This window comes from Glandiceps talaboti, chromosome 14 (assembly GCF_964340395.1).
Source record: "Glandiceps talaboti chromosome 14, keGlaTala1.1, whole genome shotgun sequence".
Taxonomy (NCBI): domain Eukaryota; kingdom Metazoa; phylum Hemichordata; class Enteropneusta; family Spengelidae; genus Glandiceps; species Glandiceps talaboti.
In genome coordinates this window covers 6,873,124-6,945,212 of record NC_135562.1, presented here as the reverse complement: position 1 = coordinate 6,945,212, position 72,089 = coordinate 6,873,124, and the positions used below count along the sequence as shown (strand labels likewise).

Genomic DNA, 72,089 nt, shown 5'->3' with positions numbered 1-72,089 from the left:
CACACACACACACACATGCACATGCGCACGCACACACACATGCACACACATCACATGCATTCACGCTAACACACACATGCTTGCTCCCACCATTATACATGTATTTGTTTAGTTTAGGGAATGGTTTGTTCCAGAAAGATGGTATTGCTTGCTCCAACTGCCAGTGGCATTCAGTGCTCCTGTTACATATGACCAAAACATTGTTGTCATGCAGCAAGATTGGAGATGGTGAACTTATTAATTAATGCCTGATATTGAACAAAACACAGCGACACAAGAAGTTGTAAAATGACTGACTGACCTGTCTGTTCTGATTCACACTGTCCAAACAACTGTTCGTTTTCACAATGTAGAGCATACAGAGAGTTCTGTTTGAACTGATTTTTGATGTATTATGATATACTACAGGTACAAGATTTACAGAAACAGACAGAAGAACAGCAAAAACAGTTGGCTGAAGCACAGCAACAACAACAGCAGCAACAGCAACAACCACCACAACAAGCTGTACCGGCAACAGAAAGACCAAGGTATGTGTGTCATCTAGCAACCATGAGAATAAGCTGTAGCAGCCATTGAGAAACCAAAGTAAAGATTTATTCCATTACATGCTCTGACACCCTAGCAATGTTATTCCCACAATTCAATTTCCTTTACAACTAGCAATTATGTTCATTTAAACATTACCGTATTTCGTAGCTAGTATACAGGGACTAGATGTATGTATTTGGTCCCATACAAATTCCTCCCCCAAAACAGTGTTATTAATATTTAGTTTCATCTTATACAAAGCTTTTCTCTGAAATGTCCATGTCGTCAGGCTTGTGTTTCACCCTTGCAAGTCATGTGATTAATTTGCATAGCATCACCTGATAGTTCATGATGTAGATTTCAGGTAGGTTGATAACCATTGTTATGACTAGGGGTTGCTGTATATTGACATTTTGATTGCTATAGCAACCAGTTGCCCATGGTAACAAACTGTACCTTTGTTTTGTTTCTTGCAGCACAACAAGAGAAGAACCTCCCCCCACTGCTAATATAAAACCCATGGCTACACCCAGTGGGTCTGCTGTTACCAAACCTACAGCTTCAGCTGGGGCATTGAAGGTGACAGCCAGTATCCGACCAATGGCCATCAGTCCAGCTACTGTGTCACAGACTCCCACAGCCACTGTCATACCAACCACCATTGATAGTCCATCATCCATGAATCAGGCTGAAAGTACACAAGGTCTGTTGCCATGCCAACCACCATTGATAGCATATCATCTATGAATTAAGCTGGAAATATACAATTAATGTTATCATGCTGATCACATAGTACTTTTTAGCACAGAACTTAGATGGGAGGGAGTATACAATATAATGCATGCATATGTTGAACTTTAACCCTGTGTGTCTGAACTTTGACCTTTTGTAGAATCTTCAGAACAGCCAATGGAAACCCCTGTTGTTATTATCATGCCATCACCAGTACAGGCAGTACAGCCAACTCAGCAAACCCCACCAATCAGTGAGCCTCAACCGCAACCGCAGGCACAACCAGAACCAACACCAACGCCTGAACAAGAACCCACACAAGAACCTGTAACACAGCACCAAGCAGAACCTGTAACACAACACCAACCAGAACCTGTAACGCAACACCAAGCAGAATCTGTAACACAGCACCAGGCACAACCTGTAACACAACACCAAGCGGAACCCGAGACACAGCAACCTGAGCTGGATATAGTCCAGGAACAGCAAGGTTTGTTTTTTTAGTTTTCAAAGATCAGGGATTCAATCTCAGGTTTTCACTTTAGTTTTATCTTATCACTGGGGGGGGGGGGAGGGGGGGGGGGGATACAGATTATATGCATACAATCATCAACAAGTTCTTTTGGCCAGGACCACATTTTGTATATCTCTGCGCAACTGTTTTTGGCATTTACAGTTTAGTCTTCCTTTGCATGTCACAAAACAGTTTGTTATATTATGCGCTTGCAAAGGAGACTCTCTTCTAGGAAAAAACAAAACAAAAACAAACAGATCAATGAACAGACTGAATAACATACCATATTTCAGTTATAAACTTTCACACCATTCCACATATTATGACCACTAGATGGCACCCTACATTTGGCAGAGGGAAGGCTAAAATTTTGTCATGGCCACTAATTGTGTAACAGTGCAAGGAGCCATGACAAAATATGTGTAAAAGAATTCTGAGACTGTATTTTCTGAAAAGAGCATTACTGTTGTGGTCAGGCATGTTTTGATTCTTGGTTTTGTCACTAAGAAAACAGTACAGAGGGAACAACATCCAAAAATGAGTGGCAACTTTGTGTTTCAAATCTTTATGCTGTAATACTCAACTATTCTCACCCTCACTTCTGACCCCAAAATGGCTTAAGAACAGCACTCCTAGTGGTCAAAACATAGAATCTTTATCTCTCTGCTAATGGCTTATTGGTACTCACTTTTGTCCAAGCTGAGAGTAAGCATTAGGGATAAGAATACATTTAGACCCTGAAACAGCATTGGTTTGTTTTTCTCGCACTCATAATCACTCTTCAACACTTCCCTTCTTTTGACAATTTGTCACCACTGAAATTTTTGGAAATTGAAGACATTTTACTGAAGATTGTCCATGCTTATGCTGCGGTTTATCTGTGTTGTTTTTTTCAGTTGAACCTGAGGTGCCAACCCCTCCTGTACAGATTATCATAACTCAGCCCACACCAACTGAATCTGAACCTACTCCTACAGCGACTACATCCACTGCTGTCACTGCACCTGTATCTATCAAAAGACCAAGGGAAGAAGCAGAGAGGTAGGTACAATGGTATGAGTGACTCCTATTGGGCCCTTTAGGTCATGTGATATGAATGTACCAATGGGGGTATGGTCATGTGATGTGAATACACCATTGGGAGATGATCATGTGATATGAATGCACATGGGAGAATCTGATCATGTGATGTGAATACACCAATAAGAGAATCTGATCATGTGATATGAATGCACCAATAGTAGAATCTGATCATGTGATGTGAATGCACAAATGATAGAATCTGATCATGTGATGTGAATGCACCAATAGGAGTCCAGCCAACACTCACTTCTTCATATTCATAATGATTTCGTTATTTTTATACTACATCAGTGAACAAGAAGCTGATGAAAGAAGTGCCGCAAGATCCGGTGAAAAGAAACAGAGACTAGATACAGAAGACGTAGTGGTAAGTGAGCTGTCACATCTGTGATATGAATGCACCAATAGTAGAATCTGATCATGTGATGTGAATGCACCAATAGTAGAATCTGATCATGTGATGTGAATGCACCAATAGTAGAATCTGATCATGTGATGTGAATGCACCAATAGTAGAATCTGATCATGTGATGTGAATGCACCAATAGTAGAATCTGATTATTTCCAACTTGTATCATGGATTCTAGATATCCTTCAACAACCCTATGTTTGAAATATTGGTAGATTTATTGTCTGCTATTTGTAAACCTGGAATCTTTTGCTGAAGACTTAGTTACAGCCTAGTGCTGTACTTCTTACATACAGACCTGGTTAAATTTTAAATCAAACCCAGCCGACACCAGGCAGGTTCGAACCCAGACTGCAGAGGTAAGAGGTGTACGAGCTAACAACTCGGCCACCGACAACCCGTTTACCATCAAATTTACAAATATTTTTGTTCTTCAGGAACAAGAAACAGAACCTGTGGCAGAAGTTGAACCTGTTGTTGAGGAGACATCAGAAAGTCAAGAACAAAACCAGGTAGAACAAAGTTCTGAAGTTCAACAACAAGAACCAGTCACACAGGCAGTAAGTGGGGAAGAAGCTGTCACTGAAACAGCACCACCAGTGGTACAAGAGGGAGAGGATGATGGTGATGATGATGTCATAGTTTTAGATAGTGACCCTGAAGAGCAGGATGTGGTAAGATCAATGTTATAGCTCTTTAATTATCCTTTAGGAATCACAAAAGTAATGTACAGATTACAAGCCAACCACTCTAACCATTCAACTATTACGACTCCCATAACCAGCAATGTACAGATTACAAGCCAACCACTCTAACCATTCAACTATTACGACTCCCATAACCAGCAATGTACAGATTACAAGCCAACCACTCTCACCATTCAACTATTATGACTCCCATAACCAGCAATGTACAGATTACAAGCCAACCTCTTTAACCCTCTTGGTGGTGGTGGTGTGTGTGTGTGTGGGGGGGGGGGGGGGAAGTATTTGTTTGTATGCACAAAAAACTGGGAAAAACAGGGTTTATCATAACTCAACAACCACCAATGTACAGATTACAACTTACATTCAACCATCATGACTCAACAACCAGCAATGTACAGATTACAAGCCAACCACTCTAACCATTCAACCATCACGACTCCCACAACCAGTAATGTACAGATTACAAGCCAACCACTCTAACCATTCAACCATCATAACTTCACTGTACATTGTCCATTAACCTTTGCTCTCAAACCATGTATCCTCCAATGCAGTCAAAACTTTTCAAAATAAACATACGGTCAGGTAACAAACATAGTGTTTTTTGTATAACGCAGAGAGAGGAAGAGGGCCAATGGCAAGTTGTCAGAGAGGAGGAAGAGGGAGAAGAGGAGGGGGGATACGAAGGGGAGGAGGAAGATGAAGCCTATGAGGAGGAGGAATATGATGAGGGGATCACTGATGCTGTTCATGGAGCAGAAATTTATGAGGTAATGACTTTTAAAAAATGTAATAATAATGATAAAATCAAATTCAGCAGTTCAAATACAACCACCACTGTAACCTTGTAGTAAGGCATAAAAAAAATTGTGTCTAGTTCATGTAGTTAGGGAGGGAGGGAGGGAGGGAGGGAGGGAGGGAGGGAGGGAGGGAGAGAGAGAGAGAGAGAGAGAGAGAGAGAGAGAGAGAGAGAGAGAGAGAGAGAGAGAGAGAGAGAGAGAGAGAGAGAGAGAGAAATTATGGTGATGAGGCATGTAAACATGGTATATTATATGTATATATATATATATAACTCGGTGAGTATCAATCTGCTATAAGACAGTGCTCTATACCGCAGTGGCAGAGCGTAATAGTTTTGGTAGTACTGGAACTCTTTCTTGGGTGTAACTCGGAGTTTCACGCATATTGCGATCATCAGACACTCTGAGGCCTACTCTCTGGGTGTGCTGTATATATAGAGTGTAGACAATAGAAATACCATCACTATTGTCTGTGTCGGTGGGTAGGTGTTGTATGTGTGGAGGTGTTGGTTGTTATTGTGTGGGTTATTGGGTGCGGACAAGTAAGTGTTGGCGGGTTGTTCCATGTTGGGCTTTGATGTTCCGTTAGTTAACGGGTTTAATAGTTTAGGTGATAGATGCTCTATTGAAGTTGGACAAATAAAACTTATTCTCGTGTCGGCATTTGGATATCAACTCAGTTCTTTTGTTTAGTGTGGAGCTTTTGTCTGCTTTAATAATAGTTAGTTTTTCGGTTAAACACAGGTTGCATCGTTTTGTTTTATTGGTGTATGCTTGGGCTTTCTTGTTGATGGACCAGGATACGGAAAAAGGCTCATTGTTTCTTTTCAGTTTCCAAATGTGTTTTGATAGTTCTGTGCTGTTTTCGTGTTTTTCATGTTTGAATGACTGTTTGTGGTTGGCGTATCTCTGTTTGAAGTTGTTCTCTGTTAGACCGATATATACTTTTGTTTGTTTTCCGTGGACGGTGGCTTGGTATACGATGTTTTCCGTTTGGCATTCGCCGTTCAGAGGGCAGGTGTCTTTCTGTCTGCAATTACAGGGTTTTTGAGTGGGTTTAGTTTCGCTGTTGGAGATGGTGGCGTTATGCGCTTTGATTATGGTAGCCATGTTTGGCATGCAGCTATAACTGACTTTGACATTGTTTCTGTTGAATATTTTGCGTAACTTAGAGTCTGCTGGGAAATGTTTTGTGATTAGGTTGAGGAATCGTTTGCCTACATTGGTGGCTACATTTTTGCTGTATGGTGGGTTAAACCAGATGGTGTTTCTATTTCTGTTTTTCTTGTTTTTCTGCGTCGGGGTGCTGGTGTACGCGATGTTCTCTTTGTGGCCGCTGGTTTTTAGTGCATTTTGGTACAGTGGGGCTGCCTGATCTCTCCTCTTTGATAAAACCAAACCATGGGTAAAAAAGAATAGCAATGGATCATTTGACGTCACAATGGGAAGCAACGACGGGGCCGAAATATGCGAACTGGTCGGAATATTCATGCTACACAAATTAGCCAAAAAATACGGTAAAGAAAACATAGGTCTATATAGGGACGACGGACTAGCCCCCTTCAAGAACATCACCGGAAGTAAATCAGAAAGTATCAGAAAAGACATAACTAAAACCTTCAAAGCCATGGGGTTAAAAATAACCATACTCACCAATCTGAAAACCGTCAACTTTCTAGACATAACGCTCAACCTCAACAACGGTAAATATTACCCTTACAGGAAACCCAACGACAACCCCATGTACATACACACACAGTCTAACCACCCACCCAGCATCATCAAGAACATATCGTCAGCCATCGGCCGTAGAATTTCCGACATATCATCCGACGAACACATCTTCAATCAGGCAGCCCCACTGTACCAAAATGCACTAAAAACCAGCGGCCACAAAGAGAACATCGCGTACACCAGCACCCCGACGCAGAAAAACAAGAAAAACAGAAATAGAAACACCATCTGGTTTAACCCACCATACAGCAAAAATGTAGCCACCAATGTAGGCAAACGATTCCTCAACCTAATCACAAAACATTTCCCAGCAGACTCTAAGTTACGCAAAATATTCAACAGAAACAATGTCAAAGTCAGTTATAGCTGCATGCCAAACATGGCTACCATAATCAAAGCGCATAACGCCACCATCTCCAACAGCGAAACTAAACCCACTCAAAAACCCTGTAATTGCAGACAGAAAGACACCTGCCCTCTGAACGGCGAATGCCAAACGGAAAACATCGTATACCAAGCCACCGTCCACGGAAAACAAACAAAAGTATATATCGGTCTAACAGAGAACAACTTCAAACAGAGATACGCCAACCACAAACAGTCATTCAAACATGAAAAACACGAAAACAGCACAGAACTATCAAAACACATTTGGAAACTGAAAAGAAACAATGAGCCTTTTTCCGTATCCTGGTCCATCAACAAGAAAGCCCAAGCATACACCAATAAAACAAAACGATGCAACCTGTGTTTAACCGAAAAACTAACTATTATTAAAGCAGACAAAAGCTCCACACTAAACAAAAGAACTGAGTTGATATCCAAATGCCGACACGAGAATAAGTTTTATTTGTCCAACTTCAATAGAGCATCTATCACCTAAACTATTAAACCCGTTAACTAACGGAACATCAAAGCCCAACATGGAACAACCCGCCAACACTTACTTGTCCGCACCCAATAACCCACACAATAACAACCAACACCTCCACACATACAACACCTACCCACCGACACAGACAATAGTGATGGTATTTCTATTGTCTACACTCTATATATACAGCACACCCAGAGAGTAGGCCTCAGAGTGTCTGATGATCGCAATATGCGTGAAACTCCGAGTTACACCCAAGAAAGAGTTCCAGTACTACCAAAACTATATATATATATATATATATATATACAGGTAGAGGATTATGATGATGAAGCACAGATGGAAGAAGGTGGTGAAGAAGAAGAAGAGATGGAAGAACAGATGGATGACGGAGAACAAGAACAACAGATGGAGGAGGAAGAGGAGGTAGTGGAAATCATTGGTAAGTTTATCTGCAATGATTTCATATTTTTTGCAGATATTAAGGTCTCCTTGCACACAAGTACTACTCTCTGCAGTGACTGTCATAGAGTTATAATTATACTTCATTGTATTCCATTTGCTGGGCTTTTCTTGTAAGTGGAGGCCATCAGAATTAGGTATGGTTATTATTCTGTGCAGGAACAGCTTTTTTTTGTAGTTCTGTGAGACAATCTGGCATTGGACTGTAACTACATTTTCATGTGATTGTATTTATTAAAAGTGTTAGAGTTTGCCATGCTTAGTTAGCTCCTTTGTGACAAGAGTTGCAAAGGGAGGTAATGTATTTGTGATGTGTGTCTGTCTGTCTGTCTCTCAGTCCCTCTGTTCCTGTCTGTCTGTCTGTCTGTCTGTCTGTCTGTCTGTCAGTCTGTCTGTCCCTCTGTTCCTGTCTGGCTGGCTGGCTAACTGTCTGTCTCTACCTGTCTATCTGTCTGACTGTCTGTGTCTGTGTCTGTGTCTGTCTGGCCGGCTGTATCTTGTCTATCTGTCTGTGTCTGTCTGTCTGTCTGTCTGTCTGTCTGTCTGTACATGTACATCTGCAAACGTTGACTCAGTATATCAGTTCTTGTATGCAAGATGTTTGTATTTGAGATCTTGTTTATGTTTGTTTATCATTAATATGATAAGAACTTTTGAACAATTTCCTATAAAATTCCGAGTACAGTTAAAGTTCAGATTTCTGTAAATTTTCGTTGTATATCAGATCCAGATGATGAGAATGGGGATGAACAAGACCAGGTAGCAATGGAAGCACAGAGTGGTGACCAAAATGAAGAACAACCAGCACCAGACAATGGACAACAAGGAAGACAACCACCACAAATACAGATACATGTTGTACCACCAGAACCTGAACAACAGCAGCAACAACTACAACAGCAACAACAGCAGCAGACCCCACCACAGCAACCATCCCCACAGCAATCTACTCCAGAGGCAGCAGCTCAAGTACCTACACAGGTGAGGTGATTTTGTTCATGCACTACAAAAGCATAGGTGGTGTAAAGGTCAATTCAGCAATGTAGTGCGGAAAAGTAGAAATGCATTAACTTTTGTACAATATTCTCACAAAATCAAATTGTGATACAATGTTTACTATCCGGCCCATTGCAGTAGAATACATAACGTTTAACATGTAATGCATTTTTCCAAACTTCGATGACTACAACCCATAACACCCAAGTGAAGTGATTCCACTGTGTCACAGTAATTTACAACCCATAACACCCAAGTGAAGTGATTCCACTGTGTCACAGTAATTTACAACCCATAACACCCAAGTGAATTGATTCCACAGTCACAGTAATTTACAACCCATAACACCCAAGTGAAGTGATTCCACTGTGTCACAGTAATTTACAACCCATAACACCCAAGTGAAGTGATTCCACTGTGTCACAGCAATTTACAGCCCATAACACCCAAGTGAAGTGATTCCACACTGTCACAGTAATTTACAACCCATAAAACCCAAGTGAAGTGATTCCACTGTGTGCCACACTTGTATTTGTTTTCATTTGGCAAGAGTCAGTGTGTCTGAAGTGTTCTCTTTATCTACCAATATTGTATGAATCGTGATTAAAAATACATTTGTGACATTGTTTTGGCAAGCTTAGGTGAAAGCGGCTGTATGTAATTCTGACTTGAAGTTATCTATTTTCATAACAGAGACTACCAATGAGAACAGAAAGACTGCCCTCTCTAGGAAGACAACTGCCAACATTCTCCTTCGTGGTTAGTATTGTATTGAAATGATACTTTGTTTATGTCCAAATAGGGAACTTGCAAACCCGCCATGTTGAATGTTGCATCATGGGAAATACGATAATAAATACTAATGAATTGGTATTGTAAACAATACTGTTACATTGTTTGCAACTACGAATGATCGATTCATAGTTACCCTGACCATTGTGGGTGGTTTATTTTATCGGTAGCTCCAGATTAGGTATTACGATAACCACTGATAATCCCAGTCCTTTGCATCTGAGCATGCTCAGTCTGGATTGCAAGTTCCCTATTACACCATCCTCTTAAGATATGTCGTTTCAAGTTAAAACCATGGCTGCTAAAAAGATTCATTGCATATTTGTCATGAAATCTGTAATTTGTAATGTTAGAAGCATTATGCTATGCACGAGCCAGGTTCAACAAAAAATATGAAAGATATACTCTGGTCATTCTACGTGACAACACGCGTCAATGTCATGCCAATGTCTATTTCACGGGTTCTGCTGTATTCGAGTCAAAATGCTCAAAATTACCATTACTTTCCCTGATTTTTTTGTATTACTGGAGATGGTATGATATTATTCCCTAATATTTTTCTTCATTCAGCCAGATAATACTCATGACCTAAGGGTTGCCACTATGAGTCTAGCGCCTCGTAGTGACAAGGGCCCCTTAGGTCACTTGTATTTTCCTTGGCTGAACAAAGAAAATATTAGGGAATAATATCTAGTTAATACAATAGTGTCTCAACTCTAATGTCTACACCAATGTTTAATTTATCAGTAGTTGTAAACACTCTGTTAACATCAAAAGGATCATTGAAATTGACTATAAATTAATATTTAAGGTTAATCATATTTACTTATATCCCTACCCCCTCCCCCTCCCGTCAATATATTGATTATGTCTTTGTAAAGGTATTTACCACCAGCCCCAGTTCAGTAGGTCAATAACATGTTTTGCATTTAACCCCGGTTGAATAAGTTAAAAATGTCTGTGTAGTACCCCAAATTAGTTGGTTAACCCTCAGTTTATGGATAGGTTAATAATGTCTTTGTATTACCCCCAAGGGTCAAGGGTCAGGCGTTCCATTTGAGGACATGGGAGATGATTGCAGAGTTCCAAGTACTCCTACTTTATTTGTACCAAAGAGAACTGATGGCTTTGCTGAAGCACTCAAGTAAGTCAGCATCCTTATGTAAAAGTCAACAATTTGTTCATATTTGGTAAATCTCACATGTCCCACTTAGCTTTCTGATTAAATTTGTCACCATTCTAAGTAAGAGCATTTTTTTTTTGGTTTTAGTTCACCCCAGATTCAGCAAGTCCGATTTCAGTTCAATCCTCCAGAAGAAGGAGCAAGACAGGGACTAGCCCAGCTAGCAACACAAGGAGGTAATGTCAAAGGTTAAAGGTTGAAGGTCACCAAGAAAATTGTATTGCTCACTGAGTATCACCCTTAGTATAGGCATCTTATTTTTTTCAAGTTAATATTTTTGGTTTGGTTTGATGATCAGACTAATGAAACTGCGATTTTTAAATGTCAGTCAAAATGATAAAGTCTTTGTTTTCTTGTTAGTCACAACATAGTAAAGGCTAGGGACATCCGAGTTTGGTGCATCACAGGCAATTGCGATCCATCAGTGCCACCAAATTGGCTTGAAGGGCACACTTTTGTTTTGTCAAAACTTAAACTTTAAAGGCCAGCGTTTCATTCCAGGTTCTTGCATTAGTGTTATCTTATCAATGGAACCATAAGGATTAGATACATTGTAGGCCAACTTTATATATAGCTTTGTAAATCAATTGTTTTTCACACCTAATGTTTACTCCTTTTTCGGAGTGGGCCTTTAACGAAAATTGACAATGAATGAGTACAGTAAGGCTTTAACAAACATTCATATATTTTTACAAAACAGAGGAAGATATAGAAATAGTAAATTTATAATTACTCATAGCTGCAATTTAACAAAAAATAGAACTTCATAACTCAAAGAATAACATATAAAAAATTTTCTAATCTCATTTTTTACAGCACTTGGAATGGATGACACACAAGTAGAAATCCTTGGTGAGGAGGACGGCGGTGGTCGTAGTGTTCCGACAACTCCATATCAGTCTCACTCGCCAGTTGTACAGTTTCCAAGCTCAGAGTCGAGTGCTGATACACAGGAAGAGAGTTCTCAGTCTGTACCAGTGTCTGTCATTGAAACAGCCACGACAAGTGAGACAACTACAGATGTGATAGCGACAGAACATGCATCGGAGAGTACAGTGCCAGTCGTAGAAGAAGAATGTCTGGAAGGAGACGGTGAAGATACCACACAGGATGAGTAAGATATATACCATTACTTTCAAGATATATACCATGACTTTCAAGATATATACCATGACTTGCATGACTGTCACTGATTTCTCCCCCCCCCCCCACCCCACCCCAACATTTATTTGTTTATTTACTGTAAAACATGGCAGTTGTCTGATTCACATAAGTGAACCTCAGAGCCTGTGATACAAAACCCTAGGTCCTAGCCAGTAACAAACAAATATTGTCTACAAATAGAAATTTCCATGATTTTCATAAAAATAATTCCAGTGAACTCAGATGTCTGACAAATAAAACCACATTCAACATGTTAGTTGGATCTTGGGGTAGGTAGAGTTTACATAGTGATCATGGCAATGTATCATATTTCACTTTATGCAGAACTGCATATCTGACAACCACTGAACATCAAATGCTAACTTCAAATTACAATCATTTTCAGGAGTGGTCAGGGGGATACAGTCCTAGAATTAGAAGGCGAAGATGGTGCATCAGACAGTCCTGCACCTAGTGCAGCAATTGAAGAGACACCTGTACCCCCTGCAGGTCAGCCATCCACAGAGAGTGGTGAAACTTCTACTGGAAACGATGCATCTACACAGGAGTCCAGTTCAACTGAAGGAGGTACACATTTAATGTTATTTGAGTATTAAAAAGACTTTAATTCACCCTGTAGTTGCTAACTTTCACTATAGCTTGATTTCCACTGTAGTAATTGTAATATATTTTTTTTTAATTTGATAGGTACCAAGCCCAAACCTACATTGAAAAGGATAGTATGGAGTGACAGTAATACTGGTGGTGCTAGTCAAGGAGCCAGTACAAGTAGTGGACCAGTAGCTGCTAGTAGACCAGCTGGACATCATCCTGCTGGTCGTCCTGGTTACCATCATCACTCATCTGGAACTGGAAGGCGTTTCCTCAGAAGGCCAATGTCAAGGGGATCAGGTATGTGGTAATTTTACTATTACATATTATTAAATTATGTAGAAATTTTACATTTTATGACAGCATTCACAATTAAAACATAATAAATATTAAACATGTTTTGGACATTCAACACTAATGTATAATGAAAATATATTGTGAACTCGCAGTATTTGTGTACATACGACTCAGTAATCAAGCCTTCGGTTTCTACGATAGACACAAACTAAATCTATTGTTGTTCAATGTGGTAGATTACACAAGTGGAGGACAGCAGTTCCTCTGTTGTGTGATTCTAATCACCCTGTGATCAACATAGTGTAAACATTGGAAGTCCCAAAACAGCATTGCAAGTTCATGGACCTCTAAATAAACTAGTTTTCAGAGCTGCCTCCCTACTCAGACTATAATTAAACCAACATCCATTCAATAGCTTATCACTGTTGTCTCAACATGTTGTGACAATAGTTTTAGTTTTGTGTCTATCTTAGTAAATGAAAGACTCACTTACCAGAGTGTGTTGACTCATCAAGTGATTGTGTTTTCCAAACAATGCAGATAAATCATATAAGCCAGAGGCAGCTGTAGTTAGCCATACAGTAAAGTAATACATTTTTTATGGATACAACGTGTAACAGATTACTAAAGCGTTTCAGCTACTTACCCCATTCACTTAGAACGTACATATCAGGTGTAAACATTAACAGTCCAGTAGTGGTCGCTCTAAATATACTCAATTTGTAAACACTGTCACCAGCAGATGAAACCCAACAGTGTCACAATTAGAATATAAACAAATTTGATTGACACTTCATTCATTGATAGTAATCATCTCGGGTCTACCCTTCCCTATGAGTAAACATTCTTTACAGACAGATTACATTTAGAGAGACCAGTTCTGAGGTGATAATTAAAGCAGTCAATATATTGTTATTTTACACCTGATATCAAAATTCCAAGTGAATGGGGCAAGTAACTGACATGTTTATGTTATCTGTTACACCATAGACCCTACACGTGGTCAGTCACGTACGATGTCAGTTCATTTACATATTCGTTTACATAATCGCATCACAAATTTTGAATGAATCGGCAAGATTTTAAGCATAGAGAGACTATCAGGTTTAATAATCCAATTTCTAGCAAGGTGTACTGTTAAAGGGATTCTTACCAACTTTGCCTCAAAGAAATTCTGGCAGAGACGCGTCCCTTTCATGTAGGGTCTATGGTTACACGTTGTATAAACGATTGGATGCATGCTTATATCTGGTGAAGAACCATTTCAAAATTTTGAATGTCCAATATTTATGTATCTTCTCCTCTTCTTATTTTTTTGCCTTCAGGAAGGGGTGCTACACCTAGAGCGATACGGGGAGGCAGAGGGCGAGGTGGACATATGTGATGAATACTGAAAGAGTACATATAAACACAACACAACACAACACCCCCACCCCAGTTATCTCCAAAATAACATATAGAACATAGAGGTAGAACTTATAGAACAGCATTATATGATAGATGTGCATTCAGTAGTATACAGCATTTCTGTGGACAATAGATATAGTACAGTTAGCATAGCCGTCGAGATATTCGCAGACAAGAGTTACTTAAGGATGCTGCAAGATGTTTTGTTGCTCAGGGCATAAATATTTCAACATTCCTAAAGCTAGGCTACCAGATGAGAAATTGCTCAAAATTGAGAATGAAGATGTACATTGTATGTATGAAGATTTCTGATCAAGTGAGTGATGCTAGGATTAATACCATATCAAAATAATTGCATATTGTGTTTAATAAGTAATTTTGAAGGAAAAGTCCTGTTTTCTGCCTTTAGTACACTTGTATTGGTTACTGCTATCAACTTACATAATTAGGATTTTGGGGTGATCACCATGGTAACTTATTGAACTTTAAAATCTTGTAAAGAGACCCAACTTATGTAGATCAACCAGCACCTTGGTTACGTATTGAACTTTGAACTCTTGTAAAGAGGCACTTCTTCACTTGACATGTGTTCAGCCATGACATCACATTACCCATAATTCCTTTGTCATGACACTCTTTGTATTTATGATCATCAGAGGTGATAGCTGTAATCAATACAAGTGTACTGAAGGCAGAAATAAGTCTGACTGGACTTTTCCTTTAAGTTGATAGCAGTAATCAATACAAGTGTACTGAAGGCAGACATAAGTCTGACTGGACTTTTCCTTTAAGTTGATAGCTGTAAGCAATACAAGTGTACTGAAGGCAGACATAAGTCTGACTGAACTTTTCCTTTAAGTTGATAGCAGTAATCAATACAAGTGTACTGAAGGCAGACATAAGTCTGACTGGACTTTTCCTTTAAGTTGATAGCTGTAATCAATACAAGTGTACTGAAGGCAGACATAAGTCTGACTGAACTTTTCCTTTAAGTTGATAGCAGTAATCAATACAAATGAACTGAAGGCAGAAATAAGTCTGACTGGACTTTTCCTTTAAGTTGATAGCAGTAATCAATACAAGTGTACTAAAGGTAAAAATAAGTCTGACTGGACTTTTCCTTTACATCAGGACAGAGTTATAGGTGTCACTGCCTGGGAGATAATTATATGGACAGATTTCACACTTCTGTGCCCTCAGCAACAAAAAAACTTGCGATCTTTATGTGGCTCAACTTCTGGAACTTACTTTTGCAGAGAATATTTTTCCAGTTTTTTTTCATGTCAAGATGTTGTTGAGATGTAATTTGAGAGAGAAAGTGAGAAATTATTTGTCTTACAAAGAGAAAATAAAGTCTTTATATAATCAAGTAATGTATGTATTGTAATTAATTGCTGAAACACTACTATGGAAATCAAGCTACCGGCAAACTAAGGTGGACTAACACTATATACTAGTATACTTTGTAATCAAGGTAGTGTAAACACAGAATAGGGAACTTGCAAACCCGCCATGTTGAATGTTGCATCATGGGAAATGTGCCAGGCCCTTTCACCGTACAAAGTCCTCACCATTTACCCTCTATACCCCCTCCTGTTAAATTTATGAGTACCATATTTATATTTTACCAGCCATCACTTGACTATCATTGTTCTAGATGAGTTATATCAGGTCAAAGGTCAAACCATACTGAGTACATGATAAGATGTGATGAGGTAGGGGTCAGAGGTGAAACACTGCTGTACATCATGTACATGGTACTGTACTCTGGTTAAAATTGAATAAATACATATGTCAGCTGATACAAATAACGACAAGTCATTGTTTACATATATACTAACAATACAATTATTTCAGCAGACAAACTCTACTAGTACAGTGCTGTCATGTAAGACCAAGTAATGGAGAGTTTGAGGCCATCAATGTTCAGGTCTTGAAATTTCAAGTATGATATGTGGTGGTGGCGTTAGGACAACACATACCAATAAGGGGTGAAATCAATAGTTCAATCTAGGATAAAAATAACTTGTTTAGGTGGAGTTTTTTTTTGCAGGGTGAGGGGGGTGAACCATTTTAGTTCTCATCCACCAAAAACGACTTTTAATTAAACCATTGTTATTTTACACTTGATATGGATGATACAAAAATTGTGGCAATTAGAGAAGTTGTTTTAGTTGGTGTTAAGAGTTATACTAGAAATTCAATTTTAAAGAAATTTTTGGTACATAAAATCCTGACAAGAAGTTTGTAACTTTTAGAATTTTGGTCCCAATCCTCCATTTGAGTCATAATCTTAATAGCCTCGATATGGGTTTTTTGGACCAAGGTTGTATGACTGAAGAGCCTGACTTAAGGAGGACCTATAAGCTGTACTACCGAGGTTTGCAAAACCCATATCTAGGCTGTACAGGTTTTATCATATACCCCATGTAGTGGAAGAGAAACTTCATTTGAATCACATAATCATATATAAAAATTGATTACTTTATCCACAAAAACATAAAAATAGTGAAGCAAGCCAAATCACTGATCGAATGGATATCAATGAGCATGCCACTGGCTAAATTTGGGCAAAGTGTGCAGGGGCGTGATATTGAAAATTAATGCCCGGTTCAATGTGCAAGCTCTCCATTGAATTGCCGTGGAATCGATATATGGTACCTTATACTCCCTCAATGTTCTTAAAGTGTGGAAAAGTGATTAGATTATAAACACACACTTTTGTTTGTCAATCATATTAAGTTTAATGTAAAGTCAAACTTAACAATATTCAAATTGTTGACCCAAAATACAAATTCAAAAGATTCTTCAAAATCTAATATTTCCAATATTAGAGTAGAATGTCAGATGTCAAATTACAGTTCCTCAGACTTGTTCATTTTTATGCATGATTGTTCAAGTTTGCAATTCATGTAAACAAACTGCAAACTCTAGGAATTGTTTGCACACTTCCTGGCGGAGGATTGTGTTCTGTGACAAGACTATAAGGGCACTCATACTTAATTCAATATTTCTCAACATCATTGACTGTACGAGCATCGTAAATGTGTATTCAAGCGAAAATTATCGTTTTATCACTGAAATTTGGAAACTTTCATAAAACAAATGGTTCCAAGTTTTCTTCCGACTTTATTTGTCATTTCTAAGTCATTCAGAATGTTAAAATATGATTTTGAAATGAAAGTATTATCATGTACTCATATATTTACATTTTATCCTAAAAACCGACTCTTCCTTTTTAAGGTGTTCATGGTTCCAATGAGAAACATAGATCCAAGTATGGTCACATGACCCTAACGAAACTAGTAGGGTTATATCTGCCCTTAAAACTGTAAGCACTTTTACTGCTGACATCAAAACACCAAAATAATCATGCTTTTCGTTTCTTAACAGTTTCTGATTTATCGTTATTTTTCATTCTCCCTCATTTGTAACAGTTGAGTTAGAAAAGTTAATTTTGTAAGGACTATCCTGGGAGAGGGTTGTGAATATGAATGTGACTGTGATATCAAAGGCACATAGAATTATTTCAAGAACTTCCAAATGAAAATTACAATTTCTGATTAAAACAAAAATGCAATTTACAAAGTATATGCACAATTTCGTTAATATACCACGTAAAATCGTGATATGTCAACACTTTCTCATTCCACGAGGAATTAATATTAGGCCCTAGAATATGAATAATATAAATTAAAATGACAAAATAAAATAAAATATCAACCTCACATTTCATTTGTGGTTTAATACCGTAATGTTATTTTAAACTCTAACAGATTTAATGAATCCAATTCAAGTAAGAGTGCATGATTTGACAAATTTATTAAAATTAAATATTAATTTATAATATTTGTAACTTAATATTACAGTGTATGTAAATAGGTTTCAAAAGTTTCCGACTTACATCTGTGACCACAAACATATCTTTATAAACATCCCATATTTCAGTTAATGTAATTCTGGTCAATTTGCACATAAGGGATCGCAAAAGGGTGTCGCAGATTTGGTAAATTTGGTCATGGCCATTCCTAAATTTATTGTATGGCCTTGCACAAAGCTGTGAACAAAATGTGTGTAAAAGAACTCTGTATGCTTTAATTACTGGTAGTTGCTGATAATACTACAGTGAAAAAAAACAACCCAGACAGAGTGGTAACTTCATATGTATACTGTCAATGTATTGTATTGTATTGTATTGTATTGTATTGTATTGTATTGTATTGTATTGTATTGTATTGTATTGTATGGTATGGTATTGAATTGTATTGTATTGAATTGTATGGTAAGGTATGGTATTGTATGGCATTGTATTATATTGAATTGTATGGTATTGTACATGTATTGTATGGTATTGTATTGTATTGAATTGTATGGCATTGTATTGTATTGAATTGTATTGTTTCGCATGGATTTCTTTTTTCATAGAGGTGTTAATATGAAATGTAAAGTTACAACACTAGAAGCACCTTGGTGAAGTTTTGAAGGACACTACACATAGCTCCAATGGAGCAACTGAGACATCATGCTAAAGTGTTTATTATACTTATACAATATTCAAGTTCCGCTGCCTAATTATCTTAAGAATTTAGTTTATATTGTCAATTTCATCATCCTTCAAGGCAAACATCATACCTGAGTGGCAAAACAGTGGTTGTGAAAGATTTCCATTTGGGAACCAACTGTCTTCATTTGGGTCGTATACTTCCACTGAAGTCACCCACTGCATGTTGCCACTCATGAAGTCTCGTCTTGTTCCACCAAGGATGTGAATTTTCCCGTGACATATCGCAGCCGAACATCTACGATGGCCGTCCACCATATCTGCAACTCGTTGCCAGGTATCCGTGGCAACATCATAACGATAAACATGGTTATAGATTGGAAATGGCGTATCGTGGGACGTGGCAGGATTTTTTACGCCAATCAGATATATTTGGTTATTAAGTGCGACAGCAGTACCGCCACTTGTGGCTATCGGAATCGGAGCAAGTAGAGCCCATGTGTTTGTTGCAGGATCATAGCACTGTAAGTCTGCTATATTACCGACTTCTGTGTGTCCACCCATTACAAACACCTTTCCGTTGCAAGATGCCACTGCAGCACCTCTGGTAGCACGGATCATTGGTGATACAACTTCCCATACATTCTCGTTAGGATTATAACGCTCTACAAATGCAATCTCTCTATTGAATTCAATGGAATGGCCACCAAGTACATAGACGTAACCACCAACTTCAACGCAGCTGGTCTCTGAACGATATGTTCCTCGTAATGATGATGCTACTTTCCTCCACTGCAATGTTTTGAGGTCAAACAACCAGGTATTGTTGGCACGAATAAAGATGACGTCATCGTTTACTCTCGTTGCTGTGGCAATGCTGTCATAGAAACTGTTAGCTTCTCTTTCGGGGTCACGACAGAGAACTTTCATGGCTTGGTTTTGAGGGTCATAGCTGAAGACATCATGGTTGAACTGTGTTGGAAGATTGGGTCTTCCAGTTTTTCCACTGAGTAGCAATACTATTTGCTTACCACGTTTCGGTGAATTTCTCTCACACGAAACAACTTCTTTACATTTAGAATTTTGTCGGATGAGGTCATTGCTTAGTATATGTTCATTGAAGTAATCCTCATCGACTTTGCTAAAATTGATCTGGGCTAATAATTCCGGCAAATCTTTGGCTCGGATCTCGGCATGATGTTTAACCCAACGCATGATGGCTTCAAACAGTATCTCTTCCTCAGTCAGTAGATCAGAATTAGTCAGATACTTCAGTAAACTTTCTTTAGATAGGAGAAGAAATTCTTCATTCTGGCTGACCTCTTCTAGGTAGACATAAGAAAACTCTTCTGCAGCTTCTGCTAACTTTTGACAAGCATGGTTTGCTGCAAATCTCTGGAAACCGAGGCAGTTCGAAGGATGCAACTGGCGTTGAAGATATGCAGCACACGCGTCACGGACTGAAATAATCTGGAACAAACCGGCAGCCTCCAGAAGCTCCTGGCAATTATTTTCTGTGATGATGATCTTAGCTGTGTATATATACTGGAGCAGAAGGTCCATTATTTTAGGATCTAATTCATTTAATGTGATTTCTTCAAACTTGCTTTCTTTCATATCTGAGGTAAACATAGCCCGAAAATAACCGCTACAAGATGCAAGAATAGCGCGATGACCATGGAACATGTGACCTCTGACATGTAGTTTGATGTCAGTGAAGTGACCTTCCAGTCGAAGGTCATTCATTCCATCCATTAAACTCTCCGGATGAGTTGAGGCTGTGAATTCTACATCGTTTCCATGGCCTACAACTCGGAACATATGGAGACTAGACTCCTCAACAGCTTCAGCAGTCACATGAGAAACTTGAACCATTGGGGGCTCACTAACGACATATGCAGCACGAGCAAAGAATCCATTTCCTGCTGCCATAGTTACCGGTTATAACAGGATTGGTCAAATTCTATTGAGAAATGAGAAAATGTCATTTAATAGAATTCTCATTCATTCTAGAAGTTAAAGAATATTTGTCACATGTACAAATCATAACACCAAAGTAAAGCGTTTTCTGTACCACAATCGTTTATAGCACCCATATCAAGTGTAAAAGTATACTGTTTTGTTTGCTAATGAAACAGTATACTTTTAGTTTTACACTTGATATGAATGCTATAAATGCTTGTTGCACATAGAGAAAGTGCTTTACTTCAGTGTTACTTGTTGTAAATATGTGATGCACAGTGTGCCCTCTAATCAAATTTGTCGCACCACTGACACATACAATTTCTAGTGATTCACCAAAATTTGATTTTCCCCTATCTCTTACTATGTGGTGACTCGCAAGAAATAACAGTTTTTATCATTTTGACTCACAACAACAAAATTTGGCTATCGTTAGAGGGCACACTGGTGATATACCCCAGTAACCATGTGACTTAAAATCATGAGGGTAGCCAATTACACTTGTCTGAGTCAATATAAAATCCACTCAGATTTAAATTGGCGATATGGAAGACGAATTGTATTTATTTTGGATTTTTAATTTATAAAACAATTTTATCTTGGGTTCCTACTTGAAAAATCAATGTGAGACAACATGTGCCAAGTTAGACTGTCGACAGTTGCTCATGCCTTTTCTTCCTACATTTTATCTAAACTTAAGTCGCCGCCCTGCTCTGATCCAGCGCAATACTACTACTATAATCGCATACTGATATCGAGGGCCGAATGCGCGACCCTTGACTACGTACTTGACAACCAGTATTGGTGCTTGTACATCTATGATACAGATACAGATAAAGAATTAGAAAAATTGCAACATTATTACTGATTGTATGATGGCAACCCGACACGCATGTATCTGAGCATAGACCCTAGGGTCTATGATCTGAGCAATTATTGTTTATCGGTAAAATTTAGAAACTTTAATAAACAAATTTATGGTTCAAGTAACTTCTGACTTTATTTGTTATTCTAAGTCACTCAGACTGTTAAGTATGATAATGTAATGGAAGTATGTAAATTTAAATCACTTTTTTGAAATTCGTTACTCTAGAAGTCCTGAGATGCATGATAAATTCATTCACAGCCACCCACACAGCCATTCACATCATGTCTTTGATCACAAAATTCTATCCAATAACACAGTCCCTTATAAACTTGGTGTTTATTGGGGCAGTTATGTAATGTCCAAATATGGTATATTTGTCAGCTCAGGATGCTACTTATACACTGTTTACGTTACTATAACAGTTGGGGTTCACTGATTGGATGAACAACTTTTTGTGCTGATTTTTAAAGGGACTTTGACCTGACATGCTTTAGTTAGAAACTACAATAGCATCCAGACTATGATCTCTGGGACTGACAGTCTATATGTGTTTTCTCACAGTTCAGGTCCACTGATAACATGTGCAGGTCTGAACAATAAGTTTGACATATACAAACAATGTAGTGAATGTTCTGTCCTCAATTCAGCCCAATCTCCATTTGTCAGTTGAATAATTTAGAAATAAATCTAATGTTAAAAATTTTTTCAATCTCCTCATACCACATAGTTGAATTTTTTTTTTGTAAATATAAAAATTATATAGCTTAATGAATTATTATCTGCATATTATCAGTGATTGTGATCAGTATTCCCTGTCATGGAAGAACTCAAAACTATTACCAATACACTGTATTGTATTACTTCTAGCTTCTTGAGGAAAAATTTATGTGAAGGTGAGAGCATGAGGTGAGAGTTGACTGGAGAACTCCAGAGGGCAGTGTAACTACATGATAAACTTGAACTCACTTGAACTGTTTACACCATGTGTACATTTCCTGTGATATACTTCCTTACCAACATTTCATATTGCTGTGGTAACATAACTACAGTAATTTAGCACTTGCACACGTATTGCATATACAATTACTACTTCTCTCTACATGTCACAATGTGACATCATTTGCATAATATTTGCATATTAAATGTCAACACCCAATGTTATCTTTTTATGTAAAAGTTCACGTGATGAAACAGGTCAACCTTTATGTCCTGATACTTGAAGTGATAATAATATGATATAGTAGAAATTCCTATTACAAGGTACAGAACAATTTCAGTTGTGTAATAGTTGATGGTAGACTTTTTAAAGAGGTGATATATTTTGACACCTCAGAATTTCACAAAAAATTTATATTTCTTACCAAATCACCAATCAATTCACTAAACATTTTTGAATGTCCATATCTATCTACATGTATATATAAACTAGATATCTGTCTAGCCAGCTATACATCTATCTATCCATTCATCCAGACGAATGGATGGGTGGACGGCTCGACAAACAAACAGACAGACAGACAGCTAGATAGATAGATAGATAGATAGATAGATAGATAGATAGATAGATAGACAGACAGACAGACAGACAGACAGACAGACTGACTGACTGACTGACTGACTGACTGATTGATAATTTTTTGTAAGTATACAGTATGTATGGGTGTCTTTGTGTGTGGTATAATTTGATTCTTGTACAAGAGCTATTCAAAGTCTCATATAAGTGCACTGTGTGAACAAAACCCTTTGTACATGTGATAGCACCGGCTGGTCCGATAATCACATAAAAGGCATGTTTCCAATAGCATGGCCTCAGAGAATAGGTTAGGTGGGTTGGGATTTGATTTGATTTTGTTTTGTCTTTTAAATTGTTTTTATGTTTGAAAAATATTGCTTCGACCGATAATCAAACGAAATGTCATTCAGAATACCTCCTGTGATGGATGTACAGAAATGACTGGGGAAAGAAAACAGATGTGAAGGTCAAGAAGACAAAAAAATTCTTTATCTTTTTGTTTAAAAAATGTTCATGTTTAGTGTCGGCGGTTTAAACTAGGGTCGGTCGCGTTATCGGAAACACACTTGACTTTTTTTGCCAAACTACGACAAAACAGAACACATTCGTCTGGAAGCGCGGGTATCGGCCATAAGGTTCATAACATTAATCACAGTCCCTCTAAGGGACTAGACTAGTGTGCAACAGAAGCACACGGCCCAGTTCACAAATTTTAAAGTTTAAACGCCCCTAGCCGAGGACGAATGACACACACACAAACACGTCACATACATCTATATTATACGGGCCACGTCTTATTGTTATAGTCTAACGAATCCTTCTGTCACGTTCGGGGTAACGTTACCGTCGCGTTGTCGGTCGGTGGATATGGATGTGCACCGGGAGTATCGATTATAAGTAAGTGTACGAAACAAAACACAAAACAAACTCGCAAAAGTGTCCTTCAAATTTTCAATATCCAAAAGAGGCGAAATGAAATTTCAAAAGAATTGTGCCAATGTGCGACTTTTATTGGGAATCACACACAGATATGGTAACGACAATCGTTATTTCACCAAAGGCAGTGGAGGGGAAATGAAATTTTACTCACCGTAGAAAATGATTCAAGCTGGAACTGTTGCCAGTTGAGCTGTACGTACGCACGTCCTTCGTCGTGGTGACCTCGTCTACAAGTCTTCTCCTCGCCGACAGATATTGACTGTATACCTTGTTCCGACAGACCATGAGCCAACTGCCTGATATACGTTACACGTATTATTCAATATGCTAAAGTAACCTTTAGTATACTCACATAGATACTCAAACTGCTATGACTGAAGGAGGACGGGGTGACGAGTTTGACCTTTACACTTTGACCTAGTAGAGTTTTGTTTTGAATTTGAGTTTATGTAGTTTTTTCTGTTTTGGGGCTTTTTTCGTTCGGAGGTTTTAAACACAAAACTGACAAACAACCTGGCACGATAGAAAGCTAGTAAAAAACAAAATACATGTAAAGCAAAGCTAACTTTGACCCAAATACTACGGCTATTATCATATGTACACTCGATTTTCCCTAGCTGCCTGGTAAGCTTGTATTATTGTGTATGAGTACTCCTTTTCAAATTCAAATTTCAAATTGTGCCGACATTATGTATAACCAAAGGATATGACGAATTTTGGAGGAATTTTTATACCAACCTATTACATTACAAACACGTCATAGAATAAATCACTTGAATTTAGATAAATTTAAATGTCTTAAAATTTAATGGGGTTCACTTTGTATGTGCACCAAAAGAGAAGAATAAAACAAAACAAAACAAAACAAATAATGCTTGCCCCCCCCCCTCCTCCACATATACCCCCGAAGTTATAAGACATTGTTGCAGAAGATAACATCAATCTTGATCACGTGGTCATCATGAAAAAAGTACATATTTGTTGTGTTCCAATACGTTTAGGCTAATCGTGATTGCATACGGAAAATATCAAAAAGAAAGCATACATTTTATGGCAGTCTGCATACCATATACATCATGATTAAAAAAGCAGTCTTTCAAGAAACTGTCGTATCGCTATTTTTGTCATAAAAAATATACAGGAGAGGGGTTCACGTTTGTAATTTTTCTGGCGTTCGTCGGTAAACTTCACGTTTTTAATTTTGATAGAGTGGCCTTGTGAACGCTGTGTGTGTGCTTTATGTGTTTACACAATACGAGAGTCTATCACGTGTACGGGATCATCGATCACACTTTCACAATTCAGGGTTGAATGTCTTCGCCCATCTGTAGACTTCAAGGACTATCGGTATCCTAACTGCCAGTTTTATTTTTTGAATTTAGGCTCCTTGAAACGATAGCGAAAATTCAAAAAAATAATCAAAATACCGGAATTACAGTGTAGTAGCGACAGTCGTTAACTACAGATAGGCTATATTCGCCCATACCTAGCGGCCTTGGATCTAGGACTCGAATGCTGTACGTACCACCAACAAAATAATTTACAATGTAGGCCTGCCTGTCTTGAGTACAGAAGCCTACATACCGAACAATTATATATAATTTAATATATCAATCGAAATAATTTTAAAAAGTACACTTCCCGGATAAACAATAGGGGGTGGAGAGAGTTTAATTTCAGAAAGAAAGTGTAAGGCACCGTAATTTTCGTTTCAAGTTCGACTGACCCCCACTAACAGACACGCGTCTCGGCCTTGAAGGGAGTTGCACACGTTGTAGTCTGGCGATAACACGCGTGTGGTTATCCAGGGTTCTGTGGTTATCAAAATATGATTGAACAAGCGGAAAAGTGAACTAAGGTCACATTTGCATATTTTAAGTTCAACACTACCCAAAGACCTACTATCGCGAGGTTTGGCTGATACTTATGTAAAGTCGGTATATGCACGTGGAAGGAGACTGATCTGCGGATGAAAGCATTATTATTATGTATGACAGTTGCATGTACTCCCGGGCATGTACTGTCCCACCATTCTCACTACACGTGACTCCCCTATGGCGTGTTCTTTCCGCTTACTGTCGGTCAAAGTTTTCTCATATTAAAGAGCTTACTTCATGTGAAGCTTTGAATTTCAATATATACCGTATTTAGTGTATTGTACGTGTAAGTCACATGCTGATGTAGACTCTCACAGTCCTCGGAGCATCGCACATGGTACACATGGCCGGTATAGGCCGACTTGACAACATTTACATATCGCCTGCAGACCGTACTAATCTTGGACAACTACGCCACAGGGAGGCGGTTAACAAAATGTTTTTCATTTAAATATTTGAACAGGGAGAGGGGTAATAATTTAGAGAAAGGAAATGGGGGGGGGGGGGTCACTTCTTAGCTCAACTGGGGGGGGGGGCACATTGATGTCTTTATTTAGTCAATAAAGAGAGAATTATATACAGGCTGAAAGAGACAAAAGTATAGCCGGGGAACCGGAAAGATGGAAGAAAAGTTTTATATCACCACAAAGACCAATGAGTAAATTGATCAATATCACACACAAAAAGCTTTATTCAACCACAAAAATTAATCAATCAATCAATCAAATAATCAATAAATCTATCGATCAATCAATTACATGCCTGCTGATATCCCTATGCATACACTGGAACAGTGCAACCGCAGAATATCTAAGTACGTGGACGATAATAATGGCTAGTCACAAAATTGTGTAATTTCCTGTGATGTTTGTCAGATTCTCATCAAAATTTTTTTCCTCAAAGCAGGAATGTGTACATTATTATCAGTAGTACTAAGTGTATGTGTAATGGTGTACAATTTTATAAATAAGTTAATACGTTTGGGAAATACAATGATATAAAGGAGACTATTTGCCAATTTGTGGCTAGCAATGTGACATTAATTAGTTGCGTAATTGTTATTTGACATACGTATTGCGTTGACAATATATAAGGACACTGGCTTACCGATTTGTTAACCCCCCCCCTCCCCAATAAGTCTACGAAATGAAACACAATGGAGTGAGGAGGGTAGCATTTTTTACACAATACTATGGAAGTTTAATTTAGAGAAATTATTTAAATAATATTGGTTGTGATCATGTATATAGGCGACTATTGAATCCAACAGGTGGTTTTCCAGTCAACGTTGGGTTATCTAAAAACGAAATAGCAAACGTGATAATACATCGGTGATCGATGTAACGAACACGAAGTGGCATTTTTTTGAAGAATAGATCGAACATTATTTGGCGTGAGTTACGACAGTTTATACGTCCCTGGTTACGATGAACATTCGTGGAACACATGGAAGGAAAAGTAAGCAAGAGAAAAACTTCGACGAATGGAATTTCTGCGCGTGCATGATTGGAACTGAGTGCGTACATGCTTTTAAAATACTATTTCGAAGCGATTTGGGATTTTAGTACCCAGTAAACCTTAAAATATTCTGGACACAAATCGACCAGAATCGGATTCTAGACGAACAACCATGTCGTGACGATAGTAATGTAGATATTTCTGTATCAGAGAATGTCTAGAAGTCGTGTTAGTATGTATGATGGCGAAGTTGACGGTTTGTCTCTTGGAGCCAACGCCCACTGTGTTCGTTTCACGGAGCGTCTCAAAAACCAAAGGGATGACGGACAATATTGCGACATGACTGTAATAGTCCAAGGACGGCAATTTAAGGCACATCGGTGTGTCTTGGCCGCTTTTATCCCGTACTTTGAATCTATGCTTCGCAGTAATTTCAAAGAAGCACAGAGTGGGCGAGTTGAGTTGATGTGCACGACAGCAGAGGGTATGGAAGCGATCCTCCGTTTTGTTTACACCGGCAAGATTTCACTGACGGTTGATAACGTGTATGACGTCATCAAGGGTGCAGATCATATGTTGATGATGGAGTTGAAAGATATTTGTGGAAAATTTCTGGAAAAACAACTTGAGAAACATTTGCCTTCAGTTGAAGTAAACTGCTTCGAGGTAAGAGAATTTGCTGAGATGCACAATTTGCCCAGGTTACAAGACGTGGCGCAGAAAACCATAGAATGCAGGTTATGTAAGATGCTGACGGAGCCAGAGAATTACCTGTACGATCTTTCAAACGATGAACTTTCTGGTTTGCTAGCAAATGAAAAAATAAAAGTCAAAGAAACAGAATTGCTACAGTTTCTCATTAAATGGACTCGTTGTGATCAGAAACGAAAGGCAAAGTTTCCTGAACTTTTTAGTCACATTCGTCTGCACGATGTTGATAAACGAATACTCGCTCGATACTTGGAAGAGGAAGAATTTATGCAAAACAAGAGATGTAGAGACTTGGTACAGAATGTTCTAAACAACAAGTCGAGAACTGAGGAACAGGAGGGTACTGGGAAACAGGAGGGCGCCACAAAGCAAACCTCTCGACCAGGAAGGTTGGTTGACATGGTGGTAGTTTCGGGCGGAGATCACTTTTCAAGACGTCGTTGCTATAATTTGAATGAGGAATTCATATTTGGCTACGTGATCGACGAAGACTCGTGGTTCAAATTAACAAACGTTCCATGTTTTGACTTCACTAAAGTTACAACTACAGACAACGTGATGTTTCTCTATAACGGCCTCAACGTCGAATACGGCAATTCGTTTGATCGCCAGGATGCTTTTTCCTACGACCTTGTGAGTAACAACTGGAAAGATATGCCTATAACAGAAGTTCCACATTCTAATGGCATTACTGTGGTCTGCAACAAGCGACTGTATTCCCTCGGCGCTCTGACTTCATCCGACGACCAAACTACCTTTGCTTCCTTTGATTTCGAAAGCAACCACTGGGAGTCGAAGTCTGCAATGCCGCATGGGCACGTTGATGGCGCTGTAGCAATCCTGGACGATAGATATATCTATGCCATCGGTGGTAAACATGGAGGACGAGAGGGACTATATATTGATTGCTACGACTGTCGTATTGACGAGTGGGAAACAAAACTCCAGGATTCTGACTACTTCCAGAAACTGAAAAATGATCCAAATATTCAAATTTGGCCGCCATTGGTCATCTACACACCCGATGGTCTTGAAATTACCAGCCTCGGAAAATTCAAACTTGTAGTGTCTAAACAATCCAGTACGATACGTTTGGAAGATTCAAATACATCTAAAATACCCGATGAGAATTTCGACAGAGATTCTCCTGCTGTATGCCACATTAGAGGTGATATCTTTGTTAGTGGTGGACAAATAGAAGATGACTTTTGTTCCGAAGTTGTGAGAAGGGAGCATGGAATTTCCAGCTATATCTACAAGTCTTCCAGCGGAACGTGGAATGAAATTGCACCAGCACCTCTACCGTGTGAGGGCGCTAAATGTGCGTTGGTAGAAATCCCTCACGAATACCTTGGAAGTGAATGGGTTAGAGTTGGACAAGGTGGTCGACTGATCTGAAATTAGTCATGTGTATGCACATCGAATGATTCATCATTTATGTCCATTCTGCATAAATATTTTCCTGGGGGGGGGGGGGAGACACACTGAAGTTCCCTTTGAAGACACTACCAATACTCATACAAGGCTTAGTAAAAGTGAATGAACAAAAGTTGATAAAAAATCCCTTCTGGATAGGCGGACACAACATTATCAACTGTTACGTGCAGGACTTTCAGTGCAGCAATGATGCTGTGGGAAGTCCTCCACTCGCCTCTAAAGTAAGAATTCTCCCCGGCGAATAATGGTAATTTGTTCGATGTTGACTTTTATCCATGTAATGAGATGGCGTTCTACAAACAATTATTATCAATTTGATAGAAATTGTGTTACATTAACACTTGAATTCGCCAATTACAGTTCCAGAACAAGATTGGCATGTAAGTGCAACCATTTTCGAATGCATGCGGACTTTAACTGAACATTGAGAACAGTAGGTATATGTATTATAATATTTGTACTCAATATATATATATTAGTTCATAAATTGTTTTAATAATAAAAAATTATATTTTCGTGAAAAACTGACAATGAAACCTCAACAAGCAGATGAAAAGTGAATTCACGGATGAGACATTTAGAAGCAACGATCGTCAATCACGATCTCTCATTATTTCTAACTCTTGAATGTATTTATACCGTCCAAGTGATTAACAGGTGTAAATTGTGGAAAGCCAAATGTCTGATTGCAAAGGAACTTAGGACAGAAACTGAATTTTCCTAGAATGAATTTATCTTGGATAAAAGTGATTTCTGAAATATAGAATTATTCATTTTATTAAATTGGCCTTTTTTACTTTCTCTCAAATCATTGATATAAAGAATTATTTTGTAATGATTCGATATATTACTACATGTATCATCTGCCAAAGATGCCGATATTATTGATTACAAAGATTACTCAGCATTTTTTAGGTTTGGCAATACTAGTACTTTCAAAATTGACAGTAGTATGTCCGAAGACTACGGGTCAGGGGCCTCTTGTATAGTATTCATGCAGTAACGAACCAAAAAGATCAAAACAAACAGGGTTGAAATCATGGGTGTCGTGAACAACGATACAAGTCTTACACTGGGCTTCTGAGGTCGAGGAATTAGCATATATGGTAATGTGCCTCTTGGACGGTTACTGACTTCCGTTGAATCTTTCGTATAACCCAAAAATAGTGCCGATTCACCTTTCTCATACCATCTGTTGACAACTTCTGGTCGTGATTTATACCGTTTCTCAAGTGCAGTTAAAACGTCATGGTATTCCCACCCAGTTGGTTTTATTCCGTACAAGGAAAGCAGTTTTATCGCCAATCGTTTTGGTAGTGCCTTGAAGTTTATCGGGTGAGCTGTAATGTAGTACTCGTCATCTTCACGCATGGGTAGTGATACCATAAGGAAGGCGTGTCTTTCTAGATGAGTACTGGGCTTTGTAAGTTTCACCATCAACAAGGTGGCGATGTCCTCTTCTATATCTGTGCCTAATGTGCCATCTGTCATAACAGAGGTTTCTGTGTGTTGTAGTCGTAGCACGTCGACTACGATCCCTTCATGGATCTGTGACCAAAAAGATGAAATCAGAAAAGAAGCGTTAGTATAAAAGTCTGGTATGTTTTATGTACCACTCATATGTCCAACAACTGATCGTTTGCTAGCTTTTTACGATATAATCGATTTTTAAATTTTTTTATTTTTTTTGGAGGGGGATACAAATATTTATTTATCGATTTTATTTGAAGTAACAGCGAATTTTGACACAATTAACTTCCAAGGCATATGCTTTAATTAAATTTAAAAGTTAAATACCTGAATATATTTGTCTTTCATATCGTTTACATCGCTTTCCAACAATTCTTGTTTAGTCATTACATACGGTTGACCAGTCTCTGTATGTTTATTGTCTGTGTCATCTGGGTAGAATGACGTATACATCAGAGATCCAACTATGATAATGCCACCACCACATAGAAGGTAATAACGCCACATTGCAACTGCAGGTAGATCTAATGTTTACAGAGAATGAAAATATACTCATCATCAGAACATTTGTTATAATAGTGCCTGTGGGTTACATGGGTAAACAAACAAACAAACAAACAAACAAACAAACAAACAAACAAACAAAATAAATAAATATATAAACAAACAAATAAATACATAAATAAATAAATAAATAAATAAATAAATAAATAAATAATAAATAAATAAATAAATAAATAAATAAATAAATAAATAAATAAATAAATAAATAAATAAATAATTAATCTTTATTTATACTAGATACTTCTTTAAGTATATAAACACTTGTCTCCCAAGAAGTCCAGTGAGGGCCATCCCTCATGGGATCAGTGTTAGTGCAGGGGGAAACCGGAGTACCAGAGGAAATTTGACATGCGTTATAATTATATATTCGGTATTTAGTCAAACTGAACGACACTCTTCTTACTTACAGCGTGGTACATTTAATCAAACCCTGAATGGGGTTCCGAACCCCTACCACAGTGGGTCAGTATAAATTTATCATCATTTCAACTTCGCGTACTGTGGCATCAAAGAGTTGCTACAGTGCAGCATTCATATTTCGGCATAACAGTTTCTTAATAATTTATAGTTGACACGCGCATACACGTGCGTATACGCACATGTACATGTACACACATATACGCGCACGCACGCACGCAAGCAGACGTATACTATAGCCGTGTGTGTTCATCACACGCATGACAATATACTATATTATATTATAGCATTACCAATTCCAGTGAATTTTGTGACGTCATCGCTGTACATTATTACTGATAATGTACTCCGTTATTGGGCATCGCGGCCCCGGAACGAGCATAACAATACAAGCTTATGTCCGTAATGAGAGATGAGATTTGTTCAGTTTCTTCATACGACTAGCTATTTTTTCGAATTTTATGTTGTTGCTTATGATTGTCATTTCTACTGTTTAAAAATACAACGCATTCATGAAACAAATTTGTGTTCACAGCAGTTCATTGAAGTGTATATGTACGTGTGTGTACGTGTACGTACGTGAGTCGCTATGATTAGTATTCAGCTTCCGGGCCGAACATGGCAGACGATGTTCAGCGCTGTGTATATTATACGTTGTTTTGCGTTTCTAGGTCTACAAATTCACTGGAATTGGCAAAACTATAAAATAATAACAATAATGTACGCCCTCCCAGTCCATAATGGACTCAAGCAAACTTTGTACTCCATAATGGGCTCGGCTGTCGCCTCGCCCATTATGTCGTTCAAAGTTTGCTTTCGTCCATTATGGGCTGGGAGGGCATACATTATTGTTTAAATAATCTTGGAATGTGAAATATTGTGAATGAAGTCAGAAAATATAAATTTTAGTTGTGGTGAGGGGATGGGGATTGTTTGACGCAAATCTATAAGAATTTAGTTTTTATCCTGCATCAATCTTTTGGCTTCAGTAGTAATATAAATACCGTGGGTTGGTTATGGTGTATTGCGTCTCAGCCTGACATGATCACGTATCTCGGGCAGAGAGTATTGGAAATCAGCCAGGTATGACTCAGAACAATGATTTATTGTGTACGCTAGTCAGGCAGTACACTATTCAACAAGTTGTCTTGGAGTTCCATTTATATATTCAAAAATGCCTATTGCTATACATAAAACTAGTCAGACTTAACATTTATGGACTTTTGATGTGGAATTAAGTGTCTATCGAGTTTACCTTGATCGAAAATAGTCAATGCCCTACCAGTGTCAAATTTGAATTTCTTTAGGCCTACTGAAAGTGAAAGAGAACAATTGATTGTGCATATGTAATTGTCTGCTTAGCCATTGTGCTGTGGTTAATGCATAATATGAGTTGTAGTTTCGCCTTAGTTAGCTAGCAGCAATAACAGTCTTACTGAATTTAGTGCCATTATTACATCATATGACGTTTGGTTTGGGGCTGCTAACTTTTCTGACTCTTCCTCGTCAACAATAGAAATCGTATCAAACAAACCGTATTGTTAAGCTAACAATTAGTAGAGTACCTTAAAAGTAAAAATGACAAACCAAACAATCGAACACAAACCTTGCAGTTCAGCTCCAGATATAGAGGCATACAGCTTGCAATCACATGATAAATTGGCGATGACATCACAACAGTACAGGCACGTCGTTGGTTATTATGTCTTGTGTGCGTGTGTGTGTATGTATTCTACGAGGGCGGGCAAACATTTGCCTCGTCGAATCTCATATAAAGTAATTAAATATCACTCACTATAGTATCGAAACAGTTACAGCCTACCAGCTGTGTATGTGTGTGTGTGAGAGAGAGAGAGAGAGAGAGAGAGAGAGAGAGAGAGAGAGAGAGAGAGAGAGAGAGAGAGAGAGAGAGAGAGAGAGAGAGAGAGAGAGAGAGAGAGAGAGAGAGAGAGAGAGGGGGAGGGAGGGAGGGAGGGAGGGAGAGAGAGAGAGAGAGAGAGAGAGAGAGAGAGAGAGAGAGAGAGAGAGAGAGAGAGAGAGAGAGAGAGAGTGTAGAGGTACCAACTAAATAACTTAGGCGAACACGATCTTTATACTGATGGCATTCCTTTATTAATGAACTCTGCTTACACCACCGTAAGATCTGGTAAATCAATCAAATGGAACTTACATGAGAACTTGAAACATAATACAAACACTACATGACCTAGAAATACACATGGTCAGGTATACGCTGAATGTAATTACAAACTAGTGCTTGGTAAGACTTATAAACACTCGATACTAACAAATCATGAAACAAAATGGTTTCTATCATTATAATAATCAAATATATAAAGGTTATACTACCTCGTGGGCCTTTTAGCTGGCACTCTAGGTAAATATTGATGACAATTGTGTTACTTCATCTTCGTTCGTTACAAAATGTTCTATCTGTTTACATACGCTACTCTTTGTATTACTACACGATGTATGAAAGGAAATATGTACTAAATATCAATCTGATTGTCTCAAAACTACATCTACCACAGACTGACCATAAACAAGGTATGAAATGTTACAATAAAGTCAAAAATCTATGCATACTTTACTATAACCGTGGAACTATGTTTCAGTGCGTAAGAACATCTTTCAATACAAGTTGCGAGATATGGCTTTCAGCGGCACTGATTCTTGGGACCAAAACATACAAGTTAAGCATCGACATCAAAGTATTCTGTAAAATTACTTACTCTAGGACTACAACTACTCTTTATTTGCAATAAAACAGTCTCTAACATCAACAACTAGTCAGATATAAACTTTGTACAGAAACTACTAACAACGTCGATGTTCTTGATAGAGGGCGCTGTTCGTGAAAATACCTTGCTTCGATGATAAGTGCATTAAGTCCGTTACACTCCCATCAAATTACCAATGAATTATGACTGCTTGGAAAAATCATCATGATAAACATATAAATGTAACACTTAATAACTGGAATAAATTCTTAGTAATTTCCAAGATAATATAACACTCCACACTAATAATGCATAACAATTAAGTTTAACAAATGTGGATACAAGACTCAATCTGCCCCCAACAGAAGAATCAACCTTTGAATGGGTCGCTCCAAAATTGACAGTTTACCGTCACGTCTCCCTTTCTTGTCAAGATTCTTGGTGCTAACCTGGATCTTAACCTTTCTCACTAGACCATCTTCACCTTCTGTAGTCTCAGTTACAATAGCTAGTGGCCATTCCATACGAGGGACTTGATCGTCTTTGAGCAAGACAATATCTCCTTTCTTAGTATTTCGCCTTGGCGTATTCCACTTCTGTCTTTGGGTAAGTGTGTTAAGATATTCCTTTCTCCATCTGCCCCAGAACTGCTCGGCTAGGTACTGCACTCTTCGCCATCGTTTTCTGACATACAAGTCCTCCTTTACAAATTTACCTGGAGGGGGAAGAGCTACAGAGGATTTCATGTGGAGCAAATGATTAGGAGTGAGTGGCTCAGGACTCATAGGGTCATTGAGGCTCTCTGTTGTGAGTGGTCGACTATTTACTATGGCCATGACTTCATAGAGGAATGTGCGTAGCGATGCCGAATCAAGTCGGCCTTGAGATTGCTGTAGCATGGATGATAAAACACTTCTGATTGTCTTGATGTGGCGTTCCCATACTCCACCTGCGTGGCTAGCATGTGGAGGATTCATGACAAACTCACATTGGCGCTCTGTTAAGAAGACCTTAATCCTTTCCATATCTAATTCCTTCAGTGCTTCCTTGAATTCATTTTTCGCTCCTACGAAGTTGGTTCCCTGGTCTGAACGTAGACGCTGCACTGGACCTCTGATAGCAATGAAACAACGCAGGCCATTGATGAAACTATCTGTAGACATATCATCCAGGGTTTCAATATGAACAGCTCTTGAACACATACATGTGAACAGTAGTCCATAATTCTTACACTCTTTTCTTCCCACCTTTACTATAAAGGGACCAAAGCAGTCCATACCACAAAATGTAAAGGGTGGTGAAGGTTCCACTCTATCTTCTGGAAGATTAGCCATTTTCTGTTCTTCTACTGGACGACGAAGTCGACGGCATTTGATACACCTGTAGATATGGAGGGCTACAACCTTGATTCCTCCCATAATCCAGTACCCATTAGCTCTTATCTCGTTAAATGTTATTCCTCGACCTTGATGCTGAACTTTGTTGTGAAAGTGAGAAATTAGTAACCTTGTAACATGGCTGTCCTTGGGTAGAATGGCTGGATGTCGCACACTATCAGGAATATCTGCTTTCTTCAATCGACCTCCGACTCTCAGAACACCTTCACTGTCAAGGAATGGGTTCAAATTGTGGATACTGCTACCTTTCTTCACCCTTGCCAACTTGAGTTCTTTGATTTCCTTGGCAAAGGCTTCACCTTGGATACACCTTATAATGTATCTTTCTGCTTCCTGTCTTTCTTGTGGACTGGAAAAGTCTTTACTACCCTTCTTATTCCTTACAAGTCTTCTTATGCGTGCTACCGCACCAACAACCTTAGACCATTCAGAGAAACGGGATATGCGATTCTTCAAGTTGAATGACTCTGTTGATGTGGCAGCCATGAAACTTGTGACGTTTTTCACCTCTGGATCTCCAATGTTCAGCTGATAGTCTGACTCCTCACTTAATGTTAATTCTCTTTCCCACAGAAACTCTGGGCCTCTGAACCAATTTGAGGCTAGTAACTCAGATGCGTAGACACCTCTCGATGCGTGGTCTGCAGGGTTTACCTCTGTTGAAACATAATGCCACTGGCTGGGCTTGGAAACCTGTCTAATTCTCTGGATCCTATTCGCTACGAATATATGGAATCTTCTCGCTTCATTAGCGATGTACCCTAGAACTACCTGGGAGTCTGTCCAGAAATACTCCCTATCCACAGTGAATTCTAACTCTTCTTTCAACATGCTACTCATATTCGAAGAAACCACTGCAGCCGTCAGCTCTAAACGGGGAATGGTAACCACCTTGGTTGGTGCAACTCTAGCCTTCCCAGAAACCAAGGAACAGTGTACTCGATTCTCTCCAACTAGTCTCAGGTATGAGCACTGACCATAACCGCTAGTGCTGGCGTCTGAAAAGTGGTGTAGTTCAACAGCTATAATGTGTCCGAAGTTGGGTGGTTTATAACACCTAGGTATTTGAATCTGTCTCAAATTAGTAAAGTCAGCTTTCCACCTCTCCCACCGGGGACGTAACTTCTCTGGCAGTGGTTCATCCCAATCAATTCCATTTCGACACATTTCTTGCAAGATTCCCTTGCCGATGAGGATAAATGGAGCAAGGAACCCAAGTGGATCATAAATAGATGCAACTGTAGACAGGATGCCACGACGTGTAGGTGGTTGATCCTTGGCCTGTATGTGAAATTTAAATGTGTCTGTTTCTACGCACCACTGGATCCCTAATGCTCGCTCGATGGGAAGGTTGTCATAGCTTAGGTCAACGTCCTTTACTCCGGCTGCTCGTTCACGAGTGGGGATGGTTTCCATTACTTCTCTGCTGTTTGAGATGAACTTGTGGAGATTCAATCCTCCTTTGGCACATACTTTCTGTGCTTCCTTCACTAACGCAGTTGCCTCATTCACAGAATCTGCACTGATGAGACCATCGTCCACATAAAAATTCTTCTTTATAAAGCTTGCTCCCAGTGGAAACTCTATTTCATTTTGGTTGGCAAGATACTTTAAACCATAGTTGGCACATCCAGGGGAGGAAGCAGCCCCAAACAAATGTACCTTCATCCGATATTCTTTGGGTTCAATACTAGTGTCACCATTCTCCCACCATAAGAATCTTAAGTAGTTTCGATCCTCTTCATTCACCAAGAATTGGTGAAACATCCTCTCTATATCACACATCACTGCTATATGATGCTTTCTGAACCTGCATAGCACACCAATCAAACAGTTTATCAAGTCAGGTCCAGTGAGTAGATGACCATTCAGGGATGTCCCAGCAAAGCGTGCCGAACAGTCAAACACTACCCGTATCTTCTCTGGCTTTTGAGGGTGGTAGACACCATGGTGTGGGATATACCACACTCTTCCTTCTTCACCTTGGTCTTCAACTTCCTCTACATCACCCTTCTCTATAACATCATCCATAAATTTCTTGTAATCAGCATAGTACTTTGGCTTAGTTGCAAATTTTCTCCTGAGATGATTCAGCCGGAGAACTGCTGTCCGCTTGTTTTTTGGTAATGTTGGTTTCCCAGACTTGAAGGGAAGAGGCATACTATAGTGACCACTTTCTGTTTGGTGAATACTGGTCTCCAGAATATTGAGAAACTGAAGATCTTCTTGTGATATGACTTTCTCTCCATGGCCTTTCTCTGAAAAGTCAGCTTCCAGCGCACTGATAACATGTTTGGGAGATATGCAAGGGGTCTCCTTCACTGTGATACGATTACAGACGCTAGTGGCATAACTATGTGATCTTGGATCATTGTAGCCAATTATGCTCCATCCCAGATCCGTCTTGATGGCGAATGGTTCATCATTTTTTCCAACTACAGTCTCTCTTGGGGCCAGTGCTTGTGGGCAATTGTAGCCGATGAGCATTCCTACTTCGCAACCCTGAAGGGGAGCAATCTCATGAGCTATTCTCTGAAGATGTGGCCATTTGTTTGCTATGGTTGAGGTTGGGATGTGTGATCTGTTGGCTGGAATGTAGTCTCTGGTATATGCTTGCTGAATCTGTATGCGAGTTGGGGTAGACATTCCTCTAATAAGTAGATTGGAAACAGCACTGCAATCAATCATGGACGATGCTGAAGTCATTGTGGAAAGCTTCAGGCGAACTGGTTGACACTGGATTGACAGAGACTTTGCCGTATCTTCCAGGATGAATGTTGAGTCACTTTGTGTGTCTAATAATGCATATGTGAGCACTTCATTTGATGGAGACTCTGTAGATGACACCCATACTGGAACTATCATGGAGGTACTGTTACTATCTCCCAATTCAACCTTGCAGGACACCACTGATGCTTCTTCTGTATTGCTTTTGGTCAAGTCAGTGGATTCCCTTTGCTTACTCTCATCGTGAAGCATTGTTGGGTGTCTCTTCTTGCACTTTTCGCAAATTAGTTTTCGTCGGCATTCTCTGGAATTATGTCCTCTCTTGAGACAGCTGAAGCATACTCTGTTTTCCTGTACAAACTGTTTTCTCTGCTCCAAAGTCTTACTCTTGAACTCAGGACATGTGTTAATCTGATGATCCGACTTCCTACATAAAAGGCAAGTTTGGGTGTGTATGTATTGGAGTCAGATGTTGTTTTCTCTTTATGTTTGTTAACTTCTGTTGACTCTGTGGCTAAAGTAGTGCCTTTGCTTCGATTGTATCCTCTTCTTCCTCCTGCATCTCTTTCAAAGGTGCCACTTTCCCTTATGGCATGAAGTGATGAAATAGGATTGCATGCAGTGCGTGCTTCTTTGGCTACAAATGTGACAAAGTCCTCAAAGTTTGGATACTTGCTTGTGCTGTCCATCATCTCTGTCACCTTCCGATTCCATCGTGCAGCAGCCCAATCTGGTAACTTTACTAATAACTTCCGATTTTCCTCACAGTCACTCAAAATACCTAGTTCAGGCACGTGTGGTATGGCATCCCTACAGGCCTTGAGGAAATCAGCAAATTCTTGTAGACCGACTGAGTCCTTGGGTCCAATCCTCTGCCACTTGGACAATTTATCCCTGAACGCCCTCTGAATTATGAAAGGATGGCCATAGCGCTCTTCCAAAAGGTTCCATGTTCCTCTATATGAATCCTCAGAATTACTGTAAAAGAAACCCCCAACTGCCCTTAATGCATCCCCTGATAGGTATCGCCTCAAGTAATACATCTTCTCTGCAGCAGTGATACCTTTGTTTTCAATAAGGGTTTTGAAACTTGTTTTCCACTGCACATACTGAAGAGGATCCCCCATGAATACAGATGGCTCTGGCATTGGTAATCTACTCATGGTCAAACTGTCTTGTAGCGCACGAGTGAGAGAAATTGTATCATTTGGAACAGAGGTAGGGTATGTAGTGTGGTGCATTGTGGTCTGTTGACCAGAACTTTCATCATAGACTTTGAGTTTAGCCTTGGCTTTCTCTAACTCTTTCTCTCTTTCCAAACACTCCATCTCTCTTTTCTTCTGCTCCTGTAGACGTTGAAGTTCATCCAATTCAGCTTGCTTTACTTGTTTGGCCTTCAACATTTTCAATTCTGCTTCCTGAGCTGCAAGTTCAGCTGCAGCTTCTGCACGCCTTACAGACGTACTCTCGGATACTTTACATGATGTGGTACTGAAAATAGAAGCATTATCATCATACAACAGCATGTCATGGAGTAGGTCCCCATAGCTTTCATCATCATCACTCTTGCATCTACTCGAAACCACTCGGAGCAGTTGATTGGTGATGGCTGTACATGCATCTGTCTGTCGCAGCATCTCATTGTCTGGAAGACTAACTTCACGCACTGCTTCATAAGCATGGATTACTTCATCTCGAGACTGGTTTAGAGCCTTGAATATGCCATTAAGTGAGTCTTCCGTACAATGACCTTTCAACTTTGCACGTCCAGTTTTGCTTACTGCCTTCCAAGCCTCATACCTTTGAGCAAAGATACTTTTTAGCTGTTTATGTCTTTTAACTTTCTCTGTCTCCAGAAATTCTGCCATTTTCTGTGTGGGTTTGCGAGTTCTGCTACTCCTACGGAGTTTCTGTGTCTCATCCTCATCAGGTTTACTGAGCTCCAAGAACTTCCTTTGGTTTCCTTCCATCATGTCTAGAATTCTCTCCCTTTCAGTCTGATTAACTTCTACATCTAGGGCATCCTGGGAGTCCTCTATTTCTTTCTCTATCTTTGTAATCAGATCTGCTACTTCTTTCGATGCCATTTTACAATGAAAATGTGCTGTGATAAATGGGGTTAGTTGACAAAACAATGACCGGTTAATGTTACACAGGCAAACAACCTATAACATCTATGTGTGAATGCAAATATGTACTTTTACACTGTAACAATAACTGAAGTACATGTATAGAACAAGTTATTACATTTATCAATGAAAAGCACTGGAGAGTATATATTATAACACACGTTTAGCAGAACTTATTTTTAAGTAGAATGTAGTATATATGACAAGACCTAATCTACATAATATTACTGGTCAATATACACTTTAAGGGTATTGCCTTATACTTTGGTCAACTACACTGTTCACATTTTACTTATCTCTATATCTCTATATCTCTGGGTTACTGCTTTCTGTAATGTCTATTTTTAAATTGTTTTTATATCAGCTTGGAATCTTCTTGTCCAATGTTCACTTGTTTTCAGTTGCTTTAGTGTTCAAACTTCTGATACTATCTGGTCAGCTCTCCACTGTTGCACTCTTTAAGTTGTAATATATTTCTCTTGTTATCTTGCTACTCCTGTACATGTATGTGGTTCTTTCCTTCTTTGGATAACTATAATTTGATGTGGATTTCACTTCTATTGTGTTTACTTGGGTACAGAAATCTCACTTCTCTCTAGTCATTCGTAGCTTGTCTCTTGTGGGTTGATATATTACTTCTCTCTTTAGGATATTGTTGTTGGTTTAATGTCTTAGCTCTCTGAGGTTTCTTTACTGGTTTCAGATCTTACTTCTCTCTCTCTATGTTGCCTTGGTTGGCTAGAGATCTTACTGTAGAGGTACCAACTAAATAACTTAGGCGAACACGATCTTTATACTGATGGCATTCCTTTATTAATGAACTCTGCTTACACCACCGTAAGATCTGGTAAATCAATCAAATGGAACTTACATGAGAACTTGAAACATAATACAAACACTACATGACCTAGAAATACACATGGTCAGGTATACGCTGAATGTAATTACAAACTAGTGCTTGGTAAGACTTATAAACACTCGATACTAACAAATCATGAAACAAAATGGTTTCTATCATTATAATAATCAAATATATAAAGGTTATACTACCTCGTGGGCCTTTTAGCTGGCACTCTAGGTAAATATTGATGACAATTGTGTTACTTCATCTTCGTTCGTTACAAAATGTTCTATCTGTTTACATACGCTACTCTTTGTATTACTACACGATGTATGAAAGGAAATATGTACTAAATATCAATCTGATTGTCTCAAAACTACATCTACCACAGACTGACCATAAACAAGGTATGAAATGTTACAATAAAGTCAAAAATCTATGCATACTTTACTATAACCGTGGAACTATGTTTCAGTGCGTAAGAACATCTTTCAATACAAGTTGCGAGATATGGCTTTCAGCGGCACTGATTCATGGGACCAAAACATACAAGTTAAGCATCGACATCAAAGTATTCTGTAAAATTACTTACTCTAGGACTACAACTACTCTTTATTTGCAATAAAACAGTCTCTAACATCAACAACTAGTCAGATATAAACTTTGTACAGAAACTACTAACAACGTCGATGTTCTTGATAGAGGGCGCTGTTCGTGAAAATACCTTGCTTCGATGATAAGTGCATTAAGTCCGTTACAGAGAGAGATATTCAGGGATAGATCACAGCCACCTTTGATTGTTTTTTCATCTCTCTTTACACCTTTTCATTGCTCTAGAGACCCCTCCACTGTCTATGCTCTAACAGATATACGTAGTATTACATGTAACATCCAGGAAACACATCTTCTTTGGAATTTGAGCTTGGCTGTCAAAAATGGCTTGCGCCCCCAACGTGTGCAAGGAAATACTTTTGTTTTGTAATCAATGCACGCTCCTGACATATTGGAGAAGGTTGCTAGTATCTTCATGATCACTATCAGAAGCCACAAAGTGGATTTTGTATTTTGGAAAATCAATGCAAAGATCCTTCAAGTAATGTGAACACTTATTTTAAATGTGTTTTAATCATTTTGATCTCTGACATCATATTTTGCAACAGGAGACACAAACCTTTTGTTTATGACAAATAAACAAACACACAAACAAACAAACAAACAAACAAACAAACAAACAAAAATGCAAAGAGATTAAAGAAGAAAAATATATCAACACAATATATATGAATATTTATTAACAGCAGCAAAGTTAGGTCCTGCAACAAAACAACATTCTCATTCAGAAGTTTCAAGAGGAGACACACTACAGGAAATAAAGGCATTTTCTTCACAAAAATTGTCCTAGCAGTGGTACAGTGTCTGGTGACTCCCATGAGGCATGGCTGAACAGTGAATGAATGTGAAATAAGCTTCAATTTTGGACAAATTTATTTGATGTGGAATTGTTAAATTATCTCTGCATAAGTCTCCAGAATCCCAAGTTTATGAGAATGACTATTTGCTGGAGTGGTGGTGTTCCCCTTTAAATTTGAGTGCATGTATTAACAGACACAGTCTGAATGACATGCACTGATACTACACACAGCTGGATAGACAATTAACTATAGCTGGTGTATTATGGAACTATAACTTTCTCTTGTACTTGTAACTGTGACACAAACACTGACCATCCAATCCTTTCCCTGACATGGATAGATACAATCTGATGTAAGGAACTTGGCATGATTTCTTTTATTTACCTCCTACTTTTATTGTAATTTGTTCTTTTTTTGTTGTTCTGGGAGTACCTGATACCTACATCTGACATAATACCATTGGTGTTCTTTGAGAAAATGAGAGTGCTGAGTGAATTTACTCAATGAACTAAAACATGTAATGCACCGAAACATGTGGGTACAGTACTTCAGAATGCTCTGTTCGAAAAGAGCTCCAGCACAGAGTGCAGATAACAGTGTTACCGTTATTGTTTGGTGGTTCGGTTTGTTTAATTTCGAATGCCGAGTGTTATATTGTAAGACGGATTCTGGTTGGCTACTTGTAAGCACAAGATTTGGTACGAGAACTCCTATGGTATTATGTCAGATTGGGTACAAGGCACTTACAGAACAAAAAGAACAAATGACAGTAAAAGTTGGAGGTAAATAAAGAAATCGTGTTGAGTTCCCTACACCATGAAGATTTTAATCAGATTAGGGTAGCAGATACAGAAGATCGGACAACAAATAATTTCACACTTCAAAACGATTTATTTAAAATAACGAAAAACATACTTTATACACAGTGCATATTTTCTCTTCATATATGGAAAATGAAATTTAAAAGTCAAATGAAATAAATGCAGAGCAAGTTGAGTAAATTATTGTCTCATACACAATATATATATGTGATTATAGCAAGTCTAAAATTTACTAAGCTGGCGTCTACGAGTGTAGTCAATTTCATACTATGTAAATATCCTGATCGGGTATACAATACACACTACATTCTTTACCAAAGAAAGTAAAACTGATGCAAAAGAAAACAAAACACTTCGCTTAAAAAAAAGTTGGGTAGTTTGCAGTTTAGTTTCTAAGCTTTGACGACGACTTCACTTTTGGTTTCCATCACCTTGCAAGATATAGAGAAACAAATAGTTGCAAAGTAATTCGCAAATCCATTGACAGTCTATAACTTGAGTTTTGAGATCAAACTTTGAGCAATTCATATATACATAGATGGTAGTGTGTCAAAGGTCATAGATACTGGTCAAAGGTCATCTTTAACAGCTAATTAGCATATAGTACTCCCTCTCAATATTCTGCAGCAAATGCTAAAAATCACACAGTGTTAGACGCAATACTGCCTTTATTGATGGGGATCAGAAGAAACAAAATACAGGACGGATTCAGAATTGTACTCCCTCGTTCAGTACAAAGTAACGTAGCCCACCCACTCACACGATACATCCATGGTCGGTCAATGATCTATCGCCAGATCATTTTAACCCTCCCCAACCCCCATAAAAACAGATCAGTTCAGAAATGTTCATATTTTTTTTGGAATATAGAATTATCTATGCTACGAGTTTCTGCTTCGCTGAGTATAACTCTCTATCTGTTTTGAATGTTGCTAGGTTCTGGTTGGTTTGTGTGACTGGTCCAGTTGACAGTTTGTCGCGTACTGCCATACACTTCTTGTCAAGGTCCAGTGAGTTCTTCTTGGTTGCCAAATCTTCATTTATACGATAAAGCTGTTTCTCAAGGGCATCACGAGCATTACTGCAAAAATAAGGAAAAACATGGGGTTAGTGACCTTTATTAAAGATCACTATTTAATCTCAATAAATTGAGGGTAAATAGAAACTAGAAATTGTGTGCATCAGTTGGGGGTCAGTAGCACACCAAACTGACTCAGAGGGCACCCTGTAGACAGGGTGAAAATTCAGCTAATTAGACAGAAGAAAGTGTCCGGTAAATATTTAGTGTAATTTTGGATGGAAAAATATCAACAAAACATAGTGAAAAGTTGGACGTACTGGGCTTTCCTTAGACTGTAAGATTTGTTGCTCAGCCTTCATTACCCATGAAAGGGGGTTTCCTGATGTGTGACTGTGAGGGCGCCCCATGAATTACAGAAAGGGCATTCATGAATATTTTAATTCAGAAAAACATATCTTATACTTACTGTGCCTCCTGAAGTTTGTCTTTGAGTTCCTTGATACTGTTCTGAATTTCTTGTACTTCACCACACAGACCATACTGGGCATTATCTCTGCATAACTCAACATTTGGACGATAAGTACGGTTTTCTAGACGGGTCATTGCTAGTTTCAGTGGGTTATCTTTAGCCTTGATAGCAGCATTCAAATTACGGATGTCATTCTCCATCTCAGCTATTTCTTCTTCAGTCTGAAACGATAGTAGAATTGGGTAAGAACGACATAATAATTTCTTACAAAATGTTTTACAAAATTGTCACCTCTCGGAGAAAAAACGATGTGATTTATTTACCAAATATAAAGATGAAATTACCAAATTTGTACGACAAAACATAAAAGAATGACTGAAATACATTAAATTGAGTATTTTCACTATATGTTGATAAGTTTCTTTATGACAATATACAAAGTTAGAAAACATCACAAAATAAAATGCTTACTGATTCTATGTACAAACCTGACATTTTTTCAAAATACATAATTTGCCAAATACAAAAAACCCAGTGACAAACTTTCCATCCTTTTTACATTTAACAAGTCAAATTCCACATCTTACCTAAATGCCTGCAAGCAGACTATATCATAAAAAATGTTTTTGAGATTATTGTTTTTGGTCGTCATCTCAGTCATACTTACATTTTTCTTCTGCCATTCATCTTCATCTTTAGCCTTCTCCATGTCATGTATCCTCTTTCTGTAGGCGTAATCAAGTGCTTGTTTTTGGGCATCAAGATCATTGTTAGTCTTGGCAATGGTTGCCTTGCTGGCTTCGCGGAGTCTCTGAGAAGCCTTCATCTCGGCAACAGCACGGTCTCTGTTGTAACGACTGTAATCTTCCCATGTCTGAGGTGTGGTACTCCTATACACAGAACCAGATTAGACAAAGAATTTAGAAATTGTTAGTTTTGCAAGATGTATCTGTAGTATACAGTGAATCTATTCTATTGTGTGTATGCATGAAGCACATGAGAATAACATTACCCAGAAATATAGAAAATTGTGTTATCGAATTTCCAGTTATTGATATTTCTATGAGCTTCACACATGTACAGAACTTTCATCTAATGATATTTCTATGGGTTTCATGTGTATTCAACAATATTCACAGTTGGTGACAATAACAAATGAATGACAATTTTTCAAATTCAAAGTTCCATATTTTTTTGCAAGATTTTATTTTTGCATCTCAGTTATCAACAGAGTGGTATACAAATGAAGTAGGTCTATGGTCTTGAAATATATATCAGTGCTGTTAAACACTTGCTTATATCAATCGATCAATCAATCAATTAGTCAATCAATCAATCAAGCTGTTAAAGTCTTCTTTTCCCTGTCCTGTATAATAATATTGCATCTTTTTATGTTTCTTGTTTTTTTTTTTTGTTTTTTTTTTGAAAATTACAATCTACAGCAACGCAAGTTAGTTCTATTTATTCAATACATGAACTTCAATAAAATATTACCAATTAAAGAAGCAAACTTTTTTTTACATTAATCTGGAGAATTAGTAAAAAAAAAAAGGTTTCTAAGTTATCCTTACCCCTTTGGTGTACGTGTTGGATCAGGTTGGAAACAGATATCAGGAGAGTCTTGAGTCAAATCACGGCAGTACGTATCAATTCCCTTAGCTTCGGATTTATCTCGGAGATCAGCTGCTAGTTGTTGGCGGGCCTCCTGAAGCAAACATAACTGCTCAAAACATTCTGAAACTTTCTGTTGTAAAGCATCCTTAGCACCTTCAATAACTTCAACTTCCTGTTATACGGAAACAAATGAGAACAGGATAAGTTAGAAATATTGGTAACTATGTAGAGTAATTATTTCTGTGATAGAATTTAAATGAGAAACTGTCATTACTTAAAGGCACAGTCAGATTAGGATTTAGGATTAAAATCAAGAAAAAAGTTAGTCCAGAACAAAATAAATGATACGACAGTAGAATATAGTTACTTTGGAACGGTAAAGTGCAAACGAATGCAATGCTTTGATCCGTCTACTACAGATCTTGATCATGAAATGATTTAGTTATTCAGCATTGTTGTCTCTCTCTCTGGACGCATTCGTTTCCAATTTACCATTCCAAAGTAACTATATTGTACTGTCCTATTGATTCTTGGAACCATCAACAATATATTCTCCAAAAGAAATTATCCTAATAGCTCAACTGATAAACTAACACTAATAAATGCAAAAACCTGAGTCTGGTTGAGATTGAATGAATGAATCTCTTTAATATTTCTTCACCATAAGACCTGTCACGCTATTTTTTTGACCACACAGCACAGAACTCCTCCGGATTCAGAAATGCACATTGCAATTACTTGATTTACCATGCTGAATTATAGATGTTGGAGGGAGAGACTCTCTCCAATGTCTATGGTTGAATTTAGAATGTACAGGTATCATGTACATTCAAATGAGGGTGGGAAGGAGGAGGGGGGGGGGCAATGTCTTTTCTTTACACCTATCAGTAATAATGAGGGCATGAAATGAAGAATTTGTTTGGTTTCCAACAACAAATTAACAAACTCATTATTTTTATAAATTGGAAAATGGTGAAATATTGATTTAGGATAATGTAAATTGTAATAGATAATTTGACAGCAAATACACAAATGATGTCAGGTATACAAAGCAAATTTCTAACACCAAGAAGATGAAATGAGCTTGGCTGTTTGAAGATATATATTCAATACCTAAAGTTGACTACATTTTATATGATAACCATAGTTCTGTCCCTTCCAAGATCTATGGATAAACTGACTATTCAGAGTTGGTTTAGAAAATGGCTAAGCTTAGCCTGGGATCTGATCCAATGTTTTGTATTAGTGTTATCTTATCAGTGGAGCTTTAGGGATTATAATAGGAATAAGGATCATTCTTGTGTTCCAGACTCAACTTTTTCAAGAGATCTGCCAGATGAGATTTTAATACTACATCAAATTGTGCCTAATCCTGTCAGAGCCATAACCTTTTAACAGTACTTGATCTGAAGAGGGTTTCAAAAGGAACTAAACAACAAACAAACATTTCTATCATGTATTGACACTTTTTGTTTGTGTCATCTTTTCACTTGGATTAACCCTTCAGACAAATAGAGCTTAAGAAAGTAAAAAGTACAATATCTGTACTGCAATGTTGTTAGTTACCTTATGAAGTTCATGGTCAACATCATCATCAACTACATCAATTGACTTTCTACCATCTCTAAGTGTAAGACATTCAATGGCCACATCTAAAGGCACGGCCTTAGCTTCCAAGGCACGCTCTGCATCATCTTTCTCGTCTTGTAACCTAGCAATTTCCTCATCAGTGTCTGCTAGTGTCTTCTCCAAAATTTGCCTCCACTGCTCAATATCATCAATTCTGTTAGACAAACGAGTGGTGTTGTCGTGTGTTCCCCACCATGTTTTGTTGTCGGTTACATTTCTCAACTGACGTCCCTCCTGGCGGATGCGGTGGGATGAATCGCGCTGACGTTCAGAGTTGGTGGCTAGGACGTAGTTTGATGTATGCCAGTCGGATGGGGCAAAGTGAGTAGCACTTTTGTAGTTGATGTCGGTTTTTGTAGTCATTTTTGATGATTTAGAAATTGCTTACAACTGTGAAGCAAAACAAAAGAATCTAAGATTAGTTTGACTGCGATGAAAAAATGGAAAACATAAATACACCAGGCCATGACAACTAGCTCGTGGCATAGATATTTCTGAATTCATATAAAATGATGTGCTAGCTACATTACATGAAATCTGCTGAAAAGTTAGCATAATGATAAAATATCCCTAATTTTTAAATTATTGAAGTTACCAGTATTAAATGACCAGAATTGGCACACATGTCAAATATTGTCGTGATCATAATATTATTGTTGTGATTAGATGTTATCTGTTATTTTGAAATCAGTTGCAATATATTAAACCTGAGGCTGAGCTAAATTAGTAAATACAAAATAGTTCACTTTAAAATCATAAAGTTATTCAATATGTCAATATAAAACATCTTTATATTTCTCGCTAGATTCAATTCCTCTTCAATTTAAATTCTTTATTTGCCAGGATAATCATTTTCGAATCGAGTTTTATGGTCTACAACAAACACTGTCCTGATCATCGATAGCGAGCGATACAGCTCTACTGATTACAAGTGGAAAATGTGGAAGACAAAATGGCGATGCTTTTCACGGAGGTCAGTGGTGTCATTTACCCCCCGGTTAAATATTCCGTTTGGATTTTGCAGACAGATCGACACATTGACAATGCTTGAACACGTATTTACAAGATTTTGCAACATTATGGCTAAATTACGCCCTTACTCAGCCTTAAAAGAGAGAAGTGCTTATCGGTGACAACGTACATGTCAACACTACCCGGTGATGTGATACACCCAACAACTTCAACATGCTATAATTTTCTAACCATAAAATGTGCCAAATTTATACTAAAAATCGCGGTAGATTTCACATCTCCAATGTCATTGTCATCCCAATGACATGTTTTAGGTAAACGTTAGGTCAAAATCTCGGATTAGTGGCTAAAAAAACATAAATATTACAAAAACATTCACTCACATACCTGTCTGTTCGAAGGGTCTGAATGTATGAACTGTTTGCTTCGGCAGCTTGGTTGATAAACTAGGCGTTGCTATGTATGAAATGAATCCAAGTAGTGTTTTGTAATACTAGCTCTCATTGGCACTTGGTGAGCTATAGAAACTTCAATAGCCAACGAGCACACGCGGTTCATAGATAACATTCCAACCTCATTTGTTTATTTCCATAGATACCAATCGGAAAAGCACTGAATATATTATGTAAATTACAACCAGCTCATGAATATTCATTTCAAAATGGCGCTCCTCTTGAAGCTTTTCAGGCCACATCGTAAAACTTTCAAAATAATATTGTTTTTCATCACATTTATCATATTTAGCACGACGTCAGAGGTAAGGCAGTTAATTTTGTTGCAATATGTATCAGTGTTGTAGGAAATTGTTGCAAGGATTTGTTAAGAACCGAACATGTTCTTTTTACTTCCGGTTCGATCGGAATCACATGTGATATGCTAGACGCTGTAATTAGCTGCTTTCGATGCGATTGTCTCTCACGTCTAGTCTCAACTCAGTCGCTATGATTTCACAAAGAATATTGGAAACACTGATTAAAGTTTATTTCAGAAATGTTAGACGGATATTTGTACTGATAACCCCTAGTTTTTTTTTTCGTTTTTTTTTATTTGAATATGGGAAATAATATTTAAAATGTACAATATAGAATTACTGGTCACCAGAGTAAGCTTTCTTTAGGATATAAAACAGACTCACTGATGCTTTTCCTTCAGGTGAATTCATGAACACAAACTAGGTTTATATATTTTTGTTGTAATATTGCTGCACATTTACAAGATACTTGCAGTATTCAACTCACTGAAACACACACGACCATCACTTCCAATTAACTGAGGGTATTAAAGGTATATTAGCTGCAACGGGGACTATTTTTTGTGACTATTTTTGTTCTTGTTTTCAATATAATTTTACTTTTACACATGCTAAAGCATGTACAATGACCTCGTGTTCAAAGCCAAACAACCTTCCATAAATGTATAAAATGATAATTAAGAATCACTTATACATGATCCAATGACATAATTTATTATGTACATTATGTACATTGTATAAAAATGTGAAGGAAATTCCTCCTATGTACTCAGCTGTTCTAACAATGCTAGAAGGCGATTGTATAATGATATAGAAGACTGTATACCCTCTAATGATAGCCAAATACACATGTATTGTTGTTTTGAGTCAAAATGATAAAAACTGGGATTTCTTGTGAGTCACCACATAGTAAGAGATAGGGAAACACTGTTCTCCTATGTCTTACTATGTGGTGACTCGTAAGACTGAACACCAAATTTTGGTGCGTCACTAGAAATTGTGTATGTCAGTGGCGTGTCAAATTGGCTTAGAGGGCACACTCATGGTCACCACATAGTAAGAGATAGGGGAACACCAAATTTTGGTGCATCACTAGAGATTGCTTGCGTCAGGGGTGCATCAGATTGGCATAGAGGGCGCACTCTAAGACATACATTGCTAGATTTGATTTTGTGTAACTTCATTTGAGTATAAAGCTTATAAACTCAGCTTGTGCTAAAATGACATCTTTGCTGGGGACATTTCATACAACAACACATCATTATAATTTATATGCATTTCTGATGTAAAAAACAAATTATTGATCATTTTATTCCAGGCTTATTATTGTCACTTGTCAAGCTGCCAAGGTCCAATCACAAATAGTAGTGTCGTTTATAATTTCTGCCAAACACTGAATAATTCCAGAATAGATGGAAGGTGTTGTATTCAAAACATTGGACAAGAAAACGTTACAGTGGGGTAAGTTAACTAATTTGTGTTGGTTATATAATGGGTGTAGTACCATAGGAATTATGATTTTGAAATTTTGTGATTGAATAACACAACATTATGTTGCTAGAAGAAAATAGATTGTTGACGTAGTCGTAACAGTTTGTTTTCACTTTATTTGTATAAGTTTCATGTGACATAACGTTATCACCAGAATTTTGATGATACAATCATTGCAGGCATTATTTAGAGATGCCAGTGATGAGAATGTTGTTTTATCAGTAGTGGACGATTAAAACTGGCTTTGTAGGTGCCGAAAAGTCTTCTCCTTATCACACTACCAAACTGACAGACACTGACATACAAAACAACATTGGGTGCCTCTGATGTAGATTTAATGTGGCCATGCATTTATCTGTTTGTTTATGTCTGTGAAAGTTAGTCATATTTATACGACAACATGCCTACTTTTACTGACTAACAAAGTGATGAAAGCTTTACCTGAACCTACATAAAAGGCAACCACTGTTTTTTTTTATCATTTTGATAGTGTGATAGAAGTGTGATGAAGACTTTCATGTGAATTTGTCACTTTTAAAGCCAGTTTTAACAGCCAACCACTGATAAAACAACGTGCTGATTACAGGCATCTCTAAATAACACCTGCAATAGTTGTATTATCCCAAGTATTAGGGTGATCCCAGATGTGGACATCAGACATTTTGATTTACATTCACTGAGACTGACAGATTCTCCATTTCATTGCAGCATTGACCTTCAAGATTGCAACATAACTCATTTAGAAGATGCAATGTTTGAAAACGTTACAGACATACAAAAATTGTAAGTCAAGTTTTGAGAATTTTGACATGAGTTTCAGTAAATTTCATTTCCCATTTAAAGGACAATAAATGTTTGGTTTATTATATATCAGCTACATTTCTTAATTTTATGCTTCAGGAACCCAGATGAAGCAAAGTTTTTTTCACTAATCATGCATCATATAACCTAATATAGAATTTTGAAAAATTATGAAAAATTTGTAAGGGTTCAAGAGAGACAAATCTTGTAACTATGATGTACAGTTAGTTCCTTAGACAGATATGCCAATTTTCAAAAAACTGTGGCTGGAAAGGTTCATTTTTAGAGAAGTCACATGCTGTAGTTTTGGTAAAAATGACTTTTCTCTGTTCCCTAAGCATAATGAATACAGCTAAGATGACACCAGCATTATCGTTGTTTTGTTAAAGTGTATTTGTATAGGCAGTCTCCTTACAACTCATCATGTGACTGCATTCCCATTTCCTGATATCCAACATACACTAATTGAGTTCCAATGAGCATGCATAGTTGTTTTTATATTATATTTTTTTACCTTACCATTTACATTGGATGACATGTCATTTATTTGTATCAGACCATGTCACTTTTCTTTACCCTTGGAAAGTGAGACATAATAATGGTATATAGTGCTGAATAATCTTATCAATTGAGTTTATCTTTACAATCACAGTTGTGTGTATTCCTTAGACGCTGGTGAATTGCATTTCATTGTAGATGTAAAACTGTAAAGATTGTCAAGTTATCCACCCCCATGTTCGTCTGTCATTGCTTATTGAAGTAGAATCAACCTGGAGGAAAACAATAGGATTCATGAATACTACCAGTGGGGGCGCTCTTCACCTCAGCACTGCTAATTGTTGATCAATAACTGCAACTTTGTTTCTCATATTTGACAGAGTACTAGTAGAAAATCCACTCACAGAATGTCCCACACCAAGTTTCCAAGGACTGACATTGTTAAATTACTTGTGAGTATAAACAGTTTGAAGACACAGAGTTACAATGTTGATATGGTATTTTTACTACATTGATGTGAGACTTTCACTACAAATTCACAAAACCTAATGTTTGAATTCCACATTCATGAATTATTACTATTTTATCCTTGGAGCCATATTAGTGAGATAGGATCATTCATTTGTTCATTATCAACTTTGTCTATAGCTCTGCCTGGCAACAATTTTTCTCACCCAGTTTTATTTCGAATCTGACATTTTGCCTTTAAAGCGGCTTAGCTGCAACTGTAACACATTTTTTAAATCTGTTTTGTTAGATATGATTTTATTATAATATTGTACACCCTAAAATGTATTGAATCACTTGTGAGTAAACCTATTTGTGTAGCTGGATACAGTATAGTACAATAAATCATAGACCCTCCACCCACGTTGGTGGAGGGTCTATGAATAAATCCAATCAAATTTATTTTGGGGTTAGCGCCCCCAATGCAATTGTGATTTCAATCTGTTACTGTACAAACTACAGATAAAACTGACATCTTATTAACATGTACAATGCCTAATTGTTGGTATTTTAATAATTTCCAATAAATAAATTGTTGGTTGTGATGTCTAAGAAATAATACTCAAGTTTTAGGTAGTGCAGCAGAATTTGATCGATCGAATAGTTTGACCGTATCTCAGATGTCACAATTTTAGATATTTTTCTCAAAAATTTTCATTTTATTTGTATTACCACAGTACAGCTGCTGTGCCAGCATTGTTTACAGTTACAGAACACACAAAAAGAAAGAACTGTAACTTACCTTGAGAGTTTTTGCATTTAGTGACAAAATATCTTACAATTTCAATGTTTGATTTTTGTTTTGTTTGTTTTGCTTTGTTTCAGAGTTCTTCCACCAACATGTCACTGTCCTGGTGAGGAGTATGAGGCATGGGAGAAACATGAGAATCATACAAATTTTACACTCTGTCAAAATCAAATTGATATCTGTAATACCACATTCAAAGGTAACTGAACAGGTGCTGTTGTAAACGTTGTCTTGCTCACAAAGTTGGAGAAACAAGTTATCAGTAAAACTAGTCAGATTTTCCATCTTCTTTAAAGGGGCACAAGCTGAGTTTATAAACTTTTTACTCTCAAATGAAAATATTTACATAAAACCTTAATTAAACTATTCTAGTACAATGTTAATGTCACTGCATGCCTTCTATAACATTACAATTGTCTTCTGGGCATTGTTAGAACAGTTGATTGCCTAGTTTGGATTCCTTGACATTTTTTCGATACGTGTAAAAACTTACGTGATCAGATTGTTTGTACATGTTATATCTTAATACCAGGTTTGAGTTCAGTCAGTTGCAAGTGATAGATACATATGCTTCAGTTGAATACTATGAGTGACTTTTAAATATGCAGTGTAAATGTCGCTCAAAATCGCATAAACTCAGCTTGTGCCCCTTTAATGACAGAAAAAAAGTTGGGCAGGTGTTATATTCAAGAGCTGTGTTGTAGGAGTAACAGAAAGACATAATTATGTCACTGAATGTTTCTTCAAAAAACAACACTAAATTTAGAAACATGCAGATTAGATAGTGTAGTATTTGTAATTTCAGCTTGGGAAGTATAACAAGGGCTGAAGAACACTGGTCCAGTGTCAGTGTTGTGTACTGTCGCTTTATTTCTTGTAACCCCAATAACATTAGGGAGACAAGTAAAATTAGGGATGTTGGAGTATGGGCTACATAGACATTGATACAATGATTGATGTAATAATGCAATACAAAATTATCTGGAAACATAACCACTTGAAAAAACTAATCTACCATTTATACCAGTGAGGGCGCTCTTCAGTTCTAAGCAAAGTATCAATCGCTACATGATTTGTTAATACATCAGGAATGAAACTTTCATGATAAAATGAAAGAAAATTTTTGACAATGTTTCATAAATAGGGATTTTTCCTAAGATCTCAGACTAAAATAAACATAATATTTACAAAAGTTTTGAAAAATAGTAATTTTTGTGATAGTAATTTTGTTGGGAAAGTTTTTAGTACTGCATACGTGGCTTAGAAAATACTGAAAATTTGTAAATGACTTAGAGAACACCTTTTCATCAATCGGTATGTACCTTTAGATTTCTGAACAGTCTGAGGGTGGATGTATTTGCTTCTAAATACTAAAGTTTAACTTTTGTTCCAAATACAAACTTTTGAATTGTTACCTGAAATATTTGACTACACTTTCATTTGGTGATCTGTACTCTTTTATTCCATTAGATCAATGTCATGCCAATTCATACTGTATGTTAGATGGACCAGGTCTGACACTGTGTCTGTGTTCTGAAGATTACCATGGTTACAAATGTTTACATAAGGTATGTCACAAACTGAATATGTTAACACATGCATAGTAATGTATGAACACCAAACTTGTTTTACCTGCAGAAAGTCAGCTTTCAGCTTACTGTGATAGACACAAATGTGTTAGATTACACAAGTGGGTAGTCTAGTTCCTGACAGGGACCGTATTCCGTACTACAATGTACTTCATCACTATCCCAGTCTATCTGGACTATCCGGACTTTATGAGGGACTGTGTTATTGGTTAAAATCTTGTGATTAATTAACAAAGACATGATGTTAATGACTGTGTGGGTGGCTGTGGATGAATTTTAAATTGCATCTCATGCATCTCAGGACTTCTAGAGTAACGACTTCGACTATACTGTGAGTGGAGGTGTAAATGGTAACGATACTGTATAGGAACTAGACTACAATCTGAGTGACCTAAAAGCTGTCTTGTCACCATCGTAATAAACTTTCAAATTTCATGTTATGGGTGAAAATTTATTTTGGTGGTTGGGACTCTTTATTCTGACACAAGGCAGACTAAATATTTTTTATGTTTTTTAGGGATCATTTCCATATGCGGAATATTTTGGAATTTTGGGGATAGTGACAGTTATTCTGTCTCTGTGTTTGTGGGTGACTCAACGACGAATGGTTCTTAAGAAAAACAACTGATTTGGGGATGGTCCTTCATTTCCACATTACTAAGGAGTCTTATGGTGATGTTATCAATATGACTGAGGAGTCTGATGTCAACAAACAAACAAACAAGCATTGTATGTGTATGTGTATTTGTACTTATGTCAATGCAACTAAGGGGTCTTGCATGGTACTATCAACGTAACTAAGGAGTCACAATGGATTACAACACAACACAACAAAGGAATTGCAGAAGATATTTTAAAAATTATCAAGATTTCACAAGATTTTATCTGTAATTCTGAGGAATCTTTCATGATATTTCCAACATGGAAAAATAGCCTTACAGGACAGTATTAATACTCAAGTAATTGAGCTGTCGGTTTACCAAGATTGACACAAACTAAATCTACTGTTTTTCAATGTGGTAGATTACACAAGTGTGGGGGGTAGCAGTTCCATCTGTCATGTGATTCTAATCACCCTGTGATCAACACAATGTAAACATAGGAAGTACTAAAACAGCACTGCCAGTTCATGGAACTCTCAACTAGTTTTCAGAGACGCCTCCCTACTGAGACTATGATTAAACAAACATCCATTCAGTAGCTTATCACTGTTGTATTAACATGTAGTGACAATAGCTTTAGTTTGTGTCTATCTTAGTAAACTGGAGGCTCAATTACCAGAATAATAAGTGAGGACTGTTTTAATGGAATTTGTCACTCATGATAAGTCTCATTCGAACATATTAACATCAATGGGGAGTCTTTTATGATATTGTCATCAGAGACGTGGGGTGATTTTATTGTTTAAACTGAGGAGTCATTTACACTTCAAAAAAGTCCTTTGTGACAATTTCACTTTAAAAAGTAGAAATTTGGATCATGGTTACTGACTTGGTTAACAAGGCCTGTTTATGGTTCTTGATTTCAGAGGTTTGTAGTGGAATATTATGGGATGGCGTGGGGTGGGATTGGGGGTGGATGGGATTTATACTTCCTGATGTGATTGGAGAGCTCCCAATAATTCTTTTAATGTCTCTGGGGTAGGAGGTTAATATACCTGAGTATCCCATGTGTATGTTACCATGGTTACCAACTAAAATTATGGTACAAGGTATGGAAATCTATGCAGTTTCACAATAACTACCCCCACCTAGTTTTTTTATACTGGTTTTAAAAAACAAAACAATTAAAAAGTACTACGTGGGAGGCTGGATTAAGCTTTTGTATAAAACAAAACAGAAAGGTATCACTTTTGATGTGATTTCTAATCACATCAATTTACGAGTACATAATGTTAAAGTGATCATGAAAAAAAAAATAACCAACAAAACCTGATTTTAGCAGTTCTTCAGAAACAGTGTTTCCTTTATTTTGCCAGTGTGTATTTAGTGTAGTGTACTCATAGCCACTATATCAGTGCTAGTCTCAGTTACCCAGACTCTAACTCATGAGGGCGCCATTACAAGACCCTCCAGACTCTTGTCTGGGGAAATGTAATCCAAAATTTCCACACCAGAAGTCACGCAGAACATTTCTTCCATGTCATGAAGAATGGGGTTTATGAAGCCCATTCTTCGTAATTAAGATGTATTGGTACTTTGTGACATGCAGACATGTTGTGATGGAACCTGTGCATCGTTATTAGCATACCATGTTGTACATGAAGTATTACCCAGAATGCACTGCTCTGGGAGACAGATCTGGGGTGGCAACATTTGGAGTAAATTTCTCCAGACTCTTGTTTGATGGGTCTTGTAGTGGAGCACTCAGCAAGAAGAGTCTGGGTAACCGAAACTATATCAGTGCATACTCAGTGTGAAAATAAGGCACACACACACACACATACACACATATACACACATACATACACACATACATACATACACACACACATACCATAATACAACGATTTAACACATTAGGTAAACATTTTGAAACCATTTTAATCAAACAAGTGATCATGTCACTATAAATTTATTTTTGTCACCGAATAAAGTTATAATATTAAAACGATCAATGTTGCTATCGATGTATGTTAATTTTAAATAGTTTTCAAGTAATGCACCCCAATGTGATCACAATTTCAACCTCTTAATGTACTGTATATGGATGAAATTGACCCCTAATTATCATTTAAAATGTCTATTTATTGGTATTTTACAATTTTAAGTAAACAAGCTGTTGGCTGATCAAAAAATAGTACTCAAAGTTGCAGCTGGTGCATCTTGAAAAATAGCCATTCTATGGTGGAAATTCCATATGAACTTCAGCTGTCAGTCTAGTTTGTTCAATTATCATTTATTGGGTATCTTGGAAGACTGATTCTTTAATTCTTAGTATAGTTATTAATGGATATCTTCAAATGTTTCAATTTTTTACTCTGATTATACATTTTATGTCACCAATTTGATATGCATTAAATACAACCCATAACTCCAAAGTAAAGCATTTTCTGTATGTACCACAATCATTTATAGCAGCCATATCAAGTGTAAAAGTATACTGTTTCATTTGCTAATACAACCCATAACACCAAAGTAAAGCATTTTCTGTATGTACCACAATCATTTATAGCAGCCATATCAAGTGTAAAAGTATACTGTTTCATTTGCTAATACAACCCATAACACCAAAGTAAAGCATTTTCTGTATGTACCACAATCATTTATAGCAGCCATATCAAGTGTAAAAGTATACTGTTTCATTTGCTAATACAACCCATAACTCCAAAGTAAAGCATTTTCTGTATGTACCACAATCATTTATAGCAGCCATATCAAGTGTAAAAGTATACTGTTTCATTTGCTAATACAACCCATAACACCAAAGTAAAGCATTTTCTGTATGTACCACAATCATTTATAGCAGCCATATCAAGTGTAAAAGTATACTGTTTCATTTGCTAATACAACCCATAACACCAAAGTAAAGTGTATTCTGTATGTACCACAATCATTTATAGCATCCATATCAAGTGTAAAAGTATACTGTTTCATTTGCTAATACAACCCATAACTCCAAAGTAAAGCATTTTCTGTATGTACCACAATCATTTATAGCATCCATATCAAGTGTAAAAGTATACTGTTTCATTTGCTAATACAACCCATAACACCAAAGTAAAGTGTATTCTGTATGTACCACAATCATTTATAGCATCCATATCAAGTGTAAAAGTATACTGTTTCATTTGCTAATACAACCCATAACACCAAAGTAAAGTGTTTTCTGTATGTACCACAATCATTTATAGCAGCCATATCAAGTGTAAAAGTATAGTTTCATTTGCTAATACAACCCATAACACAAAGTAAAGCATTTTCTGTATGTACCACAATCATTTATAGCATACATATCAAGTGTAAAAGTATACTGTTTCATTTGCTAATTGACCACATTAGAAAGGCCACATGCTATGCTTGTAAATAAACCAATTGAAGCAGCAGTATACTTTTACACTTGATATCAGTGCTATAAACAAGTGTAGCACATAGAGAAAACACAGTACTTCAGTGTTACCTGTTATACATGTATCAGTTTGACATATGTTATATTTGGGTTCACACTGGACAAGTTATGTTGACTCAAATACAACGCCAAGCTTAATCTGGCTTAAGATGAACAAATGCGAACAGTTTGACTTGCCCCAGAGGCGGGTTAAGTTAGGCCAGGTGCAAGAGGGTAGTTTAGGTCCGACCTAAGTTTTGTGTCAACACATCTTTCTCTGTGTGAATCCACTTGTGTTGCTTCTAATCCTTTTTGATAACATTCTGTGTTTTAGTTTTCTAGATAGGGTAAAAAAAGGAATCGTTTACATGTTCAAGTTCAATGTTACTGTTAAATAATTGGACCAAATGGAGGTAATTATGTCAGCTATGTTAACTTTGTTGACTCTCATCTGTGGGCACATGTACAGTGATTTATGTCGACTCCGAGTCAGGTACAAAATGCAATTTGAATGTGGCCCAAAAAACCAGCTTATCAGTTTTAGATAGGACACCCACATTTGCAATCTGAATGTCGTTACTGTAATATATTTTAGAAGTCCGATGTCATAATCTGTCATGTTGTGGATTGATGCTTTTAGTTCTCATTCAGCTGATATGCCTCAAGACAGTCATGATATTGATGTGAGAATTCATAGCCCTCGTAGGTTGCAATACACATTTCCCATGAAGGACACAGTCAATGTTTGTATGGCTCAGTGTGTGAAACTTGGCATTTGGAATACTTTCAGACAACCAATGTTTTGTCTCATAAAGAAGCCTGGGATAATTCGTTGATGATATTTGATGTTGAGTTGATGATTTCTGTGTTCATTGAACAAATAACTTCAGATGACCATGTTCTGATACATACTGAAAAATCTATGATGTTTGGTTCATTGTTTCTGTGTTCATTGAGGGAATACTTTCAGACAGTAACCATACCTGTCTGCTACAGCTACTTTGACTGGCCAGTCATCAGTTAGTACTATGCCACCAGGATACATCAATCCATCCTCTTTACTATCAATACGACAAAGGAATTGACCTTTACTGGCAAATTTCTGTACTCTCTTATTGAATCTCTCTGCAACATACAGAAATTCATCCTTGTCTACAGCCACAGATACTGGACGGTGTAGTGCACCGTCTCCTTTACCACTGATTCCAAACTTATACTGGAATTGACAATCCTGATTGAACACTTGTACACGATAATTGTAGAAGTCTGGTACGTACAGCATTCCCTGTCTGCTTACACACAGATGTCCTGGTCCTGTGAATTCGGACTGCCCACTTCCATGTGTGCCAAATGTTTTGATGTGTTTACCATTCTGAGTGTGTTTGGTGATATAGTGTTGTTCATTGTCTTTGGTATAATTGTTCTCTTCCCAGTGGCTTACATAAACAGCTCCATCAACAGGACTGACAGCGATACCATACGGATACTTCATATCATATGGATACTGCATACCATATGGATACTTCATTTCATTCTGTCCAAAGCATCTGATAAGGTTTCCATCCTCATCACTTACAACTATTTGGCAATTGCCTTGGTCTGTCATGAAATAATTTCCGTCTTCTGAAACTGCTACATCATATGGTTGGAAGGTATTCTTAAACTGAGTGAATTTAATATATTTAATGTGATTGCCATCCATATCTACAACTTGAACCCGATTATTACCAGTATCAGCTACATGAATTTGCTTCCGTTTGTTCATGGCTATACCACGAGGTTCATTGTAGCATCCCTCCCCCCTACCTTTCTTTCCTAGGGTCTTTGCCAATCTTTTAGTGACTGGTGTACTAAGTGGGAATCCTGGTATTGGTTGATCATTACTTGCTATGGTAACTTTAGGGCTATCTGTCATTTCACCAATATCAGTTAAATTCAATGCCTTGCTATTGTTGTCAGTTACTTCGATATCTTGCCTTTTTATGCTGCTTTTTCTCATCTCAACTATATCACCAGCTGACTCATCTTCCAATGACGTTTCTGTGATGTCATCAACAGTCCTTTCTGAAACACTTATCTCAGATGCTGTTGATTTCACTGCAGCTGAATCGCTGAAGTCACTCCTTGACCTTTGACCTGTGGCTTCTACTTTTGCATTAGTGATAAGTTTTGGTAACTGCGATGCTGCGTCTGTAGATTTGTCAGGCATTATTGTTGTTTTAATGTTTGGTGGCATTGGTGTTGTCAAGGCAACATGTGCCTTTGGGCTTCCACCATGGGCAACACTTCTCTCAGGTGTCTTTTCATCCTGTTCTGTTTCTCTACACAGTAATCCCACCATGCTTTGTTTAGGAACATCTACAGCAGCTTTGAATTCTATCACTTCTGTGTCTGTATTTGGTTTGGTTTCCATAGAGATAAGGTCTTCCACATGCTTCAGTGTTTTCTGTTTATTGGACATAAGCTGAGCAGCGCTCCCATGATGCATCAGAGCATCTAGATAACCACTTGTACTCGAAATATTGCCATGTTTCATTTCCCATTCATCTATTTGGACTTCAGCAGTTTTCACTTTCTGTCCATACTCTGACTTCAACTCATCTACCAATCTCTTCTCTTCCTTCCTTATTTTCTGTACCATCTCCTCTGCTTTCTTTCTCACCTTCTTTTCTTCTTCCTGACACTGTACCTGTAGTTGATCTCTGCTCTGTGTTGCTGCTAACTTACATTTTTCAGCTTCCTTTTCTTTCACTCTCAGCCTTGCCACCATTTCTTTCAACTGTATGATGTATTCATTTGCTGCCTCTTTGAGTTCTCTGTGGACATGTTCAGCAGTACGGTGTTTCACAAGTGCACAGCTTGTACACATGCTAACCTGACAGGTCTCGCAGAAGAATTCAACTTCATTTCCTGGGTGGAGACTGCAGTAGACTTTTTGAGGTAGTGAACGACTGGTGAGCTTGCCCTCATTATACTCGTCCAGTGTGAGAATGGTATGATTTCTACACACTTTAGATCTTCTATGAGGTTTTGTACATGAAGGACAAAAATTAAGACTACAATCTACACACCTGTTTGTTGCTGTGTTTTCATCACATCCTTCACATAGCCCTGGTTCTGACACTTCAGTTGGTTGGCACCGCTCTACTATATCAAGCAGTGAGTTCATGAAGAAGTTGGCCCTCAGTCCAGGAACGCCATTCTTAGGTAACTCACAGGGTTTAGAGCAGGTCGAACATTTCAGCGTACCTTCTCTGTTCACAATTTTTACCAAACATTCCTGACAGAATGTGTGATCACATGGTAAAACTTTAGGATTCTTATACTGCTCTAAACAGATTGTACATGAGAGATAGTCTTCTCCTAATTCCTTCAGGAAAGTTTCTAAATCTGGAATCGCTGTCGCCATGTTGGTAACTATGTTTATAACCACTGTACAACACCCCCCTTATATGGGAGGAACATTTATCAGGAAACAATCTTTATAGTGCAAGCCCCTTAGTCTGTTAATAATATACAACATTAGTATACATAGCTTTTGTCGAGTTGGACTGTCGTCATGGCTCACCTACTAGACTCCAAGCACTTACATGGTCCAATGAGAGATCAAGGGTTGTCACTCAGGACACAAATGATCTGATATAAGGTTTGAACTATGAATGAGTAATGAGTCCAAACTTTAAGTACCTATAGTATACATGTATGTACCAACCATTGATTTATCAGTGATTTATCGGTAATAGAATGAATGAGAAGAACCCAGTCACATACACAATTAACATAGTGTTGATAATCCAGATTTTTCTGAGATTGTCCTTTTTTATACATATCAAATTCTAAGTTAATGAATTCAACTTTGTATTACACCGAAACCATGGTGGATACCTGGCGAAAGCTTTGGTAAGTTAATTGTACATTTCAGTGCAATATGAAGTTAAATCCATTAACTTAGACTGAATGTTTGCATAGATATGTTTTCATCATACCATATGGAATTCATACATTTATAAAATTTATATCTGTTCTGTGTAATATCAATAAATTCATTGATGATTACCCTTTTTTTATATAAATATTCTCTGATACTATACATAATTAATGTTTCATTGAATTTCTATAGCAACCACCCATGTACGACAATGCAGACAAACAAATTTACACAATAATTTAGTTTCATCAAATCAGGAAAACTATACATACATGTAGGAAAATATTACCTCATAGATAAAAATCAATTACAACTCATATTGCATAAATGTATAAATTATAAGTCAAATAATACAATAATGAAGAATACATTTCTGTTGTACAGTTAAGGTTAGTTTTAATTACTAAGGGGAACAGTTTGCACTGGGTCAATATTTTGTTAGATACAGTAACTTACTCAAACACCTTGAACTGAACAGTATTGACTCACCTATAGATGGACATATTTTTTGTAACTGTATACATGATAAATCAAATCAAATCAATTTTTGGTCCACACCCAATATTCAGCGCCCTCAATGGCAATCACAATTTCAACCTGTTATTATAATACTAATGGATAAGATCAACCACTGATTAACATGTACACTGTCTGATTATTGGTATTTTAATACTTTTCAGTGAATAGATTGTGGTTGTCTGATTGAAAAACTGACAACAGATTCAAAACCAAGTTTTCGCTCAAGATTTAAACTTGTCACTACACCACATATGGATAATGTTGACCACTAATTAACAGATACAATGTACAATGTCTGTTTATAAGTAAATGGATCAATTTGTAATGAATATATCTTTGGTTACTTGATGGAAAAAAGAGTCCATGTTACAGCTGGTGTTGCTTTAATAGAAGTTCTCAGTGTTCTCAACATTCACCTCAAGATGGCGCTGTTTATTAAAAAATTGTTTTATACAAGGTATGACATAGCACTCTGTGACAAGCTGGTATTGTTTTACAGTCATGTAAATATCACTCTGGTATGACTGTGGCCAATCAGCTATCAGCTAACTAAGATAGCTGCAAAGTAATTAGAACTATTGCTGTAATATGTTGATGTATTATTGAAGCAAGCAGCAGACGTTAAATCTAATTACATGTACACTCACAGTAGGGTGGTGTGTGTCTGATAGCAAGTGTTTCTCAGTCAGATGATGCCACATTCAACTTCATATCAAACTTCCAGTAGGACTGTAGGTACACTATTTTGAAAGATTTTGTAACTGGATGTGCAACTAGTTTTGCCAAAACAGCCTGTAAATTGACAGATGTAATGAAATTAAACCTCCTAAATGTCTCTTTCCATTTTATAATAATAAATGATACTAATAATTTATCGTTTATAGACCATAACACAACATATGTCTCAACAATCTGCACATAACAAATCACAAAATATAAAAACCTGATACAGAGAAAAAATACATAAAAAACTGCCAAGCACATGATCTCATCATAAAATCACAACATTTTGATTAAAAACAAAAGAAACAATACTGGACATGCCAGAAACCCATAAATATCAAGACACGACCATTTCAACAATAACATTGATGAATATGAACATTTGAAGATTTGCCTTGATGAGTTTCTCCATCAACCGAAGATAGTGAAATATATTCCTTCTACTTCAGTGAATCCACCACAAACACAAAAACAAGTATCAAAACTGACATTCACCATAATGAAAGTATCTAATGTAGAGAACACAGAGTCTCCACCCATCACCTGTTATGCATTTCTTCAGGAAGTCAATCATATTGCGAAATGGACACCTAATGTGTACATTACAGCTGGGTATATGAATACAGTACAAGATGAATGATGGCCGCAAGCGTTCCCTTTTTATACCGTCTACTAATAATGATAAATTACATGGACAGTTGAACCAGAATCACTGAATTAAATCGCGCAACTTATAACTCCATTAACATGGCATCGGTAAGTGCATTACCATGGCAACAGGATGAGGTGATAGTTCTGTGATGAATCCTAGGAGGAAGCATAGTTCAATGAGTTCTGTTTCCATAGCAACTGGCATCTACTCTTAATGTGAGTTTCAATTTTATCAACTATGATGGAGCTTTCATTTTATTGTTATTGTCATCAAACATTTCACTGAATTTGTAGTACTCTAGCTGTAACTTTTGGCCTTTTAGTAAAAAACCTTTCTTTCTTCTTCTCTCACAGCTTGCTTCCTTTTAATATATATCAAAAACATCCTCTTTACCTTTGGGTAACACTTCACAGGAAATGATTTTTATATCCCCAAAAGAGTTCAGAGATGGATTAAAATTACAGTGTTGCCTCATTCACATCTTGATTTAGCAAGTTTTTAATTTCATGACTTCCATCCATATCCTCGCGTCTGTGCAGTAAGGCCGTATCTGCAATGCAATTGTATAGGCAGATATGACCTTACTGCACTGACACGATGATATATGTGTGTATCACTATGTGTATGAATGTGTGTATAATATTATCGTGTGTGTATGTATGTATGTATGTATGTATGTATGTATGCATGCATGTATGTGTGTATGTGTGCATGCATGTATGTGTGCATGCATGTATGTATGCATGTATGTATGTATGCATGTATGCATGTATGTATGTATGTACATGTATGTATGTATGCATGTATGTGTGCATGTATGCATGCGCATGTATGTATGTATGTATGTATGTATGTATGTATGTATGTACATGTATGTATGCATGCATGCATGCATGCATGCATGTATGTATGTATGTATGTATGTATGTATGTATGCATGTATATATGATGTGCATGTGCGTGTGTTTAGAATACATTACATAAGTTTACATTTTTATCTAAGATGAGATTCATATATACTGATATGTAATAATAGTTTTATTTCATTTGTAGTTGAATAATTCATGGCATTAAACAATAGTCTAATGATGAAAAGCAGAGCAATCACTTTCCAACAATTTCATTAACCAGTCATTGAAATAAGAAATCACACTTGTGTATTTTTCTCTCAATACACAGCATACTTGGTATTGATATCGATATCCTTGGGGTCCGCATAAAGCAACGGCTTCCTGGCAGTAAATTTTCGAGGAAGTGTTTGTATATCAAATACCATTAACTTGTAATATCATGCAATAATTCATAAAACACATTATTACATATCTGCCACAGATTACTTGCATCAATGTGTGCACATACTATAGTGGTATTTTCACTGCAGTGCAATACTGAAAACATTATTGCATACCTGTATGAAAATGATATGCAAATTAGGATGTGATCGTTTGCTACACACAAAATTTCACTGTATGATTTTTATGATTTAATGGAAATTTGCTCTTTCAGATAAACATATGTAATAATAACAGAACCCCATGCCACTTGAGTTCCAGTGTGGGTACTCAGGGGGTATTTTCACTCGTGTTTGCAGTGTTTTCTGCTGCACTTTCACGCTCTATGCTTGTGAAAGTATAGGTGCAGAGAACACTACAAGCACTCGTGCAAATACCCAGTGTATGCGACACTTGCACTCATGCCGCTTATGTTATAATAACAGCCCTATGGCACATGGATTCCCATGTGGATACTCAGGGTATTTTCACTCGTGCTTGCAGTGTTTTCTGTTGCACATTCACTGACTACGCTCGGGTAAGTACTGCTGCAGAGAACACTGCAAGCACTCATGCAAGTACCCAGTGTATGCCACACTTGCACTCATGCATCATGGAGCTCTGTCATATTATTCCATTGTTAATAATGTAAGAGAACAGTGTCCTCGGTCCTAAAGAGTTTAACTTGATAAAAAGGTGATGTTTCATAAATTTCTGAGCCTAAATCCTAGCTTACACTTCTGAACTTGTGTAGGAAAGATATTAATAATTTATCATCTATTGTGTTCACGTTTTGACATTGTTTTACCATGGTAACTACAGATTGTCCAAATTGTCCAATTACTTTCAAGAAAATACACTGATACCCAGAATATCGAATTGATAATGTCAAGACTTGGGTGGCATTAATTCTGTATAATATTCTACTGTTTTAGTACCACATATGGTACATTTTCTGATAGATTGCATCATTAAAAGGAGGGTACACCAAAAGATACAGATCTAATCGAACCATTTTCAATGTAAGGGAGTGTCCATCTGTTTGATTTGATTTCATGGTGTGGTGTCTAGGAGTGACACCCCTGTACAGTTAACTGCACTACATGAATGTGTAACACATGACTTGATTCATCTCTGCTGTATGTTTCCTTTCTGAAGGTCAAAGGTCATATTGATTACAAGATCCGAATATTTGAAGAGATTGAAGGAGAAACTGGTGAGATATGAAAGTTTATACTATACTATATTCTATTTTATTTTTCTTGTATGCCATATCGATTAAATTCATTCATTCATTCATTTATTTATTGCCAATTTAAAGTACCGGTAAGTAACAATTACATAATTACAGGAAATAGATAAACAAATTGGCAATTTGGAGTAAAAAATAGCTTTTCGATAATCAAGTCTGGCTCCACCTCTGAGTTCATATGCATCAACAGCGATAAGGGCTACACAGAACTAGAAGAACAATCATAATGGGAGAAAATATCAAAACGAACTAACGATGCAAGAATATATATTACATTGACTTGTTTAAACTGGCCCTCTAGTGTCCATCATGTTGACATGTTTGGATGATGTATAGCTACAAGTGTCTTTATTGTGAAGCTTGTAGAACAAAATACACTATAACATATTTATAATGAACTCATTGCCATTGGCAAACATGAAAAAGGCTTTGTTATATTAATGCACTAAGCACGTACTGTTAATAGACGTCAGTGACTATTGAAAATATAAGTTTTGGGACAAGAAATGTGTTCATTATACAACCCGTAAAAAAACATCGGTGCATTTGCTTTGTAAACAGGAATGAGGCAAGTTTCATGCCAAGACGTATAATGTAACTAGTGTCGGTAACATATCAAAGCATAAAGACCACAGGAGTCAGAATCCCAAGATTATTTGGGGATCAAACACATATAACATTGAATATAAATGTTAGTGTATTATTTGACTTCTACAGATATAAATAAACTGATAAAAACGTCACCTGAACCAGAATCAGCAGCACCCACTGTTGTTTTTACCTAATTTTGCTACACATCCATCAAAAAACATTGCTTATAATGCATATTATCCATCAATTTTATTAGCTGAAGTAACAATGAAGCATGTACTTTAATGCCATAAAAGTGATATTTTCATTCCTATGATATTGCCTAATTGCCTTACATAATTCTTTATGCAAATTAATCATTGCAATTCAGAACATTACTACATACACAAGCTTTATAGGACACATGCGTTTAGTCATCATCAATATATACTGTTCCAAGTCTTTCCTCAACTCATATCAATCAAGCAAACACATGTGGTTTTTCTTGGGTTCTATTTAATAATAGAATGCTGACTATAGCAGAGTTCAATCGCTATACATAGGTTACAGTGTACTACAAAAGTTGTAAACCTGTCTGTAAATTAAACTAAGCATTCTGCAGTTGTATGAAATTTGTCACTCTATATAGGCATCCATAGTAAATCTGTGTTCCCTCTCCTGTTTTCTCAGGGTGCACTGAATGATAGATCAACAAGGAGATGCGGCTTGCAATTGATGTTTTAGTGTCGGTAAGTCTGGAAAATTTAGGTATACATTTGTACATACCGCCATGAAGTAATTTCAACATTATTTTATTTTGGCATTATTAACTTAAATTTGTAATGGAATTGTATGGTGGTATTTAACCATTATGTAGTCAAAGTCCATTATTTTGTCTTTCTATTTGTAGAATTGATAGTCAAATAGTTAGGCCTAATTAAAAAAATTTGTGTGCTTCCGGTTACTCTCAATTTTACAACAGGTGGGGTAGGTAGATTTTTTATTTTATTTTATTATATATTTTTTTCTGTGTGAGTGTCAGAGGTTTTCCGTTGTTTTCCAAATGGTCTCTGTGTTGTTTATTTCTTCCTATCAGATGTACAGCCATTACAGATTGGAAGAACAGTTTTATATTGTCTTTTTAAGTTGATGGCTGTTTCCGCATCAACTATTTCTCATGAGACATTTTTGTCTTGAATAAGTAAAAAGAAGTTTAGGGTCAGCAGTAACAAGCTACATGTAGGTGGGGGTTGGGTAACCGGAAAAAACAATGATATTTTTTAGCTCTTAGAATGATTGGTTGGGAATTCTCCATGTTACTTGCCCAAGCCCTGCCACTGTCGTGAAGAGCATGAACAGCACTCTGATTATGATATAGTTAATTTCACAGTAATAAAACCACAGTATATATATATATATATATATATATATATATATATATATATATATATATATATATATATATATATATAATTATATATATATATATATATATATATATATATATATATATATATATATATATATATATATATATATATATATATATATATATATATATATGTGTGTGTGTGTGTGTGTGTGTCCAAGTACAAACTGTTTTATAGTCGGCACTCGATCAATCGATATTAATGGCAGGTAATTTGATATAATTCAAATATTTGAATTTCTGCCAGCTATTCACAGAACTTAAAAGGAAGTTGATGATTTGAGAGATCCTGAAGAGGAAATTGTCATCTAACATATTGACGCACGATGGTAATCTAACCTACGTATATAGTTTATTCATAGTTTTTATTACCAATGACAAATTACAGAATTTGTACAATTATTGTGTCTTGTTACTTGGGATATTGAGATAAGATGGTTATAATATGTTAGTTACTGTGATTTCTTTGCAGTGCTGAGAAAGAAGGCATGTTTTGTGATGTCGTGCAGTCAGATTTTGCATCTTTGGTAACTCAAAAGATAGTTTACCACCTAGGTGAGTGATAAAAATCACTACTTACGGAAGATTGGGATAATGATGGGGTATGTGCTTGACGAAGACTTGTTACACTCTACAATAGGGAACTTGCAAACCCGCCATGTTGAATGTTGCATCACGGGAAATGTGACAATAAATACTAAATCAAATAGTATTGTAAACAATAATGTTACATTGTTTTTAACCACAAATGATCAATTCATAGTCACCCTGAGCAATATGGGAGGTTTATTTTATCAGTAGCTCCAGATTAGGTATTACGATAGCACAGAAAATCCCATAGTCCTTTGCATCTGAGCATGCTCAGTCTGGATTGCAAGTTACCTATTAGTATCAATGCATGTGAATTAAGAATTTGTATTCAAAATTGGTATCATTGCATGGTCACATGTATTGAATATTTCATGTCAAGGAAGTCCATATTTTTCACATTTCATAGAAAATGAGTAGTTTTTGAGATACTGTGTTCACAGACAGACAGACAGACACACACAGAGTCAGACAGACATACAAAACTATAACATTAACCTTCTCTTACGGAAGGTAAAAATGAGTAGAATGAATTATCTAGAGTGATAATGACTTGTCGTGTTCTCTTACAATGTGTAGACAGTGTGTTAGGATTTATATTTACACAAACTATCAAATTTCATGTATGATCTGTTCATTGAACCAGAATAATAAAATACATATAGCCTTTAGGGAAGCTTTCAAAACTATTTATGAGTGATAATGACACATGATATGCTATCAGTGAAGTATAAATGATGAGCATTCTGATAAGATTATGATCACCATAGCAACTCAAACTGTTGTCAGTGTTGCTATAGCTACCATGTAAACAGTTTGTCTTTTATCATTTCCATAGCAAATCTAAAGATGGTGGCCAGTCGGTATTGGTTGCTATAGCCACTATTGTTATCACTAGTGTTCCATGGCAACTGTAAACATAGAGTGATTGCCATAGCAACTAGACAGACAATTGTTTTGTAGATGAAAATAATAACCAA

At 37.1% G+C, this 72,089-nt stretch overlaps 6 protein-coding genes across 6 annotated transcripts in view; 3 read left to right on the top strand and 3 right to left on the bottom strand.

Moving 5' to 3' along the window:
* The window catches only part of LOC144445644 (nucleoprotein TPR-like), a 47,727-nt gene extending 32,111 nt beyond the window's left edge, over positions 1 to 15,616 (top strand). The window contains exons 43-58 of the mRNA XM_078135269.1: positions 409 to 530; positions 1,008 to 1,234; positions 1,424 to 1,753; positions 2,674 to 2,818; positions 3,152 to 3,227; positions 3,707 to 3,943; positions 4,594 to 4,746; positions 7,697 to 7,826; positions 8,571 to 8,827; positions 9,536 to 9,601; positions 10,669 to 10,778; positions 10,905 to 10,993; positions 11,634 to 11,931; positions 12,367 to 12,548; positions 12,669 to 12,872; positions 14,195 to 15,616. Of these exons, the coding sequence (XP_077991395.1) occupies positions 409 to 530; positions 1,008 to 1,234; positions 1,424 to 1,753; positions 2,674 to 2,818; positions 3,152 to 3,227; positions 3,707 to 3,943; positions 4,594 to 4,746; positions 7,697 to 7,826; positions 8,571 to 8,827; positions 9,536 to 9,601; positions 10,669 to 10,778; positions 10,905 to 10,993; positions 11,634 to 11,931; positions 12,367 to 12,548; positions 12,669 to 12,872; positions 14,195 to 14,253 (2,685 nt within the window). The 3' untranslated portion in view covers positions 14,254 to 15,616. The remainder of the gene's footprint in view (positions 1 to 408; positions 531 to 1,007; positions 1,235 to 1,423; positions 1,754 to 2,673; positions 2,819 to 3,151; positions 3,228 to 3,706; positions 3,944 to 4,593; positions 4,747 to 7,696; positions 7,827 to 8,570; positions 8,828 to 9,535; positions 9,602 to 10,668; positions 10,779 to 10,904; positions 10,994 to 11,633; positions 11,932 to 12,366; positions 12,549 to 12,668; positions 12,873 to 14,194) is intronic.
* Positions 15,617 to 18,861: 3,245 nt separating this feature from the next.
* On the bottom strand, positions 18,862 to 20,631 carry LOC144445909 (kelch-like protein 25). The gene has a single exon (XM_078135551.1). It carries the CDS (start codon positions 20,596 to 20,598, stop codon positions 18,862 to 18,864), a length of 1,737 nt encoding a protein of 578 aa, XP_077991677.1. The 5' UTR covers positions 20,599 to 20,631.
* A 6,976-nt stretch (positions 20,632 to 27,607) lies between these two features.
* On the top strand, positions 27,608 to 29,503 carry LOC144445908 (kelch-like protein 11). The gene has a single exon (XM_078135549.1). The coding sequence runs from the start codon at positions 27,608 to 27,610 to the stop codon at positions 29,501 to 29,503; it is 1,896 nt and encodes a 631-aa protein (XP_077991675.1).
* A 1,002-nt stretch (positions 29,504 to 30,505) lies between these two features.
* LOC144445907 (uncharacterized) lies at positions 30,506 to 39,089 on the bottom strand. The gene is made up of 3 exons (XM_078135548.1): positions 35,123 to 39,089; positions 31,340 to 31,536; positions 30,506 to 31,090 (listed from the first exon to the last, which is right to left on the bottom strand). The coding sequence occupies exons 1-3, from the start codon at positions 39,087 to 39,089 to the stop codon at positions 30,506 to 30,508; spliced, it is 4,749 nt and encodes a 1,582-aa protein (XP_077991674.1).
* Positions 39,090 to 44,098: 5,009 nt separating this feature from the next.
* On the bottom strand, positions 44,099 to 50,177 carry LOC144445468 (tektin-B1-like). The gene is made up of 6 exons (XM_078135030.1): positions 50,133 to 50,177; positions 48,711 to 49,163; positions 47,102 to 47,316; positions 46,198 to 46,420; positions 45,528 to 45,751; positions 44,099 to 45,121 (listed from the first exon to the last, which is right to left on the bottom strand). Exons 2-6 carry the CDS (start codon positions 49,134 to 49,136, stop codon positions 44,917 to 44,919), a joined length of 1,293 nt encoding a protein of 430 aa, XP_077991156.1. The 5' UTR covers positions 49,137 to 49,163; positions 50,133 to 50,177; the 3' UTR covers positions 44,099 to 44,916.
* A 229-nt stretch (positions 50,178 to 50,406) lies between these two features.
* LOC144445906 (all-trans retinoic acid-induced differentiation factor-like) lies at positions 50,407 to 57,660 on the top strand. Its single transcript, XM_078135547.1, has 7 exons — positions 50,407 to 50,502; positions 51,815 to 51,957; positions 52,696 to 52,770; positions 53,667 to 53,738; positions 54,619 to 54,740; positions 56,012 to 56,109; positions 56,648 to 57,660. The coding sequence occupies exons 1-7, from the start codon at positions 50,407 to 50,409 to the stop codon at positions 56,756 to 56,758; spliced, it is 717 nt and encodes a 238-aa protein (XP_077991673.1). The 3' UTR covers positions 56,759 to 57,660.
* The last annotated feature ends 14,429 nt before the right edge of the window (positions 57,661 to 72,089 follow it).

Coding starts and splice junctions, on each gene's coding strand:
- LOC144445909 (XM_078135551.1), bottom strand. CDS start 20,598: ATGTTCCGAGTTGTAGGCCATGGAAACGATGTAGAATTCACAGCCTCA.
- LOC144445908 (XM_078135549.1), top strand. CDS start 27,608: ATGTCTAGAAGTCGTGTTAGTATGTATGATGGCGAAGTTGACGGTTTG.
- LOC144445907 (XM_078135548.1), bottom strand. CDS start 39,089: ATGCTTCACGATGAGAGTAAGCAAAGGGAATCCACTGACTTGACCAAA. Junction 31,537..35,122: donor CAAGAAAGGGAGACGTGACG/GTAAACTGTCAA, acceptor TGTAAACATTAG/ATCTACCTGCAGTTGCAATG. Junction 31,091..31,339: donor TGAAAGACAAATATATTCAG/GTATTTAACTTT, acceptor TTTTGGTCACAG/ATCCATGAAGGGATCGTAGT.
- LOC144445468 (XM_078135030.1), bottom strand. CDS start 49,136: ATGACTACAAAAACCGACATCAACTACAAAAGTGCTACTCACTTTGCC. Junction 47,317..48,710: donor TTGACCATGAACTTCATAAG/GTAACTAACAAC, acceptor TCCGTATAACAG/GAAGTTGAAGTTATTGAAGG. Junction 45,752..46,197: donor ATGAATGGCAGAAGAAAAAT/GTAAGTATGACT, acceptor CTATCGTTTCAG/ACTGAAGAAGAAATAGCTGA.
- LOC144445906 (XM_078135547.1), top strand. CDS start 50,407: ATGGCGCTCCTCTTGAAGCTTTTCAGGCCACATCGTAAAACTTTCAAA. Junction 54,741..56,011: donor CTGTAATACCACATTCAAAG/GTAACTGAACAG, acceptor TTATTCCATTAG/ATCAATGTCATGCCAATTCA. Junction 56,110..56,647: donor GTTACAAATGTTTACATAAG/GTATGTCACAAA, acceptor TATGTTTTTTAG/GGATCATTTCCATATGCGGA.